The sequence below is a fragment of the Platichthys flesus genome, chromosome 8 (assembly GCF_949316205.1).
Source record: "Platichthys flesus chromosome 8, fPlaFle2.1, whole genome shotgun sequence".
Lineage (NCBI taxonomy): Eukaryota > Metazoa > Chordata > Actinopteri > Pleuronectiformes > Pleuronectidae > Platichthys > Platichthys flesus.
The window spans coordinates 5,139,961-5,212,049 of NC_084952.1; the positions used below are offsets into that span (position 1 = coordinate 5,139,961).

Genomic DNA, 72,089 nt, shown 5'->3' on the forward strand with positions numbered 1-72,089 from the left:
CACTTGGCAACATGCTCGGTCCACACTCCTCTTCCTCACCCGCCCCCCCCGATCCTTCGTCCATGAGGCGGCGCACGAGACGAACCCCACCTGGCAAACGGGCGACGGCGCCATCTGGTCGCGGCCGAGGCTCGCCATCGGGCCCGCAGTCAGAACCCACAGTGCCAGTGTGCCGTTGTTTAATGAGCGCATATGAGCAAACATTTGACTGCCAGGTGGCGTTTGCCGCCACGCCACGCCGACCAGGCGGAGTTCTGCCATTGCCGTTCAAACCCGGGGGCATCAAAGGGGGGCCTTGGATTTCCAAAGTAACTAAGCCATAATCCACCCCCTTATTGGTCCCATTCATATTGAAATACATGATCAGAGGAGCTGCAGAGGCCCTAATCTTGCCAATGAGCGGTCCGGCACAGCTGCAGGGATAAAGTCAGAGTGTGAGACCACCAGTATATTAGAAAAACTCAGGCCTCGCTGATTGGATTAGGGGAGACGAAAGGGTGTAGGTGGGGTAGGGGAGGGGGGTGTGGGGGGGTGTGGGGGGGGCGGACAGGGGTGAGGAAATGTCATCTTCCAACGTTGTGTGTGGTGTGGCTGTCCCGGCGCTGGCAACCCTGGGGGGGGGGGGGGGGGGGGGGGGGACCAGGAGGTGGGGGCGGACACACTTTGTCCCAGGGTTCGGTGACCCGCAAAAAAAGAGGAATTGGAGGGGGCGAGACAAAGAATAGGGGACGACAAAATGGAAAAGCAAAGGGCGAGGGCTGAGTGCCTGGAGCCGGGGCCTCGGTAGCGCCGCCCAGCCGCCCAGCGTGGGCTCGTCTGGTATTAAGTTGTAGCATGGCAGTTTTCGAGGAGGGAAAAGAAAGCGCAGAGAGAGAGAGAGAGAGGACTAAACCGGGCATTAGCTGTCGACTTAAAGGTTTGTGCTGGTTCCTCTGGTAGGAAGAGCCGCCCCGTTTAAGTGTGATTGAGCGTGGCTTAGATGGGGATCAATGGTTATCCTCTCGACTGTTTTGTTTTGAGGTTTCTTTTCTGTATTTACTGCGAGGAAGAACGGAGAAGCCATTTTGTTTCACACAGCAGGAGCCAAATATTTCCATAGTTGTACGTCTGGCACTCAGACTGACTCGTCGTAAACACAGACCTCATTCGTCTCTACGCTTCCTGTGTGGATGTCATGTAAAAAATCAAACTGTGGGATCTTAAGAGATCATTCCTGGTGTGGAATAGAAAGGATCGTCAAATAAATAAATCATACCCAATACATATTTCCTGTAGTTTTTTAATTAACACAAGGTTTTGACAACTCAATTTTGACTCCTTCTTTTTTTTCAAGCACTTTTCTCACCAGAGGTCACGTTTTCTGGGGGGCGGAGTTAACTTTTGACCCGAGGACATGCAGTTGTTAACTTTTCTCATATCAGAAATTTCAAGTCTTAACAGAATCTGGACAAAATCTAGATTTTGGAAGCTGATACGATCGGTTATAAATTATCATGCTTATTTCTTTTTACTGGACATTTATTGCATAGAGATTAGAATGATTCCTCTTCCCTCTCCTCAGACGTCAGCCGATGGGTTTCTGTTCTCTCGATTCACTGACCTGAGATATATACCCTGGGTTGACACTTGGCCTGTGCTTGGAGTTATATAGAGTCTGCTTCACATTCCTTCATCTCAAGACAATGTGAACGATAATTTGACCCCGGGAGTGAAAAGAACAAATCATTATCAGTGCTAGAGTATACATTTTGAAATACTGTAAAGCAAAGTGCTCCAGGAATGTAAACTCCAGTCATTTCTTTTGAACAGGCCAAGTTGTTTAGAGTGCACCTGTGTGGAAATGTGCGTGTCTGCACAGGATGATATGCACAAATGTGTCAACACACAAACACACACATACAGACACACACAGGTGGGTTCTCTCTTTGACTTTGTCGACAACAGACTCTATTGGAATCCTTCTGCAAATTCATCCAGCCGCACGAGGAGAACTTCACTTCGAGGAAGGCGGAGCAACCACGTCACTCTGTAACATGTTAAAGACAAATTCATGGAGACAGATAATAGATACATCTGATGGACCTTCCACATATATGCATCTTCATTCCACTAGAATCATGGTACATTGTATTTTTAAGTTTTCTCTGGAGAGACATCTCATTTTGAAACAATCTCTGACCTAAAAGTTCAATGGGACTGATGTATCGCTGACCTCTGACCTTTGAACTATGGAAGTCTATGGAAGTTGCCAGGCTTCAATATTGACATATGCCATAACTACTTTCTAAATATGTATATTTAAATTAGTGCGATAAAATCATGCCTGCATATTAATGACCTTTGAGTTTGTTATCCCACCAAGCAAATCGACCTAATGATACTTCCCCGAATTCAAATTGTGCAGAAATGTGCATCACTTGAAGTCGGCAGCCTCCATAATGTGATTTAATCTGTGCGAGTGCGATGTGAGGGTCACTTCACTCAGAAACAGATATGTGGACTCCGGTCCCCCTGGACTGAGAGAGCCAGCTCAACGATGCCATCGTTCCTCAGAGGGATCTACAGTTGATTAAGTGGCCTGTTGAGAGAGCGGCGCCAAACAAATACTGAAATGTGCAGAGCGACGGCTGATCAGGAGCCAGAGCTGGTTATCTACTCTGCGGTGCATTGCAGTAGCAATTTGAATAATATTTACCAGTGTTATTTCATATGTGTGTGTGCACTGGCCTGTGCTGTGTGGTACAGACTAAAGCTTTGATATTATAAAGTCAGTCACAGTGCGTTGTTCAATTCAAAAATCAGTTTTATGAGGTTAAATCGATTCTTGCTACTCATTTCCTTTAGTATAATTGTTTGTCATTGAGCTATAAAATGTATTCTGGTTAAAGTTTACTCTTTATAAAAGTTCAGACACAATTAATTCATGTTTTTAAACATTTTCTTTTTGCGATGGCTGGGACCCTTCCAGAGCGGTCAGGCTGTTTCTGGCATCACTTGGGCTGCTGACAGAGAAGAACCACGAGCACACGGATTTGCATTTCTTACAGTGTGAAGAACACGTCGATAGCCATTAACATTTTCCTGAGTTGACTTAATTCCTGTCATATTCCCTTCTCAGCGCTGCAGGGTTGTTTTCCGTGGCGTGCCGTCCTTCTGCTGTCACACGCCGTGCCAAAATGGCAGACTGCGAATCTGTAGCCCCAGTGCGCTCTGGGAGCCGGGTGACAAGTCGTGTCAGCTGTGCCGTCTACCTGTCGTCGGGGAGCGGCCCGCTCTCCTTCCTCCTCCCTCTGGAAGCCGCGGTGCTCCCTCACCCGCTCCCTCCCGGCGGGGGCGACATGCCTCTGCAATGCCGAGGAGCCCCACAGCTATTCATCTCCATCTCCGCACCTTTTGGAGTTGGCAACATCCCCATTTCGCCGGTGATCCCTCAATCAACAGCTGAGTCCCCGGCTATCTGGCTGTCGCCGTGACAGTTGTATATTCTTACACGCTGGAATGGCAGTGAGTGAGTGAGGAGGTGAGTGAGTGTTGGATTTGTCAGTGTACCTCCATGTTTAGTCAGCGGCGAGGCCTTCGGGGGAACGGTATTATCGCAAATGTCACAAATCACCAAACAGCCACGACTGCTATCATGGAAGTGTAGCGTGTGTGTGTGTGTGTGTGTGTGTGTGTGTGTGTGTGTCGGCATATTAAGTAGCCGACAGTTTAACATGAGGTAGATTTGGTGTCACAATAACAAGAATCACATTCAAAACATTACAAACTGCAACTTAAAAACACATCTTTTTACGAAATGCAGTAACCGGTGCATATTTACAGTAAGACAATGGTAGCATGCGTTTCTTAGAAATGAAATCTAACTCAGTAAATTCAGTTAGAAGCCAGGAGCAGCAAATATAACCTTTGAGTGAATACTGCATAGTCAGGTTCTGAAATACTGGGATGTTCAAAGTTACTGTTGCTCAGGGAAAAGGGCCGACAGGAAACCAAAGAGGTGTTTTTTGCCACCAAGCGTCGGTTTGTTGGTTGTTTGTTTCTCTGTTTCTTTCTCAGCAGGAACACGCAACTACTACCTCATGTATTTCCAGGGAACTTGGTGCAAGGATGGAACAGGGGACAACAAAATTCAGACAAAGAAGTAAATCGAGGAACATTATTTTCCACTTTCTTTAATATTGCATTTGTTGTCATTTTCATCGATATCCGAGGGAATAATTCATGAATCTAATGTATTTATATTTATTAAATGCCGATATTTATGAGTGTGTGCAACTTGCCGTGCCCTTTCCGCTCTGAATCAACAGTGTTTATTAGATGTTGTGTTTGTAATGCTGAGATGTCACTCAGCGTCTGATCCGTTATAAGCAGCACTTAGCGCAATTAAAAGTTTACTCTCGTTTTAAACTGTAATTCAATAAATTACTTGAAACAAACTGACTGGGAAGCCCGTGTCTGAAATCCCAAATCTTTAAATTGCTTTGTTTTACGACTGCAGCTTGGGATTACCTGGAAACGTAATTGATGGAGTTGTTGTGTGTTGACTCAGACGCCGCCTCCGTATGACAGCGAGAACAATGAAGAGACTCATTTTCTAACTGTAACCCCCTCAGATTATCCTAATTATACACAATACTCCGACTCAGACTTTTGATGGTTAATCCCGCCTCTCCGTGTGACCGCATGCACCGGGAAGAGATCGCTGGAAAACCCCCCCGGTGTAGTATGAACATGCACAAAATCTTCTGTTTGTACAAACCCTGTGTACATGTACACTAAGAAAAGCCTCGCAAGGAGGGCAGGACTTTCCATTGAGTGGATTGTGGGTTTTTCCACGTATTACCCAGGTCCGCTGGATGCTCGTTTACACCTGGATCGTGCAGACAGGTTTCATACTCATTTTTTAGGAAGGTACAATTTTCCTGATATTCTCTCCATGCAGGGCACAACAACAGACCGCTTCTTTAAAGCAAATTAAATAAAAAGATTTGTGAAGTTTTCTAAATCCCCCGGAGTTCAACTGAAGGAAAAGTGGAAACACACTCTCTTAAAACCATCTGCTGCTTCACTGCTGCTGCGAAATACCGTCTTTTTTTTTTTTTACAGCGACTCTCTTTGTCCTGAAGAACATTATTCACACGTATATAGAACTCATTGAAACTTTGGGATATCAGCAAGGGAATTCCAATTAAACCGATCACAGATAGAGCCCCCCACACCTGCCTTGAGCTCATATGACTTTATAGAGACCTCCTCCACTTGACAGGAGAATCGTCTGGTGGGCAAATGGATCCTGTAAATGAGATGGAGAATTTACTGCGCTTACCTTGCACCCGTACCTTGATGTCGTAAACTTTTACGACGTGTTTTCCGCCGAGTACTTTTTAAGCACATCTTTACCAGACAGCACAGACGTAAATCACCTGCGTCCATAACTGAGGCCCCCGACAGCTCTGCTGAGAGTGATAGGAAGCTGCTTCCAGTTAGAACTGAAGCACAAGTGCTGGTGTCCAGTGTTCTGAAGTATGTTGTGTTTCTCCAGTTGCTTTTAGACACAGTCGAGTTAAATGTTCAGACAGACAAAAATGTCCTCCTCTAGGAATTTACATGGGTTTATTGATAAATAACAAATATACAGCTCATACGGTTCTCCTTGGTGTTTATGTTTAAGTATGTAAGATATTCAGCTTTATTTTCGGCTTGAATTTCATTCACTTACCGTTAAATGGAAAATTCAGTTTTTGGACATGCTTGAACACGACAAAACTATTTCCGAACCTCTGAATTTGTGTTCATGTGTTCATGTGTTGTATTTTCCAGAAACGATTGTCTTGTTTGACTTTTTGACATTCTTACTGAAACGGTGTTCGAATGTGAAATATTGTGCAGAGACGTAAACTGAAGGATAAAACTACAATTTTAGCCAAGCCGATGAAAACCCGTATTAGATATGGAGGTAAAAAAGTGCAAAACTATCATAATTTGGCAACGTAATAGTTATATTGTTAATTTATGAATATAGTTAATATATATGAAAGTAAAACTGTGTATAGGTTTAGAAAGACAGCAATGTAATAGTCACAGACATATATACAAAATCATTCTTTGTAAATTAAGTGCTTTATAAGAAGAAAGTATCCTGCAGTTGAGGTCACAACCTTTCCTTTAACAGATGAAAATCCTAAATCAATATTTCTTTCATGGAGCTTTTTTATTAGTTGTAACAAAAAATGTATTCCTGAAATTTAAAGATGACATTTTTTATAAATCTGGGCAAATAAAAGAAAATGCCAGTATTGATCAATTCCAATAATATGAACATTAGGTAAAAGCATATTGGTCAGAACAAAGAACTCAAACCTCCAATGGAGACACAGACACACACACACACACACAAACACAAACACACACAGGCACCATTGAAAAATGTTGCAGCATAAAGAAGTCTGGCAGTAAACATGTTTTAATTAAGCTTATATGTTCTGGATCTCAGTCTAAACTCATTTTCATTTTGAAAACTGCACAGCTTCAAACTCTGAGTAAAGACTCTGTTAATTAAAGAAATATTGTGGATGAGAGAAAATATCTTTGCAGAAAGAAAAGAAAAAGCCACGGAGGGAGATGCTCATGGGAAATTATTGGTTTTAAGTTAATACGTTGTTTTTACTCTTCGCAGAATGAAAAGAGGATTCCGGGGCTTCCAGCGAAAAACAAACAAAATGTCCAAATGAACCGAGGAGCGAGGACGAGCTCTTTGAAAGGAAATCAACGCCACACATGGTCAGAACCAAACAAAGTTCAGACGTAGTGTCAGTGGTGTTTGTGCACATGCAGTGACTTTAATCACAAAAGGGCTTGTCAGAGATAAAATGTTCTGGAGGAGTCCCCGACCCCCTCGTGCTAATCAAGATAAATAGCTTCTACTGTATCAAGTTCAACAGGCTCCGTTTAATGCGGCTCTAATATTCCTCTCTTATCTGAGCGGAGCCGCGCTATTAAAACAAATTGTGAACATGAAGGTTTGGATAAAATGTAAAAGCCCGAAGCAGCCGCGTGATTAATGTGGAGACAGTTGGCAGATAAGAGAAAAAGACTAATGGCTGCGAGAGGCTGCCAGTTCCACAGCAGCCCGGCAGTCGAGGGCAACACAGGGAGGGATTCTATAACCTGAGCAGCTTTTATTTCTTTGAAAAAACATGAGAAATGTGATGGGAATTATTGACGTGAGGAAAAATGCACTTTGACACACATTTAATTCAAAAGAAAATGGAATGAAACGTTTTATTTTATTTTAACTTTTTGTGCAAGTCTCATTTGAAAACTCTCAAAAACAAATAAAAAACGTCTTGCAACTAAATCTGCAGCCAATTATAAGAAACTGTGTGAAGAAAATAACACGTAATTAACCAATAATTACAATTTCCCACAACCTGTTAGAATTTAGTTTTTCATGTCGCAGCATATTCCCTCTCGACACTATGACCATCAGTGTGCTTGTATTAAAGCGACAATTGTGGTCTAATGTTTGAATAACATTTTGAATTTTACTTTTTGAAATGTATTTTTGAAATTGTCTGATCTGTATAAAATGGTAGAAACACATTGATTTAGCACTGAAATGTCTAAATGCCATTAGACACTGGAACTATGTAGGACCCTGTTTGGAACTAAAATGTGAAAATCTACTTAAAACCCATGATGCTTCAAAATACACAATATTATGAATTACTAATTTACAATTACAAATCTGTGATAATTGTATTTACAAGAAAAGCAATTAGAGCAAATGTATTGTTGTGGTAGTACAAGTGGTAAAAACTTAAAATCTAGTAAAACAAACAAAAATAAGTAGTTAAGTATAAATTATTATAATGTTATAAGAAATGTGTGATCCATCTTAGAATTATAAAATGCAGGATGATTCCTGTTTGAGAAAGAAAATCTCACAGTCTGATCTGTCCAGCTCTGGTAATTCTTCAGCTTTGTCTGATTCTGTGCAACACTGCGCCCCCAAGTGGAGACACAGCACCGCTGCAAGAGACCGCAAGTCCTCCCAAGATGAATTAATACACAACCAGTACTTTGTAGTTTCTGGGTTTGTAGAGCACGTGTCTGCAGAACTGTAGATTTTAGCTTTCTGACAAAAAGAACCACATCAGGTAGATCTCTCTCCCTCGATTCCTCCTGACGTCACCAGTGTTTCAATGAGCAATTACTGCAACTGATAAGGAACAACTCTAAGTTCAGTCTCTCCTGAAAACAGCCCAATTAGCAGAGTGAGCGCTGATCCTGCTGCCACTGGTCTGGAGCCTGAGGATGCAGAGATGATAAAATCAATAAACCGACCACCTCACCCTCAAATTAGAGCTACATATGTCTTATTTGCTGCTACACGACATACTGGCTGCATGTACTGAATATTTGCTCTATCCCCTCTGCACGTAAGACAGTAATTCTTTATCAAACACCTTTATGTGAAACGGTCCTGTGTCCTTCCACTTTGCAAAACTTTGCTGTGTGTTGCTTGCTGGCATTAAGGCTTATTCTCCTTTTAGGGAACTCGAGTCGTCCTTAATTCCCTGAAAAGCTGAGATGGAGCGGTGGCTGTGGGTGTTCCTGGTGCCCCTGCACTACAACAACTTGTCAGGGCAGGACAGAGTTCTGTGGGGTGGGTAAAGCTGCCTCCAGTGCCCCAGGGACCAGGGATTACCCTGCAGGGCCATTTGGCTGTTTCCAAACAGGTGAGGGAGCCAGGTTAGACATGACAGACTTTGTTGAGGTGTCCAGGGCTTAGTGGGATATTACTTTGAAAGCAACTTGGTGGGTGTTCCCCCCCGGTGCTCTCTGCCTGTCTTCTCCACGGTTGTTTGTTTGTCAGTCATTAGAGATGGAGCATTCTGCCCTGGTAGTGGTTCTTAATCCGAGTGGTAGTGATTACAGGGGCGGTCAATAGAAGCTAATTGTGTGCGCTGCGGAGTTAATAACACAAACGACAATCAGTCGGCATGAGGAAGTCGTTGTGTGTCGTGCTGCTTATTTCTCATTAAATCAGACGCAACACACGACTGCAACAATGCTTCGGACTTGTATTGGCGTTTGTTACTGGGCCCACGTCTCAAATATAAACCCGATCTAGCTTGTGTGTGCACTGTGCGCCTTAATAAAGTCCTAATCACTGGGAGGCATTGTTTATTTTCTGTTACACTGGCCCCGGGGCCACAAAAACCTAAACCCTCTGGCACTGTGGCTTTACCTCAAAGCCTTGTATATCCGCTAAATACCATCAGAGATCTGAGACTTTTCCTCGATTGTCCCCGTCTCTCAGTGGCGACCCGACTCGGCCTCTCTGGCTCCACTTTCTTTCATTAAGCTGAGTTGGCGACGCTCTCCCCTATCAAACTTAATGGAGCTGATTCCTCAGGGATTATTCACGGTTGTTCCGGCTCTGACGATTTCAATCCTCACCGTGTTTTTTATTTCCCTGCAAATAAAGGTTTGTTATTTAGGATTTGCAGCCGACTCTGTTGTTGCTTTAACTCGTCTGATTAAGAGCGAGAATTTGATGCTTAAAGATACAGAATGGATGTCGTGAAGCTGTCGCTGCAAAGCCACGGTTCTGTCGAAATAGAGGACATAAGCATTCGAATAAAAGATTTGATTAAACCCGCTCAACGCAAGCAAACATGGCAATCTGGTCTTTTTTTGTTGCACTGACTCTTTAAAAATGTCTGCGTATTTGCAGAAGCAAACAAATGTTTTTAAAAAGATTTGATAGTATTAGTTTGCAGTATTTATAATGTGATGCTGAGGATCTTGGTTATTGTGGATATCATCACCACCTAGTGGAGGTTGTTGTTTCTACAGCCACAGCAGCAGATGCTCCTCTGCTCTGAATGAAGTCCACAGGGTTAGTGCAGGAATTATTTAAAAATATAATATCTGGCCCCATATGTCACTTTGTGCGGTTCCCACAGCCTGGACGTCTCAATAAGGAGCAAATCATCCCGTCCCAATTATTATTGACTGTCACTGATATTCATATCAAGGCCAGATTTCCCCCGTTTGCTCAGGGAACATCCCATTCAAGCAAATGTGTTTGCTCAAACTCTCCAGACATGTGGGCTGAGGAATGAAATATCAAACAGGACAACTGTTTAATGGGATGCACGCACACTGGCTCAGCCACATGCACACACACACACACACAATGAGGCCTGCATTCAAATACACACACCTGCTGCATTTCACAGGCGGGCGAATAAATTCACATCTCAATTTCCTAAATGCTTATTAATACCTTGATCATGTCTGCTGAATGATCAATGACAGCACAGTGGGTTTTTACATTAATAATTTGCAAAGGAGTGAGAGAGTAGAGAGAGAGCGGGAGGAGCAGAAGATGTGTCCTGTTGTGTTCTGGGACCGGGGGGGGAGGCTAGATTACCCAAGTGCCAGGGGAATCTAATGCAATTATGAGTGTTTGCTTACACCATGTGTCCCCTTCCGTCTGCGCAGGGGCATCGGGACTGCACCCGCCACCATCCTCCCATTCACTTCTCTTGTTTGTTTTCAGTATTTACACCACCACAACCCCCCCCCCCTTACCCCACTTTCCTTATACCCCCCCCCCCCCCCCCTCCTCTTTTGCCCCAGCCTTCAATAGCACTAATTAAAGTAAACCAATAAGGTTGGGGGGAGGTGCGGAAAACAAGAAGTGTTTGAAGACCAGATTGAACTCTACCGGTAACTCAGAAGTCAAAAGACACTGGGGGTGTGTTGGTGTGTGTGTGTGTGTATTGTGTGTATGTGTGTGTGTGTGCAAAATATACATTATTTATAATGCAAGAAAGACGGTCACATAGGGAGAGAGCAGGTTTGTTTAAGAGATTAGCAGTGGCCTGCTTATTAGCTTTAGCTCACATTCTCACTCATTTGCCTTTTCTCCAACACTCCCAGGCCAGAAGTAACCAGATCATTGATTTAAACCTATTGTGACTTGTTCTCTTTAAGTTTTCATCTTATTTATGGCTCCACGTGATGGAGAGATAGATTGAGAGATGATAGAGAGATAGAGAGATAGAAAGATATATGGAGAGATAGTTGTAGATAGAGATGGAGTGATGTAGAGATGTAGGGATGTAGAGATGGAAAGATGGATAGATAGATAGATAGATAGATAGATAGATAGATAGATAGATAGATAGATAGATAGATAGATAGATAGATAGATAGATAGATAGATAGATAGATAGTAATATAATAGAATAGAGATAGATAGAATAGTATAGTATATAGATGAATAGAATAGATAAGATAAGATAAGATGTCATTATATTTTACTATGATATGCTGCTGCCCTGTGCACCACCTACCAGGGCAGTCGTAGAGTGACTTTCTTATTTTGCAGACGCCCTGGGACACGGATGACATTTAATTTTGTGTGTGTTTAGTGCCGGGGACGATATTAAGCTAATCTGCCGTTGCTGCTGTTTGCTCTCGGGGATTTGGGAAGTAAAGGCAAACACGGAGCACACACCGCGACTCCGGCTCAGACGAGGGGGCAACACGGAGACTTTTGGTCAAACGACGGCGGCGGCGGCGGCGGAGCTGTTGGTCCTCTCAGTGTGAGGCTGTGAGGACCCCCCCCCCCCTTCAGGATTACATATTTGATGTTAAATCCATCGCTGGAGCTCACATTTTTCTTGGCTGCAAAGTTGACCTTAAAAATCCTAAGAACTAACTTCCCAAGACATTTTCCTGCTAACAAAATATAACAAGAGATGAGGGAAGCATAAAGTAATAAGCACATGGATTACAAAATGAGTATATGTTGTTAAAACTATGGAGTCAGTGACTGTTGGACCCTGAACAGTGTTTTATATTTAAACTTGTTCTGAACCAACAACACAAATGCACCCTGTAGTGGATCGCACAACATAACTCAACAATAGCTGCAAGGTATTTTATATTATTTAGTGCATATGCCCTTGTACATTGATACACACACATACATAATACATTGTATACAGTATAGTATTAGCTTTCAACTGGTGTAGGCTGTATCTCATACACATTCATGTACCATGGATACCCCGAAGGGACCAATAAAGTTGTCTCTCTTATCTATTTATTGATTATTAATTTCCTACTTATTAGTCAAGTGCTTTTTGCTGATTATATAAACCTCTTGAGGCGATCCTAGACCGGTGTAGAATAATTGAATCACTCTTTATCATTCTGTATATTTCCCTCTACAGCCAGGATATACTTAAAATACACTTAAAATATACTTAGATGTAAATTCACCATTAGTCACATGATCCCGGGGATGAGTAATGAGCCCCGGCTGCTACAATAGATCATTTCAGGTTTCTTTTTTTTGCTTTTCACCACAATAACCAGCCAAACAAAAGTGTTTTAACTGTGTTCAGTCTGAAGTGTATTTTTGGGGACTGGGCCAATCCTTCTGTGGCCTGGCAGCGGGCCGGTGGGGGGGGGGGGCAGTGATTGAGGAGACTCATCTCAGGACAACAGTGAGTTGTCGGGGAGGAGATGGAAGAAAACACAATGATGTGCTTCACCATGGCTGTTTCACCAGGTAACGATGACTCACTCGTTCGGTTTTTATTGACCCACCAAACCTTGAAAACACATTTGAACCAACAATGGAAGATACTGTACATCAAGCACGACCGTTATGTGTGTAAATAATCTGACAATGTCCACAATCTTCTTCAGAGTCACACAACAATTGTGAAATCATTTTCTCTATTTCTCTATAGCGTTCTGGTTCTCTGTTTGTCTGTCAGCAGGATTAAAACTCAAAAACTGCTAAACCAATTTCCCTGACATTCGGTGGAGGGGTGGAGCAATCGCTCAAGGGAGATCCCATGACATTTTGGGTCAGATCTGGATAAATGGGTGGATGCAGGAACTCATTTTCACAATCTTAAACATGGCCAGATAGGGCGTTAGCCTTGGTGGAGGTATGTGCTCTCTGAGTGTCCTTGTGGTTGAAATAGTAATAGAAGTCATATAATTTCTGTCTGATACTGAGTAAGTGAAATACTTTTCTGTCTTCATTAAAATCTGTATTATTGTGACTCTTTATATTAAGAATTAAAACTAAATAGAAGCACAATATTTTCAGCAACTGCTCCAAAATGAAACTACAAGGATTTTAACTGAAACTAGCATGATAATACATTTGTCATATTAAGAATCACTTTCACGACTTTCAACTGTTTCACGAATACTATTTAAATTTAATTAATTTGACTTTTTGAATCATAATTATCTTTTTACAGGGAGTTTTAGCTGATTTTTTAAAAATATATTATATATTATATTCGATGGACTATATCATACAATTTTATTAAATTCTTGTTGTTTTATGTTTGTAGAATTGTTCTATAGACGATGACAAACAGCAATTTCACACCAATTATATTCTCACAATCACACAAAACAATAGCTTCATAAACATTCCCAGGAAGCAGCCGAGCCCGCGTGGCTGTGTGAAACGGAGGCGATGCAAACCGAGCAGGTTTGGGAGGTCGCTAAATCTCCCACTACTTTCCTCCTGCTTGTGAACTTCTTCCCAGGGATTAGGGGGTAAACACACAGGGTCTGAGAGGAATATATCCCCCTATCTCCAGCCCACAACCACATGAAGTGATGCTGTTGACTCAATGTTGGCACGTTGGGGGGGGGGAGGGTTGTTGTGCCAGACGGGGGCTAAGTCTGTGTTGGAGGAGTTCAAAAACCCAAATGATCAAAGATACAGTTATTGTCCTTTTTCTTACAGCTTCTATTATCAACATTTAAGTTTTATGAGTTATTTATTCACACAGACGATCTTACTGTGTGATTCTGCTAATTGAAAATCATGGTGTGTTGTTTACTTGCAATCAAAATATTAAATTGTGCGTTATCTTCTGCCATTTGTGGATTCACGACAGATTCAAAAGAAGTAAATCACGACTCCTTCCCACACATTCCCGCAGCGTTCTGTGTGACCAATGAGGGAGACGCCAAACAAAGGAGTGCCATGATAGCACCTTAGCGCTAATCTCTCAATTACTACTTTACTGCTGCTGTCAGACAAAACACAACAAAAGCTTAGAGCTGTCACGCATATCACTCTGTATGTGTGTGCTTGTGTGTCTCTTTGGTAATAGCCACGTACAGTCGGTGTAATCCCGTTCTTTGTTGTCTATTTCTGTTGCAACCAAACTGTAAAACACAGACACAATGTGACACAATGCACAACACAATCAGAGAAACATGATAAAGTCATTATGAGTTTGGTATTTCACTGAAGTCTCTGACGTGTGAGACAATGGACTTATACAAATAATATTTCTAAGTGTAACGCATCAATTGTAGCCAAACAAATCATAAAAAAAGTTTTATGGACTTTATTTTGAAAGTTCCCATTGACTACTACCAGAGGATTTCTAAAGTGCAATTTTATTGCTACTTTAGTCCATTAAACCAACTTTAAGGCCATTTGTAATGGATTATTGATTCTAATCAGGCCAAGAGAGTGGCAGATTTATTCAGAATTCCATAAAAAGTCCACATGTTGGAAATAAATCTCTGTTGATAGAGACACACAACAGATGTATCACTGCACAACGCTCTAACGCAGCGGAAAACACACTATCCCTCCAAGACACCAGGCACTGTGACTGCACCGTCCCCCACTCCAAGCCCAGTAAACTCCACTGACACAGAAGCTAAAGCTAACCGTGTCAAAGAAAGACCAGGGATGTCACAGGCATTGCCCGACATTAGCCGTATAATGGCCGGGATTTGCGGATAAAACAGGGGCCTCACTTTGACAGTCTTTAGTGACTTAAGTGGGTCATTCTTCCATAGCCACCGGGGCTGTACACTATATCCATCCCTCCATCTCTCTCTCTCTCTGCCTATCTGACTACGTCTCTCTCAGACGTGCTTTTCCTCTGGTTCCTCTCTCACGTGTTTCCTCGGGACTGATTCATGTTTTATATTTATGATGTTCTACAGGACTTTAACCAGCTAATGTGACAGCACGGTCACGTTATCTTACACACAAACAGAATGTAAATCCTGCCATGGGCTCAGGATTATAATAACCACATACCTGGTTTTGGGACAGGCCTTTATTTTCATTCACATTCAAGTGTCCATTAAATCATGAGGAAGAGACAGTTTGCACAATACAAGGGCCCTGAAACAGAAATGGAATCCAGCCATAATGATTATTTTCACCACTTTATTCATGACCAATCACAGCTACACTTAGGGGCAAAAAGCTGACAATGTAGAATATAACTTTCTGGCTGTATTCATGTTTTTTAAGTGTTATAAACTTTACAGTTCAAATCACATTTACCCTTCACACACACACACTCATACAGCAACTCTATACACAGCAGCTTTCAGTCACCATTCATTGTTGGCACAGCAGTCAGAGGTCACTTGGGTCAGCATCCTGCCCAAGGACACTTCAGAATGCAGACAGAAGGATACAGGGGATTGAACTACCGACCATCTGGTTAGTGGACAACCCTCTTTTACGTCCTGAGCCACATCTGTCTGGAGTATCTTACAGAAATATAATGATGTGAAAAGGTGCGTAAGACTTGAAGAAACACTGTGAACATTAGGAAACCAGTTTACAGATTACACTTCAGTCAATAAATGAGTTTCCCTTGATGCTTTGCTGGAAAACATCCAGAATGAAAATGTCAATCCATCTATTAAAGGTATTAAATAAAGCTAAAATAGATTAAATAGTTACCCTGCACTGCAAAACATATATAGAATAATTACATTATGATAACCAGTGTAAAACCATTCAATAGGGACAGTATGATATAGTTTCTAATATATAATCTGCATGCACCGGTTGAATCCGAGTGGCACCAACTCCCATTTAAAAAATGAAAGAGGCGTTTTATAACTTTTGGATTCTGACTATAAAACAGTCTTTGTTTGAACAGGGTGTTTCCCACCCACTGCTTCTATGCTCTCATCATCTCCAGCATGCAGTCATCTGTCTGTCACACGGGAATATAGCTTAATAAATAAAGCAGAATCTCTTGATCCCAATTTAAATATTGTGAAAGGCAAGGCGGGAGTTTTTCATGCCCTTACTTTTGTGATGGCATTTACCTCATCTGGCATTTCTGTTGTTTGTCAATTATCTTCATGAGGTCTGAAAGAGGTGTCAACGTGAAGTGATGACAGCAAAACGATGGTGAGGGGGGGTGTGGAAGCCACTAAAGGCAAATTAAGATTGGTCTCCATCTTTGTCTTCCTATCCCCGAAGATATCTGCAGAAAAAGCTGCACAGACAAATGTGAAGCATGACAACACGGACAGTTCCTGAAATGTGTGCAATGCTGCGGTTGTAATTCATGTAGCATGTCCTCCCTGTATCAGTTGCACAATGCTGTGACAATTCCAGAGGTTGTAGAGTTCAACCGCAAAGAGAAGAAAAAAAGAAGAGCCGGTGGGAGACTTATGGTCGTCGCTCTGGATGGCTTTCTTACAGACGAGGCAGACATTTAAACACATGTCCCCAAGAAAGCCTTATAAATCTGCGAGCATGTCCAACAGTCAGAGATGCGGTGGCCAGTCACGTAACCACCTGTCAGAACCCGTCTCCCCATTTCTCTTGATCTCCTCTCTGTAATCTCTCTCCGCTTCTTAGCTCGCTGCTTTTAATTCTCAAAAACTTTCTTACATTCGAGATTCCTTGGGAGGAAGAAGAAGACGAAGAAGAGGGGGTGGAGGTCCGGGGGTCTAAGATTCATAATCTGTGATTGATAGCACACAGCCAGAGACCAACATTAGGAGGAAGAGCACCAATTTATTTTCCATTTTAAATAAAGATGGAAAAGCAGGGGGAGCTGCCAAGGGCATTTGAATGGAACTTCAATAAAACAAATTCCTCTGGCAGCTATTTCAGGTCTTCACCGAGAGGAGCTGAAACCTTCACAAAACAACCTTTTGTCTTCTGCCCTGACAGCACACCGCTGTTATTTCAGCCCTGCTCCGCGACTCCCCATTAAATCAATATATAACATTACCAAGGACGAAATCTGGTACGGCCGACCACATGAAGCAGATTCTTCACAATGGCCGATGACAGATTCGGCCATTTGGTTCCTGGGTCTCTCGCTCCATCTTCTACTCAAGGGTATTTAATTCCAACTATCACACGTGTGACAGATGTACAGATTTGTCTTGTTGTTACTTTATATTTATACACACACTCCTGCTATACACTCTACATGTATATATATATATATTACTGTACTATCATATATATATATACTGCTGTGTTTGTTATTAAATTCTCTTATCATGTTGCAGAAATTCACTTAATCTTCTCTGTGTTCATCAAATTTGTGATAAACAAAACTATAGAATTGGATGTGGACATAATTATTTTTATTAACAGGTAAAACAATGAATGTTTTAATAAGTTGAACTTACTATAAAGGCTTTTACATGACATAAGACTGCCATCTAGTGGCCAAAGTGCTTACTTGCCACAAAGTCAATTATGGATAAATATTATCAGTACCTTTGAAGAAAAAGATAATTTACTATGGCAGAGTTGCTTGTAAAATACTAAAATAGTTACCATAGTCGCAACCGTGAGCATCAACCTCGCTTCTTGTTAAATGTTAAAAGAGTCTCACAGACTGAGGACAGCGCGGATGCTGAGGACAAAGAATTAGGACAAATATTAGGATAACTGCACTCTCAGGTCTGCTCTACACAACAACAGGGAAACAGCAACAATTAGACACTTAATCAATAACACAGAATATCAACTATTTTGTTGTATCTACCTTCTCTAATGTTAGTTGATGGTTCCCTTAGTTTCCTATAATCCTACAATTGTAAATCAAAGGTCTTTGGGTTTTAAAAGTTTGTTCAGTCAAAAAATTTGTTATTTATAGATAATATAGCTAATAAACACTTTACATTTACAGACACACATACAAATATTCCTGAATCATGACTTGTTTGCACTTGTTTGTCCCGGTCTTGCTCCATCTTGTATAAACTCCCACAATGAAGGTTTTGTAGCTTTGTGGTTATCAAACACGATACTGTATGTTACAGCCACTTCACGATAGAGAGTCTGGCCGAGGGGCCCCTGGCATCAGGCCCCTGTGCCCCTCAGCCTCACAGAGATTCGTCCATGAAAATGATGTGTCATTGTGTGTTCATAGTATTTTGAAAAGACAGCAACTGGAGCATTTCGACAAATGAATACTAGAGTCAGTAACTGTATTTGGGAGTCGTACTATATTTAAGTCCAACACTATCCTGATTCCTTAACCATGAAAAAGTCATTTGGCTGAGTTTGTTGTCCTCACGTAGGTTAAAAGTCCCAATAACGTGACTATGTGAACATAAGGAGACACACACACACACACATAAAAGACATCATCCACAAATGAATCGTGTCGTATCTTTTCCCACTTTTCAGAAGGTCAAAGGCCACATTGATTTGATCCAGAGGGAGGTTGTGGGTTATGAACTCGTCCACAACACTTGTTCATGTAGTCGTCCACCAGTTTGGGCACATCCTCCACGCTCTTCCAACCTGTACAAGAGGAAAACGAGACCCTCGTGAGCAGGGGCGGACTGGCCATCGGGAATACCGGGGACATCCCCGGTGGGCCGATGGCCGAAAATATAAATCCAACGGCCCATCACTATGATGTACCGGCCCACGCCCATCATCGCATCAGCCCTACAATGGTTGAAACAGCGGCACAAGCGTAATTTTCTCCAAGAGCTATACCTATTTATCTGCACTGACTGCATTTATACTGCTACTCGCAATCGGTCTTCACACTCATGGTGACTATTTTTCGATTTTTTTTTAAGTGTCTTTTAATATGTGTTTTACAGACTTCGGAAGTCCAAAGTAAGAAAAGATCTCCACCTTATTAATAAACACCTCTAAATTGGTTCTTACACAGCCGAAGTGTAGAGAATTTGGATTTGCATACATACACGCAACGCGGCACCCAGTTATACGCATGCGCACCGCCGTGTATTGAGTGGGCCGGTCTGACAGAAACTCCCGGGCCACTTTTTTCCCCCAGTCCGCCCCTGCTCGTGAGTCCTCAAGAAACGCGAATGAAACGAGCTGCAAATAAATCAATTCATTCTTACTGACAATATATATGTCAAGGCAAGGGTCCAAATATCTCAAGTGTTGGACAAGGCCTCAGACTACAGAGGGTGGATTTCTCCATCATGCCAATTACCTTGAATTGCTGCCGAAGCATTAAGATAACTCCCGTCAAAAGTTAGTCCCCTTCAAGGTGCGTTCCATCAGCAGCTTATCAACCTCATTGCCTCTCTCTCCGTCCACCCTGCGATCACACAGGTGCCCCAGGAATCTCTTGTAGACTCAAGCGCAGCAGTCTAGTACTACCTGTCAAAATACATGTCCCCAGATACTGGTGAAACTGGAGTGTGTAGTTGTCCAGCATCCACCATGACAGCTGGACTCCCCACACACTCCAGAGCGTAGTCGACCCCTCCGTCTGTCATCTCTGCCAAGACCTCCTGGATGGGCTTGCTGTGATCTCTGGGGTCCACACATTCGGCGCCCAGTCCGACGGCGCCGAGCCCGAACACGGCACACCAGGAATCTTTTTCAACCTGGATGGACGTAGTGTGGGAGTCAACTCAGCCATGACGTCTGTAAACCAGTTTTAATGTTGTGACAGATTGGTGCACAGGCTACAATACGACTTTGATTTCATTGTTCTCCATTGACACATTTTATTATCATGTAAGCCTGCTTTTAATCAACCTCGGCTTTTAACCGTGTTGGCTTTTATTCATAGTCTGTCAAAGACTTTCCCTTTTAAAATTAGTGTTTAAATGAAACACACTTCTATCATTATCATATCCAACAATCAAATTGAATTTCACTCTCCTCTCGCCACACTTACATTTTCCATTAGCTGGAGTGTTTTGAAAGAAAAAAGGTTCTTATCAGGCTCCCGTGAACGCTCTGTCGCTGCTTTAGTTTCATTCACTGAACCGCTGTGTTTTCAGTTAAATGTTCATACTCAGTCTTTTTAATATTCAAAACATATTTGATCACTCCATGTTTCTACATATTGGTTTTAAAAGTGAAATTCTAATCATCTGTATCTCCACAAAACTTTGGGATTACTTATTTCAACATATAAGAACTATGATAAAAACAAAAGGTGTGGAATATTGAACTTCTCAATTCCTTTTAACCTCATTGAATGCACTTGTATGACGTTACATGCACCAATACTGTAATGCACTTCAGCTCGAGTTTAACTCTCTTTATATTATATATATTTGTATATTGTAGTTTGTACAGTGCACCAACCACACCAAGGCAATTTCCTGTATGTGCAAATATACATGAAAATAAAAAGAATTCTGATTCTGATTCTGATTCTGATGAGGCTAAATAAAACTTCACACTCAGTCAGATGTAGTTTTACAAATCATATGTTTATTTACAGTCTGTGGAGGATACTCAAAGCAACAAAATGACATAATGAACTTTGTTTAATTTATTAGACAACATGGGATTATTGTGTACTTGATGTTTGTTTTCTTACCTGACCTGTCGTGGACATTGTTTGTTCAATTTCCTGCAAATCAAAAAAATCAATTATTTATAAAAAAAATATTTTCATCTGCATTCAACCAACATTGCGTCTCGTTATAGCTTGAAAAGGTCGTTGTGGTTTTAAGTTCAAAATAAACAAAGCGTAAACTAAACTTCCGGTTCATGAAGCACGACGAGGCAGCGGCAGGGGTTTACGACAATTCACGACACTTAACCTACACTTTACGGCAGGCAGTTTGGCCACACGTGTTGTCATCGCGTGGAGTAAATAGCTGCGGCTCAACGAGAAAAGTTGTGAGTGTTTTTTATATTTATTTTGTGGTTTTTAATCTATTTTTTGCGTGATATTTGTTTATTAATACTATTGCAGTATTGTACGTAGAACTGAGCGCACACCGCATTGGTTTGTGGGAGAAAACGCGGATGTGATTCTGTAGTTTGAATGACCGAGTCGCGTTAGCATGTTAGCAAGAGCAAGTTGTTTGGTGCTTACTACCCCTGCTGCCTGTTAGCTTCTCTAGCTTACAGCTAACTCGTGTGTCTCTCTCCCTTTCTCCGTCGCAGAGGACATGTCTTTCAGAGGAGGCGGTGGACGAGGCGGCCGAGGAGGAGGTGGAGGTTTTAACCGTGGTGGAGGAGGCCGAGGAGGGTTCGGTGGAGGCCGAGGTGGAGGAGGTAGAGGAGGCTTCGGTGGAGGCAGAGGAGGCAGAGGCGGAGGAGGAGGCTGGCAGGACTACGGTCCCCCGGAATACGTCGTGGGTAAGATCATCGAAAAGCTGTGGGGAAAACCTGGTGCAGGGGGGGATGTGTGACGTTTGAGACTGAAATATATCTGCTGTATAATAATAAACATTATCACAAACTATATATGATCTTCAGAAGTGTACAAGTGGATTTCAAGTGACGGCACGTGATTGTTGTTAGTACATGTGCTCACCTGGGAACTGAGCTATGAGACAGGATGTGTGGTGATCACTTAATGTCATTTCTTTGTTTATTTGCCAGCCTGGACATTATTTTTTAATCAACAGCAAATCGAGCCAGTTACCCAGTTTATAAAAAGGTATCCTAGAGTTTAAATAAAATGATTTGTTATAGTCAACACACGCAAGCAATATACAGACTATTATTAAGACAGGTACAATATATATCAACTTACAACATCTGAAAAAACAAAGCACCACAGGTATAAAAAAAACAACTGTGACCAAATGCAGGAAAGCAGCAGAAGTCAGTTCAATGTGTGCACATCTGATTATCAATAATCGAGCTACCTTCTGGATTCATCATGAGCTCTCAGTCCTCACCATGGTAATTGATGCTGTACTGAGAACATCCATCTACAGAATCCTGACAGCTTTATAATTCAGGACAACAGGTTGGCTGATGTTAGGTTAGGTGGAGCTTGATAAGAAACAGATCCTGGGTATGTTTAACTTGCTTCACACTATGATGTGACTACCTGCTCATGTCTCAGGAACTGTTACCAACTTTAAACATGATTTACATGCAAGCTGTAGCAATGGCAGGCAACTTGTAACCTTTTGTTTAGTTTTAAAAGTGATGTGGGTTATTCCTTGAAATCTGCAGAGCTGCAGACATACAGAAAATGAACCTGGTTACTAATCATTTCATACAACTGAATGTGTTTCTATGTTTTTTTCTCTGTGCAGCTGTGGGAGAGTTCATGCATCCATGTGAAGATGATATTGTATGTAAGTGCACAACAGAGGAGAGCAAGGTTCCCTACTTCAATGCCCCTGTGTACCTGGAGAACAAGGAGCAGATCGGGAAGGTGGACGAGATCTTCGGCCAGCTCCGGGAATTTGTATCCTTTCTGTCAACATTTAAAAAAAATATATATATATATATATTTATGTGTGTATGTGTGCACTAAATAGAAAAGGTGATTTTTGTGTGGATAAATATCATTCTCGCCTTTTATTCCTTAACTCACCCTGCAGTATTTTTCAGTCAAACTCTCAGACAATATGAAGGCGGGTTCGTTTAAGAAACTTCAGAAGGTAAAAACTCAATGCCATATTTTAAAGTCATTCATTTGAATACTTGAAAGCATTTCAGTTTCTGTCAAACGATGTGTAATCTGCAACTCCTCTCTCAGTTTTATATAGATCCAATGAAGCTTCTCCCACTGCAGAGATTTCTTCCCAGGCCGCCGGGAGAGAAAGGGCCGCCGAGAGGAGGCAGAGGAGGAAGAGGTGGTGGCCGTGGAGGTAAAGCCTCCAAACTTAATGTCTCATTAATCCTGTCTCCTATTGTTAATGAATTCAGACCACTGGGCAGCGGTGGCCTAAAGGTTGAAGAAACAAGCTTGTGAACTGGCCAGATTTATGTGCTTTTATTAGGAGGTTCTTTTGAAAACTACACTGAATTAATAAAAGTTTCCAATAAGGCATGTTTTCCCCACTTGGGCCCTTAGTCTAAGTTTCACTGGGTTTAGGTTGAACATGAAAAACGATTTAGAACTAGGATCAGAGGAATGTTTTGAACAACTGCTCTGCCTTTGTGTTTCTATCAGGTGGATTTCGAGGGGGCCGTGGTGGAGGAGGATTTAGAGGCGGTGACCGTGGGGGCCGTGGTGGATTTGGCCGTGGTGGAGGAGGATTTAGAGGCGGTGACCGTGGTGGAGGAGGTTTCAGAGGAAGCAGAGGAGGTAGTAGTGGTGGACGTGGATTCAGAGGTTTGCCCCTTTTCATCATGCTTTATTATTTAAGTTGTGTTTCCTGCTGGGAGTTTGTGAATGTAGCCATGTTTTTGTCTATAACTTTTGCATTTATGTTTTTATTTTTGTCAACCTGTAGGTGCGAGGTGATCTGGTGGATCTTTTCATCCCTGTCTACACCTGCATCAGCAAAAAGACTGCATTCAGTACCAGTGTCTGGCCAGTTGGAGGCAATGTCCATATACTGATTCAATTTGTAGAACCTGTGGCTTTTCACATTTTTTTATTTTTGTACCAGTTTTGAAGATGTGATGAATCATCACGTTATTTAAAGGTGAAACATGACTGGGACCTTTTCGGCCTGTTGTGAAGGGTTCTAGGCTCCCTCTGCAAACAGGCACATCATTATCCTGTTCCTGATTGTGTTAAAGTGTTGTTCATGATTTCAGGAGTCACATTCACAAATTTCCCTGAATTACTTTTGTCAGATGTGGGGAAATGTGTGATGGGAAATGTACTTTGAGTGGAAGTTGAAATCATTTTAATGCTTATAATTTGTAAAATCTTAAACCTACTGTTTTGTTAAAGACCTTGATTAAAAGGTGCTTTGTAACTGTGTCTGTTTTATTTTCTCTGGTCTTAGAGGAATCATTGACATTGTGAAGCAGAATATAGTTGATGTTATACACTTTCAGAGCCCTGATCTAGTTCAGAGTTAAAATGAGTAATTAAGGTCATGGATCCTTAATTTAGACGTTAAGGGGTCTACTCTAACATTTATTTGCTGGAGTGCAGAAATATTATTGTGCTCAGTTAAGTCTGGGTTTAGATGATGACCATGATTTTGTCCAGTCAGTCAATGCAAAGGTTTAACATGGAATCTTAGAACATCCTGTTCGTACGCAAAACAAGTACTCGTCTGAATAGTAAGGTTTTATGAATAAATTGATTAATCAAGAAAATATCAGCATATTAAACCATGAAATTAAGTATAGAATTGCATACAACTTTGTTTAAATAATTCAAATTACAACACAGGCTGACTATTCATTAAATAAAATATACATAGTATTTCAATCAGAGTACATTTAAAGTACTATTTAAAACTATTTTCTCAAATAGGTACTTTTTATATAATTGCTCTGGTTATTTACATGACAACAATTTAATTATATTTTATAACTTGCGTGGAACAGCCAGGTGAAGTATATCCTGTGTGTACTACCACACAAATAAAAGTAAATAATGTAACACGTATTTAAGCAAATGGATATACGTGTATATTTTTTAAATTGCAAATGTTTTGTTAGAGCTTCTAGTTTAACCTATTTTTTTAACGATGTTTAAGAAATTCAGATTTATGAAGAAAATTAAATATATATCGATATATCAACTTCCTGTTTCCGCTGTGCCTACGTCACACGAGAAGAGGGTAGCTGCTTGTTCCTCTCTCTGATTGGTCCGCACCGTGGTTCCTTTACGGCCGCGCGCCTACTCCGCCCCCGCTCGCTGAAGGAAGGAACATGGAGACTACGGGAAAAGTGAGTTTCCTCCAACATCCTCAATAGAATCCTTTAGATGCATCAGTTCTGAATGTGTGTAGCGTTAATACAACATTTAATTCACACGTAGCCTTCACAACAACCAGGATTCCTTTCACCAGCCTGCAGCTGTTAGCGTGTGGTTGAATGAATAAGAACCAGGAGTCAGTGTTGAGTTACCCAACAGGGATCAGGATTCAGCCGCTCGTAACTGGTGTCTGCAAGTTGTTGCACATGTATAACATTGAACACGTGAAGTTACTGAAGCGCTCAAAGCAATAGGAAGTAGTGTGAGTGAGCCAGATTCTGCAGCCACGTCTCATCCACCTGCAAGAAAGCATTGAACTGCAGCGGTGAATCATTCCAGCCTTTGCATAAACCTGGACCAGGTTAAAACTAGGTCCCTTTGCAACGATCCCGGCCTGGTACAGAGCCTGCAGAGCTTTAATCCTTATGTGAGAGAGAAATACCAAAGTCCTGTGTTCTACCTTCTTCAGGTGATCAAGTGCAAGGCAGCTGTTGCCTGGGAACCTGGCAAACCTCTCTCCATTGAAGAGGTGGAGGTGGCGCCACCCAAGGCCCATGAAGTCCGCATCAAGGTAAACCAAGTCACTGAATCTAACTTTTTAAAGGTAAAAAATAAAAATAAACATGACTGCTGTAGCGCCACTCAAAGCGCTTCAAGGTACAGTGATTAAATTAGAAATTAAAGTGTAAAGATAAAACTCTAGGGCTTGATGATATCAAATAAAAACAAATTAATATCATTCGACTCTGATAAATATCCCGATAAATGTCACTTAATTATTCAAACATTTTAAGTTTAAAGACAAATTTGTGGCTCTTGTGGTCTTAAATTTATCGTTATCATCCGATAATGACAACACTTGAATAACAGCAAAACATTTGATGAAGCTGTTGAAGTCGTTCATTCATGTATTTGAACCTTTCCCCCTCAGCTCTTTGCCACAGGCGTGTGTCACACAGACGCCTACACCCTGAGCGGCAGTGACCCAGAGGGACTTTTTCCTGTGATCCTGGGCCACGAGGGCGCCGGGACGGTCGAGAGTGTCGGCGAGGGCGTCACCAAATTCAAGACAGGTAGGGAGCCACAGAGCCAAAATAATGAAAATGTAAATTGTTTGTGCACCAATAAGTCCTTATGTGTGATTTTGAATATTGGCATATCTCTTTGATAAAGGTGATACTGTCATTCCACTGTATGTGCCTCAGTGCGGGGAATGCAAATTCTGCAAAAATCCCAAGACCAACCTTTGCCAGAAAATTAGGTAACGTTGTCAGTTGTCGATTTATTTAACCTTGTGTTGGGGAAGACTTTTGCCTCAGTGGTGGATCTCACAGCCTCTGGAACCAAATCAATGCTCGATCACATTCAGCTTGAGCTTCTGTCTGACAAACATCATCATTCATCATTCGCACATCTTTTCCCCTGTGCCTCCCTCGTGCAGAGTTACCCAGGGCCAGGGTTTGCTCCCAGATGGCACCTCACGCTTCACGTGCAAGGGAAAGCAAGTGTTTCACTTCATGGGCACCAGCACCTTCACCGAGTACACAGTGGTGGCCGACATCTCCCTGGCCAAGGTGAACGAGAGCGCTCCGCTGGACAAGGTGTGCCTGCTTGGATGTGGCATCTCCACAGGATACGGTGCCGCTCTCAACACCGCCAAGGTGGGTGTCACAGGTTGACGGCAAAGCTGCTAGTCTGCCTCCCGACCAAAAAATAAAAAACAGTGAGTTGATGATTTGTTTTCTCTAAAGGGAGTTAAACACCACCGGGAAGATTCAACACATTGTATTGTTTAAAACTCTTTATGCAAAACATGTTTGTCGCAGAGTGCAGCCTCGAGGGATCGATGGAAAGGGGATTCAGAGGCTGTCACTGTTTCAAGGTTTCACTCTGAAATGGGTCACCCACATTAATCATGCAGATCTGATGTGAACTTGGGTTGTTGCCAGAGGCTTCGTTTCCTAGTTGGAAACAGACACTGATATAGTAAGAAATTTACTAACAACATATAAGATAATTTATTATTAGTCCTACAATAGGGAAAAGAACTGTGTTCCATCAGCAGAGGGGACAGTAAAGATGAGGAGTGTCTGTAAAAAAGTTATAAGTACAAATGCAATATAGATATTAGTAAATATTAAAATTTACTTTATAATGAGGGTTCCTAAGGTCATGAAAAACCTGGAATAGTCATGGAATTTTAAAATGTGTTTTTCCAGGCTTGGCAAAGTCATGCAAAACAATAAAATCCCAAAAGTTTTGGAAAAGTCATGTAAATTTGTTATATTCATATTTTCATGTCGTTCAGTTATGCTGAGTTTGAAAAAATGTATATGCTTTTAAAGAAAGAAATACGCTCAAAATATAGGCAGGCGCACTTGGATTTGTGTCATTTAAGGTATACTTTATGCCTTGGAATTCTCATTGTTAATTTAAATACTACATTTTGTCACTTTTTGGCGTATACACAGAGATTTCACAAAATGTTAGGTCATGGAAATTTGGTTTAAAGCTTTTGAAAAGTCATGGAAAAGTCTTGGAAATCCATTGGTCAAAATGTGTATGAACCCTGTATGACTCTATGTAATATAAGAAAAGCCAATTCTCTTTTCAGTAAATGTGAGCAGGTTACACTGACAGATTTGATTGTTTGTAATGTTTGGATTCTCACCTTGCTGCTTCATCCTCCCTCAGGTGGAGGCGGGTTCCACGTGCGCCGTGTTCGGTCTCGGAGCCGTCGGCTTGGCCGTCATCATGGGTTGCAAAGTGTCTGGGGCGACCAGGATCATCGGCGTGGACATCAACCCCACCAAGTTCGACAAAGCCAAGGAGTTCGGAGCCACCGAGTTCGTGAACCCCAAGGACCACAGCCGGCCCATCCAGGAGGTCCTGGTGGAGATGACTGACGGGGGCGTGGACTACTCCTTCGAGTGCATCGGAAATGTGCAAATCATGGTGTGACTTATTCCGTGTTCACATTTTATTAAGAGTGTGTAAAACATGCAGCCCAGTGCATGAGCTGCTTTCACTCTCTCAAGATGAATCTCTAGAGAAAACCCTGCTTTATTCTCACATGGACTCACTCTGACCGTCTCCCAGAGCTTTTACTAGAGGACTGACAGTTAAAACAACCAGAGAATGTCCCCTCGGTACATGTCCGACAGCAGCTGTAGATACAACAGACATGTAGATCACACTTCACAGTGTTCATGTATGATCTCAGCTCCATAGAAGAGCTGATGGAGATGTGTATGTGCTTCGTTGAAGTTGACAAGTGGCACAAGCAGCGTATAAATCACCATTTACAAGTGGGCAGGGCTTAGAGACCAGAAAATGACTTGTTCATTGTTTTAGAGAGCCGCTCTGGAGGCGTGCCACAAGGGATGGGGTGAGAGTGTCATCATTGGCGTAGCCGGAGCCGGACAGGAGATCTCGACCAGACCGTTCCAGCTGGTGACAGGCCGAGTGTGGAGGGGAACAGCCTTCGGAGGTGAGTGGTCCTGTTGGAGGATTTCTTGTTATAAACGGTGTGATGTGGTCGGGCAGCAGTTCCCGATGTCGGCAAGTTCAAACACTTTTGCATAATCTAACGTGAGACAGCAGACAATTCCAGAATGGAGTAAAAAAGCTATGTGCTCTCACTCCACTTTCATCAGGCTGAGTTTAAGCTTTCTTTTAATAATTTGACACAAAGATAGTAAATTGTCAATTTAATTTAATGAAAATGTCTACAAAGGGGACCGGTCATTTCAGTGTTTCATCAAGTAACTCTTGACCGGCTCTTTATTTTGTTTTCTGGGGAATAAGTGCTTCGCCCGCGGCCTTTTCAGTTGTTACATTAGTTTAATTTATATTGTTTAGTGATGTTAAATAGTAGCTGGTAAACAGATTTTCATATTCACCCCTCAGGCTGGAAGAGTGTGGAGAGCGTTCCTAAGCTGGTGGAAGACTACATGAACAAAAAACTCAAGGTGGATGAGTTTGTTTCCCACACTCTGCCCTTTGAGCAGATCAATAAGGGATTCGACCTCATGCACGCTGGAGAGAGGTGAGAAGAACGGCTCATTTACACAGTCGGCGCATGTTGGAACCATTGTTCTAAAATATGCTTCTTACGATTAGAACATTCACTTACGCATGTTTTGATTTGCTGTTCTGCTCACTCGTTCTTCATTAACCAGTCTACCACATCTTCTTCTATTCTCATTGCAGCATCCGCACAGTGCTGACCTTCTGAAGTGCCTACAGCATCGACTTCCTTCACCTCCGCCCTTTAGACAAACTTCTTCTATAGTCGCAGCACTTCATGTTTTTCTCTGCACTTGTTTGAAAAATAACATTGACTATGAGAAAACACATTTGTATTAACAGTAGAATACCTGTTGGATCCAAAGTGGTGCTATTAAAATCCTTTTGAAGGTGCATTTATTCTGCATGTTTTCTGTTGCTGCTCATTTACTGACTAAATTAAATGAAAACATTACATTTCTATTCATTAGGGTCAGAAACTTTACTGAAAATTACTAATTACTAATTATTAAGGTATGTCTAACATTTTAAGATTAGATTGCATTTTTTGATTCTCGGCAAATAATCAAATGCAGGACATTCACAAAACCTCAATTTAGAGTCTCCAACATATGAATAATGCGTAATTCAGGTCTTCAAATATTTCAATTTTATTCATATTTAGACTTTTTCACACTTTATCCCCTGATTTATGTGCCTGTTATTTTAATACCAATCAGGCATTAATAATTATGGAAAGTAACACACTGACATGTTTATACAGTAATGATGCAAAACAATGTATTTCTGTGTTTGACTGTGATCTCCTTGACCTTGGATGGTCTTTGATGGTCTAAATAGGACTCATCGTAGGATAGGGTATAGTCTAGATCGCTTATGACATCATCATCATAAGATATGTCCTCTTCATGGTGTGCATGTGTCGGCTCAGGCTCTCCAACAACATCAGTGGAAGAGGTTAAGGTATTGTCTGCTCCATCTGAAACAGAGTCTTGGCCTGGTACATGCTGCTTCATGTCTTCAACTACGTGAGGCCTGATCGGTGTCAGAGTTGTCAAGTGCATCTCCTACCTTCCCTTGAGGTTTACAGTCTCATACCTTCCCTTGAGGTTTACAGTCTCAAATGTGTGATCATTCATACAATATGGTATTCAAATCTTTCCAAATCAGATCATGTAAAGTGGAAAAAATTTGACAAAACCTGTAGATTAAATATTGTTTGAAAAGACAGAAAAGAGTTAACAGAGAGCCTACCCCTTGTAACTGCCACAGATTCTGGAGCCTTTACACTCTTTACTAAATGCTAGCTTCATGGACCGAGCTATTTTGCTGACTAAAAAGACTAAATAATACAATATTTATAGCCTAGCCTATAGTATAGTTAACCTAATCACTGACCAATAGGGGACAAGGCCTAAATCGTGGAAATAACTTCAGCAGATAGATAGATGTAGGTTCTTGTTGATGCTGCTGCCATCTTGAAAAAGCTTGTCAAATTGCCCAAGTCAAATTGTGTTTTGACTTAGTTAAAATAAAACGGCCTAAGTCACACTCTGTTCATGATGATTTAGGCAAAGAAATTGCATAGAGATGCAAATAACTGAAATTACAAAAATACACATCATATATCTACACACTAAAATATAAAACCCAATCTACAATCACACGTTAAAATGATTTAAGTACTGTTTTCACTGCAGTTTTAATTTGAAGTTCTTTCTGACACTTGATCATTGAGCAGTGCCTTACTGCCTTTCATCCCGGACGCGTGTGCGCATGCGCCGCGGTCAGAACCAGATGGTCCAATCAGCTATTTTAACACACGACACGAATCTGAGCGTGATTCCATGAAGATGGCGACCGCTCTGGTGGTGAGTCTCAGCCGGGGGGGTTTATCTCTAATTCCCCGGGCACACAGACACTCCGTCCAGGGTTTAATCCACCGGGGGGAGGAGGACGTTGAACCGTGAAACCCGGACTTTAAACTTCCTCCGCCCGTCGCGAACCAAACATCAGTTAAAGTAGCATCTCAGGTTAGCGACGGTTTGGTCCTATGTGTTCCCCCACCCTCCCAACACCTGGGGCTCTGTGGCTCACACCCCACCGCCGGGAGAGTGTCGTCAAAGCCGGGTAACAGGGCCGGGTCTCCCCTGCAGGATTCACCGAGGAGGGAGGGGTGACGCTTGGAGTCTGTACTCCCGAAATGAGTTCTGCTGCTCGGATTGAATGAGAGGAGTCACGCCGCTGTAACGGTACCAACGGTTCCGGGTCATGTGACCGAGTCCAGAAGAGATAGAACAGTGTTTTCTGTTTTATATCAGATCCCAGAACTTCTACTCTCACTTTTATTTATCTCCCTTGTGATAGTAGATCTGTGAATGTAACCTCAAAATAATAATAATAACAACTCGGTGGGTAAATAACTATTTGCAGTAGTTTAGAGAGTAATCAAGCAGATTTCTCCTCAATAAACTTTATTGATTAAGAAATTAGACAACGTAAAGCTCACAAAATAAGTTAAACCTATATATATCGTACACATTTTTTATTTGAATTTATTCCTTTAATTCCCTTTTCTTTCTCATTCTGAGTATGTGCATGTCCCCAGCATGGGATCAATAAAGTTTTGTCTTATTTAAAAATAAATCTTATGTAGAAATAAATAGCCACGTGTTTTACATCAACAAAAACAAACTGATAATGGATAAAGCAAACAGATATAATAGATATAATATTAAAACTATATTAAGATTATAGCGATATGTTTAAGGAGGGTCAAGGACTGCTTTTCTATTAAAGGAGGTACCAAGGTAGACAGGATTTAGAACTGAGGCATGATATTTACTTACTGTATTGATTTATTTATTTAAGGCGACAAAACAACTCATAAAAGTCAGTTACAGTTAGTTTTTTACTAACTAGCTTTCACTTTTAAGCACAACACCAGGTTTTATAAAATAAGTTGTATTTGATTAGGAATTAAGTTAACGGTTGGACAGAATATCAATGTTATGAATGCAGGTCTGAGCTGGTTTGTTGGGTTGTTTATTGTCCCTGTGATAAATATAAAAATGTTTTTTTTTTAAGTCTAGTTCAGGTTCATGGGTTCATACGAGTATAAAACATTTGAAGTGAAGTCTCAGTTATGGCCATTAAAATCAAAATGTTGCAGTCAGTTTATAGACACATACATTTATGCATAACATTTCCACAGTTAATGTATTTACACAAAGCTCAAACCAGATCTATCTTGTGACTCGATCTGTGTCTTTCCTCTTTGGAGATTTGAGAATATGTAAAACAAAGTTTGAATGTGTACTAAAATATGTACGATTTGTATACGTGTAAAAGAAGCTGCAAATACATCCACTCTACAATCTAAATGTAAATCCCCTTTTACTACGAGTGAGAACTTTAGTGTTGATCTTCAAGTGGTGCGAGAACAACTCTGCTGCTCTCCAGCTGTTTCTGTGAATATGTGTCAGCTTTAAAGAACAGTTAACTCCTCTGCAACTACTTTTCCTCTCAGAAAAGAAATATCTCTTGTCAGTCTACAATCCATCTTCTGCACATTTCACAAAGTTCCTGAGCTGTGATCATAAAAATGTTATAATAAGTTTTAAATGTACACGACAATCAAACTAAAGAACAGGTATTACGAGGTAGCTGTCGTCACAGTACGTGAGAACCTGAGAAAGTCTTTCTTTTAAAACTTCTTTCTCTCGTCTAGATGACAACTTCAGTTCCTCCAAATCCTGAAAAGGACAAATGTGAAGCAGCCATTCAGAAGGTTTTGAAAATTGAATCCTACATGAAGCACCCTCTGCAAAACAAGTAAGGCTGCAGCTCGATTCCCAAGTCTGTTCCTTTTTGTTTTCCACCAGTAAAGAAATTAAAATAGCAGTTGCAGAAAATGTGTGTTTACAGTTATGATCAGCTTTAGAGTTGATGGTAAGTTAATCTCTTACCAGATACCATCACACTTTGTGAGCCTGTCAACACATCATTTAAAAGGAAAAAAGAGCTGGTTTTCATTTTAACAGCACAATGCTTCCAGTTTGTGCGTGTTGGCCATGTGGTAAAGCTATAATCAGTCAAGACACTTGAAAGTGGCTTGGATTTGAGCAAGTATCTCTCATCTCATGAAGTGGAGTAGATTAGTAGGAAACATGTTCTCGTCCCAGTGCAACAAGTGTTGTTAATGAGCAGCAGTCGTGCAGCTGCAGTCTGAAGTAACTTGTCTGTGATTGGCAGGTGGGCTCTTTGGTTCTTCAAGAACGATAAGAGCAAAACATGGCAAGCCAACCTTCGTCTGATCTCTAAGTTTGACACGGTGGAAGACTTCTGGGCGTAAGTGTATCCTTTCTCCCATGAATGCATGAAGAGCAACCGGTCTATTTATGATGGGATTTGTTTAATCATTTGGGAAGGGAACGTTTACAAAGCCAGTTTCTAAAAGGTGTTTGTAATATCTAAGCCTAAAACCCACATTGCACTATGTCGGGCTTTTCTCTGTTACAGCTTTTCTGTGTTGTTAAACATGAAGTCGCTTCTTTTTCCTTCTCAGACTATACAATCACATTCAGCTCTCAAGTAACTTGATGTGTGGCTGTGACTACTCCCTGTTCAAGGTAAGATCTTTTCATCCCAGTCGTCATAAGACAAGTGAACCACTGCAAAATGTGCCTTGTCTTAACTTTCACTGATGAAACAGATAATCGTGTTAACACTGGTGAACTGGATAATCAGCGTGTTGTACATTTGTAACTATTGAAGCTACATACGTCTAAAGGACAACAATATTTATATTTGTCATCCCAGATACATTATCGTACTTGTTGTGTTGTTAACTTAAAGTTGCATTTGGACACAGGATGGAATTGAACCCATGTGGGAGGACGACAGGAACCGACGAGGCGGCCGCTGGCTGATCACTCTGTCCAAACAGCAGCGCAGAGCCGACCTGGACCGGTTCTGGATGGAGACGGTGTGTTCAGTCTTATTCGTTTGGAGACATTAACCATAACTATTATTGGTGTAATCTGTGGGCTGTGCACAGGTGAAAATACTCAAATGAATGATGGCTCTCTTCCATTTGGCCGCTCTGCTTCCAGGGTCCTGGTATTGTGCTTGTTGGCTCAGTGTCACACTGATGTGATGGCTTTCCGGGATATTTCAAATGAATGGAGCCATTGTTAAATGTTTTCGGTAACACCTGTGCATCTGTGCCAAGTCAGAATGTCTGTTCTGAAAAGATCCAAGTTTTTGAACTGCCGCTGAAAAGTGAAAAACGTCTCTACAATAATGAGACATTTTGGAATGACGTCTGTTTGTTTCCTCCTGCAGCTTCTGTGTCTGGTTGGCGAATCTTTTAATGACTTCAGCGACGACGTGTGCGGAGCCGTCATCAACGTCCGAGCCAAAGCAGACAAAATAGCAGTCTGGACCACGGACTACGAAAACAAAGAAGCCATTACACACATAGGGTGAGCAGAGGAGGACACAGACACTGATTGTGAATCTAACAGGTTTGCAACACAACTGTGAGGTCGTTGGACAAAGTTCTAAAGCTAGTGAAGATGCTTCCTGAATCCACGTGATCTCAGCTACATATCGGTGATAGTTGCAGTTGTCTAATAATAACTTAATTTGTATCGCACTTCTCTAAACAAAAGTAACAAGTGATTTACAAAAACAAATCCATGAGAAAAAGATGAACGATCTAAAATAATATAGAGCAGCTGTAAATACCTACCCTCTTTATAAAACCACATTTAAATCAGCTAGATATGGGATTTTATTTGGATCTGCACTAAATTGTACAAACGCCTAGAAACCAGTACTGCTGAATGGTTTATTTTTTTAATCAAGATCCAAGAATAGTTCTCTGGGAAATTGGTGAAAATCTCAGTATTAACTAAAGTGATAGAAAAATTATTAAATTTCCGTCAGCAGCAAAGGAACAGCTGGAGAGTCTGAGCTTTTCACACCTGTGTAAAACGCCTCTGGGGCAAAGGTTGAGTACAGTGTGTAGCATACATGTGCTGCATATTCCTGTGTAAATATTTCTGGCCCCTAATATGTGTTTCATCTTCTGTTTTCTATTTTCAAGGCGAGTCTATAAAGAGAGATTAGGCGTTCCGTCAAAAGTCATCATTGGATACCAGTCGCACGCAGACACGGCCACAAAGAGCAGTTCCTCCACCAAGAACAAGTTTGTTGCCTGAAGACCATTAACAACAGATGTCGTTTCTTATTTTCCTGTTGCTAGTTGCTAGTTAGTCCATGAACAAGTTTATCCACCAACAGATATTTAAAATGGAGACGTCACTTCTTCTCTGTTTGCCACTTTACCAAATCCTTTGTTTTACGGTGCGAGTACGTGCAGTAAAGATGTAGCACTACAGTTTGAGGCCTTTCTGATGTTTTTGTGGTGGTGTTGGGCTGAAGATGAGATTGTTAAGATGCCCAGTTTTCCTTTAGAAATGGAAGTGCACATGTTTGGTGAATTTTGATTTAGTGAATATAAATTATTTTTGTTAAAGTACTTAACATTAAAGGCAATAAAAAGATTTAAACTGCAGCTGTTTGTCAGTGCTGTTCACAACACTGGGTTCATTTAGATTCATTGTACAGTTTGTTTGCACATTTTTAACAATACGCCCTCTGAATTTAACTGAAAGTATTGATGGAAAACTATTTTTTAATTCTCTTCGTTTCTCAGAAGTACAAGAAGAATGTTTTATCTACTTCGGTTTGACATTTAAAAGTCACTGCAGTGTTGAAAAACAAGAGGTTCGGAGTCTTTAGTTTCGTGTCACGCAGCTTGTAGAAAATGTGGCTTGTTAAATTTGAGATGTTCAGTGTTTTTGAAAAGTGGAAAATGAGCGTCTTAAGCATTTAGAATTTTGAGTTCCCTGCCACTCGAGTTAATTAGAAAAATTCAGAATAAAATGGACCAGGAAGACGAGGTAATCCTGTGGTTACATATCTCTGTTTGTCAGCCTGGAAGCACAGGAAGATGTCACAGTCTGTTTATGAGAAGGGTATTTTCCAAACGCCCATATGTCCACTTGTGTTTCGTGGAGCACACAAACCATTAGAATGTGTAGAGTGTTTACTTCAGTTTGAAAGTTGACTTCTTTAAAAGAGTTTTTCATGATATTCTGCTTTCAAGTGTACACAACAAAATTATTTCAGATTTAGTTTTGTATGGGACACAAGCAGAAATGCGTTTTTGGAGGGATTGAACTGTGCCTTGACAACCTGAGCAGTAAATGTACAAAAGTTGTGATGAAAAAATAAAAAAGTGCAGTGGATTGTGTTCTTTCAAAACGAGCTGTTTTAATTCATTATGGATTGAACACGATGAAAATAGGGCTGGAGAATTCATGGCATTCACACAGACAACAGAGGACTTTATTAGGAACACCTGTAAACCTGCAAATTCATACTATTACGATTCTAAATGGAGGTGAAGAGCTTCAGTTAATCTCATAAGACATCAGAATGGGAGTCGTTTGAACTCAGTGACTCTCATAATCAGGTTTCAGGTTCATGCAGATCCATACATTTTGCCCGGTACAGTTTTCGAAACGTCTCAGAGTAGTGTGAAAAGCCAATGTCCTGCGAGCAGCAGCTCTATGGACAGACACGACATGTTGATGAGAGGTCAGAGGAGAACGGCTGCATCAGTGGGAGTTGACAGAAAGGCCACAACTACTCATTACGACTGGTGAGAGCAGGAAACCATTTGAACCCTGAGGTGAACGGACACTGCAACAGAAGAAGATAATGGGATTCACTCCTGTGAAACAGGACCAGAGGTGTGAGGTCGCAGGAGAACTCAGGTTTGGAGATGTTTGCGTCAAAATTTGGTTTCAAACACATGGATCCTTGTGTCAACAATATAGTGCAGCTCGCTAAAAGTGAAGCCAATCATCTTGATCGCCCCCTGGTGCCTGGCTGAAGTATAGGCCATAAACGAGGCCTCCTCAATGTGAGTGGACCCAGCCACCCAGTCTCCAGGAGGTTTGAGCTTCATCTTGGTACAACAGGAGAAAGTGCAGATTCCATGTCTCCATCTTTATATACAATCTATTTACTTGTATAAGATAAGGTTCGGTTCGGTTTCACTGCCCTCGGTTTGAGTTTAGTATATCTTGTTTCAGCTTTGTGACCATTTTAGCGCAGATTGAGAGATTTCTGCTGGAGTTATTTACAGAGATTTGTTCTTCACCTTAATGAGACTCCTACTGCAGTCGGTCTTAAAAAGGTCTTTAAGAGATATATGACATGTATTGACAGCCACTAGGCTGCAGGAGCAACAAATCCCCTGTTGTCCCGTTAAGCCCTCCTCTAATTGACTCAGTCAATCAAGACACATCTGAACACTATGGACAACTGAGAGGAAATGAGAAGAGAGATCCACTGAAATGTATCACATGGAGGAGTATTAGGGAATGTTGAGGATAAAGTCAAACTAGATGACAGGAGATATTCTTTAGAACAAAGTGGAAAGCTCAAATTCAACTTTATTCTCAACATTTCAAATTAATTATTGAAATGCAGAAAATTGATCGTCCTCTTCCTTCTGAACATTTACTCTTCATTCCCAACAAGCCAAATTATTTTTACGATTTTATTCACAACATTTCCAATACTTTTACTTTTACTTTTTTTTTTTCATAAACATGGCTCTAATATTCAAAGTCTTTCTCAGAATAGAAAATAAAAACGAATCCTTGCCCCTTTTTTTTTAAAGCTGTGTTCTTCTTGTTGCGTCACTGTTCAACCTTCAAACCGCTCGGAGCCGTAGAACAGCGGAAAATAATAAAAACATTCACTGTCCGACTCAGAAATAATCTTCTTTCTGAATAGAAACGTAACAGATGGGTTTTCACAAATCTGAAATCAAGACTCCAGAACATTCTGTATTCACGGCTTCTCTCTAACTTCCTGTCACAGGGACACATAATGTAACATCAGAAATATGGTTGAACAATGTGTTCAGTTGACTATGATGCACAAGTTCTGTTTGACCCAGATCTCAGCTAAAGGTTGACTGACGGTAAAAGAAATGGTGGCTGTAACTCATTGTGTTATGTTTGTTGTCATGTTGACACGTTGGATTATCCATTCATGATTGTATCATGAACTCTCTTGGTGTAACTACTACAAATTGATTTATGTGTTGATTTGACATTAGACTCAGTCGGAAACAACTTTGCAGAGAAATGACTGAAAGTTTCCTCATCACTGTAACAAACTCTGATGCTTAGAGTTTTTATTTCTTTAGATTTTCTTTAGATTTTTGACATTTTCTGTTTAAAACTTGAGACAAATACATTTTTTCATTGACACAATGCCACCTGGTAAAGTTCATAATATCTAAAGTCGGTAATATCCAAGGGGCGTGTCCACAATTCTTATTTTATTGCTTTATTTACATTGTGAGATTCAGGTCTTTTGATATTTTCAACAATCTCTTGATAAAGTTTATGGCACAATTAGGGAATTTGATAGTTATAAGTCTCTGCAATTGAAAGCACACACTTGATTTTCAAGATAAAATCTGAATCTGCTGAATCTAAAGAACATGGAATAAGGCTGTTGTGAGGTATAACTACTGAGTGTTTTTCTATAGTTTCCTTTCGTTTCATTTCCATGGTTTTCAGATGGATAAGTTGTTGAGTGGTTAAACTTGGGCAATGTTTTTGTTTTCATATTTTCTTTTTATATTCTGCATTCAGCTCTGACACAAGTTCAAGCAAATTAACCTGCTGCAGGTTCGGTCCATCCTCCAGGCCTCAGATGTTGTCAGACGTCCCCCTGGTCAGTAAGATTATTTTTTCCCATTAATCGTATGGTGTGTGCTTGTGTGTGTGTGTGTCTGTGTGTGTGTGCGTTTTGCAATATAATTACGAGTCAGATTTAAATATCCCTCTGGATGTATATAGAATGTGATAAAATATGTTAATGTAATTAACTGTCTGATATCCTAATCTGCTGATAGACAATTAAATCATTTTGCTTCGTGATCATGTTGCACATACAAGGGTTTACTTTACCAATTGAAACAAGACAACAACAGACAGTGGATCATACTAAGACTAATTATTACATCACATCTACAAGTCTTTGCCATTTTCAAATCTCTCCAGCACTTATTGGCAGTGACAATCATTATGGATTTATGCAAAACCCACTTTCCTTCCTACGCTCTTTTTCTATGATTAGCGCCTTTTAGTGGAAACAGCTGACACCTGTGGTGTGTGGATTTGATAACCCTGATGTGTTGACGGATGGAAGCACTAATCCGAGCTAACGCCTGTGACTGACAGCCACGACGTGAATGTGCTCCGTCTCTTCAGGTTGCAGAAGAAAGGCGGATTCCAGGGAAACATACGGTTCTGGTGTCGATGATTTAAGACGCGTGCACTCTGGAGCTCACATTAACATTTTGGCTTTCAGTCAGAGGAAAAGGTTTTATTCAGATCCTTTCAAATGGAGCATGTCGGTGTCAAAACATTTCACCAAAACTGAAATTTTGAATTAACATTCTTTTAAAGTAAAAATCTAATATTGGGGGCATACAAAAATAAAACTCCCTGCACTCAAATTGTTAAATAGTGATTTCATCAATGAACAAGCAGCTTGTTAATGTTGCGTCTGGTTCTGGTGCCTAGAAGCAAAGAATCACACAGAGCTGTGATCAGGTCCGAGTTTGTCAAAATTGGGATTAAGCACAGTACTGAGAAAATTAATTAGTCACTTTGCACTTGTGTTTCCAGCTGCTGCTGCTGTTGAGAGGGACTCACACTGAGAACAGGCCTGTGTTCTCTGCTCCTCTGTTCAAAGGACACTGCTGAGATGTCTGCTTATTGCAGATATCAGTGTCCAACAGTCACAAGCTTCTTGGGAGAAAGTACGTATGATTATTTTTTCCCTCACACGTGCATGCTAATTGGATTATGTAAGCCACAATGGCCAGCATGCAAACCCTTAATAAAGCTCCATTGTACTGTGTTTAAATCTTATTATAAAAGCCACAAGGTTTTGGTTGCAGGGATTTGCTCTAATTCAGCTACAGGAGCATTAAAGTGAAGTCAGATACAAGAGCTGGATCTCAGATGATCTATCTATCTATCTATCTATCTAAGATTAAGATGCATTTATTAGTCCCAAACACATGCACAGACTTGCAAAGGCACACTCATGCAGGTAGGGACATTTAATCTCTGCTTTTGACCCATCTGGTGCAGGACACACAGAGCAGTGATCTATCTATCTATCTATCTATCTATCTATCTATCTATCTATCTATCTATCTATCCATCTATCTATCTATCTATCTATCTATCTATCTATCTATCTATCTATCTATCTATCTATCTATCTATCTATCTATCTATCTATCTATCTATCTATCTATCTATCTATCTATCTATCTATCTGTCTGTCTGTCTGTCTGTCTGTCTGTCTGTCTGTCTGTCTGTCTGTCTGTCTGTCTGTCCGTCTATCTGTCTATCTATCTATCTATCTATCTGTCTATCTGTCTGTCTGTCTGTCTGTCTGTCTTTCTGTCTGTCTGTCCATCGATCCATCTATCTATCTATCCATCTTTCTAATATAAAAGACTATACATTCGATAGTGGTGCAACAGTGGTGAGTTCCTTCTCTTTTCACAAAGTGTCCACCAGGAGGCAGTCTAACTATACACTAAGAGTCACATTCTCAACATCCACCATCTATTTGGTAGAGGAAATTGGGATTCCACCTGGTGCGTCTCTGTTGCCGCACTAAGGAAAGAAGATATCTGTAAATAGCAGCTGGGGGCCTTCTTTATTTACCCCCCCCCCCCCCCCCCCCCCCGCACACACACACACACACACACACACACACACCACGGTGAGACAGAGCGAGAAAATCCACATTACAATTCCCCCCCCAATCGCCCTAGGCAACTGTCAACCTCCTGCTCACCAGCCCCTGTACGGCACACAGAGGGGACAGGGAGAGTCAAGCCCCCCCCACTTGACTGATGTTTTTGAACCGCCTCATCATATGCACGAGAGCAGGAGTCAGACACCCGGTGACTTGACTCTGCACCGGACCAGGCTGCAGCATGCGGTGGAAGGTTGCAGATAGTTGCTGGTGTCCTCGGGAGGTGGCGAGCCCCTCTGTGTTTCATCACAGACGTGTCACTGAACTGCTCCTCACTGGCGGCCGCCTCTCAGGACTCTCTAAGCCGAGCTCAGTCGGTAGGTTATTATCCATGGAGCCGCCGACAGGGTCCCAGAGTCAATAATAATCCTGTCATCTTTGTGTCTGAACCAGATGAAGAAATCCACTCATTTGGTGGTAGGGGTACAGTCAATAGAGGAGGTTTTATACCACAAACACACACACACCACACACTCACACGCTGTGCAGCTCCCACTGTGTGTGACACGGCTTTCAAAACACTGAAACATGCAAAGATTGATTTTAAATCAATATTCTATGATTATTGAATACAGTCATTCGAACACTCATCTGCAGCTTGTCGGTCCTCGGCACCAGTTTGGAGACACAACATCTGGGTTCTGACATCTGGTGACTTTTGACATCTGAAAATCTGAAACAAACATTCTTTAAATCATGACATTTAGGGTCCGTTATAATTATGGATTGTTAATAGAATACATGCTCACATTAAGTATTGCATCCTTTACCTGAAACAGTTGTCATATTTTTACATTTATAACCAGGTTTAGCATTGAGGCGAAAGATCTCTTAACAATGGAGACAACGGCCAGAAGCAACATGTTTAAAGATTAACAGACAAACACATGAATATCATTAAAACATGGTCATATATTAAACAGCTGCACTAGACATTTTCCCAGAGCTGTGTGATAAGGAAGCATTCATACACAGAAAGAAAAGCAGGACTTGTTTTTATAGTAGAATCCTAACGTGGCAGATGAACTGAGAAGCAAAACCAAGGATTGTTATAATACCAGGAAAAAAGCCAAATAGTCCAAAGACAGGAGGCAACAGAAAGTATTTGGCGTGCAAACATTTACAGAAATGTGATTTGTAACTCTAACAGTAACGTTCATTTGTAATAAAAGCAGCCCTCTTCAAACTGTGTATAAATACCTGTGAACCTCCAGCTCCTCTCCTCTCGCTCCCTCCTCTGTTTGTCTCCTGTTTAAATCTGCACTGATGTCCCGTCTTGTTCCATAAACCACTTTATGACAAACTTGTTTGATAGGAAAGGCTTTGCAAATAAATTTAACATTTTCCCCGACTCATTGGAAATGGAAAGGCTTAAGGCCTGAACTCAGCCGACGCGGGGACGTGCAGCTCATATTTACTCTCGTAATTGCTTCAAACAGAACTTCGCCCGTTGGTGCAGGAGACGTTTGACTGTCTGGAAGGAAAAAAGAGCTCAACTGTTAGAAGTTCTGTCAGCGATGTCCGAGTCTTATGCATCAGGATCCCGGTTCAGTCGAGTTCATTCAAATACGCCCGTGTCACCTTTGTCAAAGACGACATAGCTGCTATTACAGTTTTAATAGTCTATGTGCTTCTGTAGTTTATCAGCTGTTGATCACAGACCCTGATTTTCTTTTTTAATCATGAGCAAACGTACGTGTTATTGAAGGTTAATCTCAGCCGTGTTCTCTCCCAGGTTTCCTCATGTGAGCAGCCGGCAGAATGGGAAACACTAATATGTCTGTAATCCACGGCGGTGGCAGTAAGCTGCTTGTACCCTGCACCAGAGAGATGGACCGTGTGTATCTGCGCCTGCAAAATGACATTGTTCAATGAAGTGAGAAACCACTGTAAGTTATTTTATTTAGCAGTTCACTGGGTAACAGTAGACTCCTCCTCAGCGGTGATGCAACCTGCACGTGGACAGCTGCTCCACTCGCTGTCGTCACGGACCGAAAAACAAACCACAGCTCTTTTGTTTCCTAAATGGAAATTTGGTGAAAGCAATTAATTGATTACTAAATGCACAGAGGCTGCAAACACACTGTGGTGTTATTGAGCTAAATCGTCCATTCATTCAAGTGGTTGATCTCAGGAATGGAACCCAAACACTCCTCTGCCTGTTTGGATCAGCCGGTTCTGAGAGGGCCAAACTGGAAGCTCCAGTTTCAGGACCTCATTTCTTGGACCATTGGTTTCTGTGCCGCTGCCGCACAACGCCACTCAATTGGATAACCAAGGAATTTCCAAGACAAGCGTGTGTGTGCTGAATGTGAATTCAAATTGTTTTGATTGTCATTGGTTATATTGTCTTGAAAAGCAAAGTCTATTTTACCGATAAGATAAACTGAAGAACGAGTTGTTTTTCCTTCCTTTTAACCAGAAACAACCTTAAACCCACAACAAGACATTTGGGTTTCAACAACAGTTTTTTTTTACTAGTAAAATCTAAAAGTTAACAGCCCTCAGAACACCAGCGGTCCAGAAGCCGCTCAGGACCAAACCTTTAGGGATCTTGTCTGAACACACCAGCGCCTGCTCCTATAAATCCTGTCTTCATTATCTTTTGACATTTTAAAAGAACCACAAGTCATTTTAAATGTTAGAAATGTTCTTTCCCTGCAGGTCACCTACTTGACTCCTCCACTTCCTCACAATTTAGGCTTTTCTCTCTCGTGAAGACACGATGGCAGCGATTTGTGTTTGCCTGCTGACAAAGAGCCGCTGGTAATGAGACGCTTCCCTCAGCACAACAGCCAGAATGAAAACACACAAAGTCTGATTAGAGTCTCTCTCGGGGAAGCAATGAAACCATTAAAAATGCTTAATAATTGGAAAACAAACAACCTCAGGTTTTTCATCGTACAGAGAAAAAAAACCAAACAGTGATTCTTCCATATTCTGAGCAACGTTTCCATCCATGCTGATTTGTCCTTGAGCGAGACAGTGAGCTCCTACCTGCTCGTGGCGGCTCTGTGCTCTGACCCGTCTGGTGAGGCTGCAGTCTAGATGTGTGTAACGTAGCGAGTAAGTTGCTTTTTTATTTTTTGTTTTTTAAATGAAGCATTCCTTCCCCCTCGTCAGTTTCAGTACACATGTTCACTTTGGGCTGGAAACAGATCCAGGGGTAGTTACTTAGTTAAATGAGCTTGTCAGTTCAGAGGTAATCACTGGTGTCACAGCTCCAGAATCAGGTCTGTGTTGAATCTATTCCACCCAAAGCTTTGGGTATCATCCATCTCTGAGTCCATGTCCCCGGATGAGCTGGGTTTCTGACCCAGTTTTCAGTTACGACTGGGTCAATCTAAGATGCTGGAAATATGCGATATGCATAATTCGATCTTGACTTTGAGGTCAACTTGTCGTGTGTAGGCCACGTTTCTCTGGCTACACATTCGGTAAGAGAAATGCTGATGAACACAGCGGAGTGCAGATCTCTATCTGGAAAATAGTTTGCCGGCTGCAAGAGCTCATGATGACGATCTCCAAGGACAAGTATTTTAGGAGCTGGGACACAATTGGCATGTGATGCATTAGGATTCCAGGGGCCCACAGTGAACACGCAGGGGGTTTCGGCAGAGGGCAGCAAGCTGTGTATTTAAAAATGAAATCAAACATCCACTATTCACCTATGAAGCAGGCAGAGATAAATCTTTCTGACAGGATCTGACATTTTGACAAATCAGGGGATCAAACTCGTGACCTTTGTTGTACAAAGAAATCTCTCTGACACCACCACCCTGTTGCTATCAGTGCCGGGATAGAAATATACTCAAGTGCATTTTTCACCTTTGTACCTTTGACCGCTGAGGGTCTCTAAATCAAAACACTAACAAAATACAAGGTTTGATGACATCATGCAGAAGCAGAGGATCATGGGAGTTGTCTTAACCACATCGCTTTATTCTAGTTTTATTCGCCCTAAGCAGCAAACGGCGAAGAATAATTGAGATCCATTACAAGTGACCGATACAAGCAGTGGGAGGAATAACAGCTGATGGAGTCTTTTCCCTTCATCATCATACATCGGGTAAAGAGGATATGATGTTATTAAATCCAAGTCAAGAACATCTATATAAAGCATAGTTTTGAGTCATTTTTAGACGGTTAAATTAAGAATTGTTACACATTGGACTTTATCTTTAAGATGATTTATTTGTAACATTGGCCAAAAGTCTCTATAAGAAGTTTGACCACGTCCCACTGGCTCTTTGCATTCTGCTCTAAATATTCCGGCCACATCAGATACTGACACGCCATCACATTTGGAGCCAATTGCAGTTTCTGTGATGGATAACGGGACCCGGCGAACAGCCGCTCGCTCCGACGTCCTGTTCTTCTCCACGGAGGTTAATGCAACAAAATCCTGCATGTTCGACATTTGTAACTATACAAAACTGCCTCTAATCCGAGTCTCCAGTGTGTAGGGGAGGCGTGTGTGCGTGTGTGTGTGTGCATCGATTTGTTAGCTGTGTAATCCCTGATTGTGACAATGGTCAGTGAGATTAGGGGCCGGAGCCACAGCCTTGGCCCTTTTAGGCGGGTAATGGGCAAAACAGCGTGTTAATTGCCCTTGACTGGTGAAAGTAAATTAATTATTGATCGCTCTCTCGACTCCTCTTCTGTACTTACACACCCTTACAAATCCTTTTATCTCCGGCTCGGAGTAAGAACATTTCCTCTTTTCCCATCATTATGCAGCCGGGTGAGCGGGCGGACCACTACCCAACCCCCTTGAACCAAACCCTTCCTGTTTTTTTCTCAGTCACCGCTTGTTGTCGTGCAGGGCGCCGAAGAGATCTGTCACAAAACATCCCCTGTGAAGACGGCGTACCTTCTTCTGTGATCTCTCCCTCCCTCTCTCTCTCTCTCTCTCTCGCTCTCTCACACACGCACCTCCTCTCCCTTTCTTCACCCTCCTCTGTAATTTTCTAATAGCTCCTTCTCCGTGTTCTGGCCTCCGCACGCACACACACGTACATTCACACGTGTGCACGCCCACCTGTGAACAGTCGCTCCCTCGCCCCCGCACCTGCAGCTGTTACAAATAAATAGGACAACCAGATGAATAAAAAAACCGGGGTTGAGGTCTAAAGGCGGTGTCGTAAATTGATGACGGAGAATGTAAAGGCGTGAAAGCAGCGAAGAAAACAGCATCATTATTCTGCTTATTGATTTTCTCCCGCCACCGCTAAAAGGAAAAGGCCACGTCGTATTTGAAATGAGATCTAAACAAAGTCCAACATGATCTAAATGCATATATATGTATTGTTTTGGTCTGCAGCCGCGAATGTCAAAACCTTTTGGATTAAAGCTTCAGCTCGAAACGAGGAGCGTGTGTGTGTAAATCTCCCTGTGTGCACACGATGTGAGTGCAGAGAGAGAGTCTCCCTATATTCCTGTTTGATAATGCATCTGCTTTTATCAGACGTTGTAGTACAATATTTCATATCAATGCAAACAGTAGCAGGATGACAACATGTCAGGTTTAGCACGAGCGTGAAGGACCGTGTCATCGTGATCTCAGCAGTTCCTCTGTATTCTGTCTGAAAGGAGGTCGTGAGAACGCTGACGTCCCAGTGAGACGCTCCTCAGTGTCTGGCTTCTCAGTAGAACGTCTGGAGAAGGTCAGGAGAATTCCATGTGAATTCCCCACAGCAGGGGATCCAACGCCGGGTTCACCGCGAGCTCGAGTTGGGGGGGGGGGGGGGGGGGGAGGGGGTATGATGACACTTCAAACACGCGATAAAATCATGCATAGTTAGCATAACGGGCGCAAAGAGGCCACAGTGGTGCTGAGGAAAGTGTAGAAGCAAAGAAGAAGAAACAAATTGTTCCTTAATAAATGTCTATTTCCATCTTTAGCCATTTTAGACTGTTAAGTATTAATATGGTTTATAGTTGAATTTCATGGACCAAATTGTCTTGATTGCCCCCTGGTGGCTGGATGCAGTACAGCTTACATATATGTTTAATACTTGTAATGCTTTATTGTTTAATCTTTATTGAATTCTTTGAGAGACAGTTATAATTTATATGCAATATGTTATATTTTTATGTTATATAGTATGTTATTATTCTATTTTGTAAAGTCGTATACTGCGTATATGTTGCCTGCCATGTCACAAGAATTTCACTGCTCCGATGACGCTGTCATTGGTGCATGTGACAATAAACTTTGATTTGATTTGAGGTTGTAAACCCTGCCTCCTCCATGTAAGAAGATGAGAAGGTGGTCAATCAAAAAGTACTAATTTAATAGACATTTTCTCAAAGAGGGTTTCCGTCATTTTATGATTGTTCTCATCCCACTGGTGTATGTTCAAGTCTTTTTTCAGTAAGTTTGGCTTTAATTAGTTTAATTTAATTATTTCAAAGCCATAGAAATGAGGTGAATCTTCATGATTGACAGTTGAAACTGACTCAAGCTCCACATCCCGATCACAGCTGAGAAGTCCGAGCCAGAACTGACGTCGAGAGTGAAATGTTGCGTCACGCGTTAGCATGATAACTTGTTTTCAGTTTTGTATAACGAGAGGAAGTTGCAAACGTTACGTCCATCTTAATTTAATGACTTGTGGTGAATTTAAAATGTGTGTGTAAAACACACCGGTTCGGCTGATTGACATTACACCTGCTCTTACACAACTTCAATTGTCGAGTACTGTATGTTCCTGCACCGGCGACATGAATGGAAATTCAACACACGTTGTCTGCTCTCGGTGACTTGAGCTTTTCTTTCTCTGACATGATTATCAACGAAGGACCTTGAGTCCTCCCGCAGCCTTTCTCCTCGGATAATTGAGAGAGAGCTTGAGGCAGAGCTCGGGCTCTCTGTGTCCTCTGTGTCTGCGGAGAGGTGTTCATCTTTTTCACACCAGGATCTTCATGGTGATCTAATCTCTTGCATTTAGTCTTTTGGTCAGTTGAATTATATCCCTTTCACTTTCTGTTCAAGAAAGCAATTTCTTTTTGGCTCATGCACCGAACCACCTCAGTGACTCGCCTGGAAGAGAGAGCCAGAGAGTCATCCAGGGTAATGACCACATTACTTCCGCTAAGCTTTTATTTGAATCACTTCCAGATGACAGGTGTAAACAAAATATCGAAAAATGTATTATAAAAATCAAAGGATCATTTCAAATGAGGAATTCACACCTGAAGTAGACATTGAGGAGAGAAACTAAAGTAGTTCGGTCCATGTGGAGAATTCTCAGTTCATAATGGAAGACAAAGATTAGCACGGTGTTGTAATCGGAGCAGTCACCTTGCGGATTGTGAAGAGGCTAATTATTATGAATCCTCCAAACCTGATAACACCCGACAGCAGCAGAGGAAACCACAGAGAGGTGTTGCTTGGAAGTTTGTGCTCATGGTTTAATCGACAGCGTTGATAACACAAAGCAGGATCCTGAGGAGTGACAGTACCAACCTTAATTAACTACACTAAGAAAAACATGATTAACTTACACTGAAGACACTAACAATACATATATGTTTAATACTTGTAATGGTTTATTGTTTAATCTTTATTGAATTCTTTAAAACACAGTTATAATTTATATGCACTTTACCTTGTGTCTGTTGTAAAGTTTATATCTTATAGTGGGTGATGACCACAGGCTGTATAATAATATACATGTATAATATATAACTATATATTATTGGCACTATCACCAGTCTCTGCACCTTAGAACTGCACGTGCCCATAACTCTCTTACTGAATATATTGTTGTTCTATATTGTTGTTTTTATATTGTTGTTTTATGTACACTGCACCAACCACACCAAGGCAATTTCCTGTATGTGAAAATATACATGGCAAATAAAAAGAATTCTGATTCTGATTCTGATTCTGATTCTGATAAGGACAATGGATTACTATTTCCTCCTGTTGGGAAAAAAATGAAGCAACACAATTTTAATATTGTAGCCGCCATCTTGGTGTATTTTGGAGGATGTGCGGTTCTGATCATGGTGTGGAGCTGTGGTATTGAGGTCGACCAATCACGAGCCAGTCTCAGCCTTCAACGATGAAGTTTCTTCCTTTTCTTATAGCATTAAAACCACATTCTATCAGAAACCCATCTTTGAGGAAACTGCATTTAACGTGTCCCGGGAGCTCACATGGAAAAGGCAGAGTATGACTGACAGATAATTAATGAATCAATCTTTATAAACAGTGTACGACGATGACACGTACATCGGAAGTCTCTGGATGTTTTGCTTTGGCTCTTGTCCTGTTTTCCCATTTCATTGAACCCTCCAGCATCCTCAACACGTAAAAGTACTTTAAAGAAAGACTTGTGTTTTAGCTGGTGGCCTTACAGGGAACCAGGGACATCGGCCCCCTGAACCCTGTTGGGCCCTGGAAGTTTGTCTGTGTAAAGGCTTTTTCCACTGTCATTCATTCCAACATACTTTTCCATTACATGACCTATGAATGATTCAGGAGCCCCTGTGTTTGTTGCAAATATAGTCATTCATTTTTCATGGCAGCTTTATCTGGAAAAGCCTCTCCTCTCCTGAACCACGCTGCCGGATCGCGGTCACATTTCCATCACCGGTGGATGAAGTGCCACGCCGGCATTTCTCCTCTCTGACCTGTCCAGATGCATGAATTCATAAATTGTGGATGTGGAACTGATGGACTCCGTTGTTTCCTCTGATGATATTTCCTATACGTGGTGGAAAATGTCATTGTGGCTCACGAGCCTCACGCCATCGCCCCCTATGGTAAATACCATTCACTCTGTGTTTGCACACACATTTTCATAAAAGCCGACTGTTTTGCATATCTCCCGCACAAAGCCCATATGGTTAATTTGGCCCCGACCGCCCAGCAAACGCTTTTCAGTGGGAAGACAAATGCATGTGCATCGCTAATTGACTTCCTGTATAGCTGCTTGAGTGGATGCCGAAAAGGCAGCAAAGTGGATCCTAAGACCCAGAGCTATAAGTCAAGGTATAAAACAACCACACATCAACTGGCTGCGGCTTATCACAAAATAAACACTCCCGAATTGAGACATTAATACCGTGATGGAATTGAATTTTGACCTCAACAATAGGGGGGAGCTGCACTGGCGCTGACCCAGAGTAAGAGATGGGGTTGGCTGCAGCAGGGCTATCCAAAATCTTTGTTATGGCTGAAGAAGAAATCGCGTCCTGCTGCTGTATGTGAATGTGTCTGAGGGAGGGAGAGAGAGAGAGAGAGAGAGAGAGAGGGGGCCGGTGTGGAGACGTGTGTCCCCGGCTGCAGTGATTTCCCACCAGCCTCCGAGGAACCGTTATCTCCTCGACTTTTCTTTACTTCAAGCCGCTGGCAGTCTCTCCTCCCAGCTAAATCTGCAGCGGCGGCTATAGGTGAGAGCGGCAGCCTCATTTAGCTTAATGTTTTTTTCTTTCCTCTCCTTTTTCTCCAGGAGGAAGGAGGTCAAAGGGAAGTTATCATGTCCTCTCCTCTCCTCACACCACGCCTCACTCCATCGCTCTCCTCTCCTCTCCTCTTCCCTTCCTTTCTTCTCCCTCTCCCTGTTCTTTCCCCCCCCTCCACATCTCAAGATTAATAATGCAGCATAACTGATCCCTCCTTATTTTATCTCCAGCAGATAGTGCTCAGCCAGCACAAGCTAATTTTAGAGGATGACACTGCTGAGTGCCTGCGATAAGCAGCTCACAATGAGCGGGGCCGTTCTTTTCCCTTTCTCTCTCAGGCTCCAGTCCCTCTCAGGTGGAAATCGCTGTAAACACACTGTGTCCCAGATCTCGTAGATTGTGGAAATTGCAGAACATATTTTGCATCATTACTCCCAAGTACTGAAGCAAGCATCGGGCTGTACGTCTTTTACTCCTCTCTTGTTCGGAGGTGCAGATGCAAAGCCGCCGAGCATTACAAAATTAGCACCAATGGACATCTGCGCTTATTCAGAACAAATACGGCTGTTTGTTTTGAAGGAGATCGGACTGTCATCGTTGGGTTTGCGGAGGGGGGGGTGAAAGCGGTTGTTCCAGCGTGAGATGAAAAGGAAAAAAAATATTGTCTCTGAGGCAAATTATTGATCTCGCATATTCAAAACACTTTATGCCCCTTTTCTTTCTCTCCGGAGAACAACTGACTTGTTTTCAGCAATTAGCAAAGAGGTTGCTTGGATAGCGACAGGGGGCCCCGGACCCCCGCCCGGCACCGCAGCCTGTTTATCTTTCCCCGCTCGGCGCCCCCGGTGCAAGTTTTTATTATTCCAAATGTATTATTAATTTCCAAGCCCTCAACAAAATATTGACCTCAGTATTTGTCTAACCTAATCATGTTTATTTTATCTTGCCTATGGCGTGTAAATCAAGCTAGATCAGCTTTAATTACGCCGGAGTGCGGTCTGAGGTAGCAGAGATTAGATTCAAGGACAGGATTATTTAATAGCCATCACTGAATTTTTGTTGCCTGCGTGAGTGTTGCTGTGCTGACATGTGGGCGTACGAGCATGTGTGATCTTATCTGACGAGGGGGATAATTGGAATTTATAGGAGGTAACAGATAACTGACAGCGGCGGCAGCGGCAATATAGGTCCTATCGTGGCTGTTCATTTCCATCGAGTGCTTTAAAATGGGGAAGCCAGTGGCCATATGATCCAGAGTCAGACTTGTGGTAAAGACGCCTCACCTGGTTTTAACTGTGCAAAAGCAGCAAATATACACGGGGTCCTTGTTTGTGACATGGGGACCGAACGCTGCAGCACATATTCTTTTTCAAGTCCCTCGAAGGTCTCCGAGGACATTTTAGCGGCTGTTATCTTTCCTCTCATGCCTCCAGTTTGTGCTTCGGAAAACCTTCCTCCACACTCGCTGCTGATTACAGAATAGAAAGGTTCAATTATCTCTAAGCAGCTCTTTGAGAATGCAGAGACAAAACACATGTGTGTGGGAAGGGGGGTGGGGAGGTAATAAAGGCCTGGACGTAACAGCATTTTATACACTGCAGGGGGGAAATCAATTTATTTCAATGGAACTTCTGTGATCACCAGTGGGGGGGGCAGGTAAATCCTGAAACATCCACATATAAGAGCTGTAGTTTTTAAACAGTTAAGAGACAGAGTTCAATGTTACAAAAATCTTTTAATAAGTTGTGTGAACTTTAGGCTCGTCCCTGTAGAAGCCACCGCTAACAAGCTTCCCATATCACATAGGGTCAACTTTAACCCCACTATTCAATAACCAGTGCTCTTTTAAATCTTTATTTAAGGCCATTAAAAATATATTTCCTTACCCTCAGCCTTTGTTTTAGGTCTAGAGAGACTTCAGATATTTTTTGGTCACATATCGTTGTAAAGGAATGAGGAACAAGTTCATTGAGAAAATGATCTGCACAGATAATGACTTTTTGACAATTTAAAACGTTGGCACAATTTAGGCTACGTGTTATGGCGTTTAGCTTGTTAGATGACCGTCATGTATTGTTTACAGTGTATAATATAATATATATTAATACCTACATACATGTAAATGTCCCAAAATGTGGCAACCTTTTAAAAACTCTCTTCAAAATACAAAAACAAAGTGACCCACTCCGTTAAAGTGACACAATGTGAGGTCTGACGTTTGGCTCCCCCTTCAGGTGGGATGCATAATTAAACTCTCATAAATACGAGTTGCAGTCCGAGCACGACTCATCATAACCTGCATCGAAATGAGTTTACCTCCCTATTATCAGTTTGAGCACCATCAAAAGTATTTGAAGTGGTTATCTTGAGGTAAAAAAAACATAATAATGTTTAATTATAATAATGTTTTTTTTAATGCAATCACATCATAGCCATTTAAAATAATGACAGGCCCATTATGCACAGGGAATATAGTGACATGATCAAACATCGTAGCATACCTCTGCCACTGTGATGTCTTATTTAATCATGTGAAAGAAAGTGGAAAATATTCCTGGATTCGTAACACACTGTAAAATCTACAATCGTTAATAGTCCCTATTACTCGCCTCGTGCAATAATTTATGATAAATATATAATAAACCTAGAATTACTCTTTTAAATCACGTCAAACTCAAATCAAATGTTTGTACAGAGCTCTCTCTCTCCTGATCGTTCATGTGTGCAAACCACCATCAATATAAAGTACATTTAATTAAAAGAGTGCAGAGTCAAGGTACCCTTAAGGAAACGGGTGAATAAAAAATGACGTATCATCGGCGGTGATAATCTCTGAAAGGTTGAAATGTAGAGATTCTTGTCATATTTAAATGAATGTTTGACAAATGAGTTTCCCGGGAAGACATATGATACGTTATTAGCATTTTATTATAACTAATGATGTGGGTGATCAGGATTATGGAGAGAAGATTAATCATTTCCCTTCTTTCCATCCAGCGGCTGACGGAGCTGCACGGCTCTGTGCCTTGCTTCAGACCCGGGTCAGAGAGGACTCCTTTTTGTTCAGGGACATTTTCAACCTTGAGCCTAATTATAGTAGCTTTTTGAAATCACAACAGTTGATAATATCATCCCCCAGTTTTAAGAGGAGCTTCAGTGTTTTGTAAATCGAATTTGAAGGAGCTAACAAATTCCTAACAGCGATACGATCACAGCACGAACCCAATCCTGCATACGGGCTAATGACTACCACAGTGTCAGGCAGCCATGATAAAAGTCCCCTATACTACATCTATATTTCATTAACGCTGCAGTGATACGTTCCCAGCAGCTCTACTACATTAGCAGAGTAATAAAAGCAAAAGGCAAAGGTCCCACACAATACGTCTATCTGACATTTGTCTTGCAGGACCCTCTCTAACCGATTCCTTTTAAAATGTGATAAAGTGGAGTTGAAGACTTGCAGTATACTGCGACAGTGACCTCATATCTCAAGCAACCGGGCGCTCGGCCATTCCTCTCGCCACCCGACAGCTGCAAACAGAGCACATTTGAATGTTTTTCCCTTCACCATTCATTCTAAGGGCAGAGCAACACTATAAAAGCGGTTTTGAGTGAAAAATGGTTCGGGTGGCGGAGAGGGCCTTGACCGGTTTTATAAGGCTGGCTTTGAGACAGACTAATAAACATATAACCCAAGTGAGAAAGACACTGTGAATACACAGGCCACTCAATCATTCCCGGCGCTCGGCAGTGTTCACAATCTGGGCAGTCCTCTGGCTTCTGTCCTGTTGGACTCGTCTATGCAGGACTAATGTCCTCCAAACTGGACCGACAGACAATTCTGTGTGAGAGGATCGGCCGCAGAGACACAGGGCAGCTGTTGTAGATTTGTTTGTGAGATTTCAATCTGTATTCAAGCCTCAGCCTCCGTGCAGCTATTTCCCTCTTTCCTGTGGTGATCAAAAGACATAAGCTGTTTTCAGACCTGGGAAGATGTCCAGAAAATTGGATCGGCACAGTTTCCCGAAGTCTCTTTTTCACATGTGAAGGAAGAACCCAGCTGGAGAGAACTGTTGAATCTTGTTATCTTTCCAAGCGAACGTCTTAGTCTGCATCTTATCTGTTCGGCTCCTCTTTTTCATCCTGAGGTATTTGTTTTCTGCCTGATTTTCCAGATTTGCCTCCGTCACGTCTTGTAGGTCGTCAACACACCCACTCGCTCAAGGTGAATTTTTGCGGACGGTTCTTTTTTGTATTCTCAGCTCGTGGGCTCACTAGGGCATTTTGCTTGATTGGCTGGAAGGAAAAGTTCTAGAAAATGTTCGGAGCAACTGATTTCCCGGGGTCTCACCTTGGCAGCACCTACAGGTGTCAAGACCTTTTGCATCAATTCTGTTGGGTAAATCACGTGTTAATATTTACAGCCTTTATCACTAATAGTTGACATCTCTGTCTGCATGGCATCTTGTAATGTGTTGCATCTCTTTCTCATTCCGAGAAATATGTATAATTCAAGTTTTGCGTGTTAGAAACGTTATTATCACACCCACTCAGTTGTTTTTTGGATTCTCTTGAAGTCTTCATGCTGTATTCTCACTAGTCTGGACATTTTAGTAAGCGGGCGGCAGAAATAGTTCCAGAAAATGTCTGACTCGGACGTTCTTGTTCACACATAGAGCCCCTCCAAAGCATCTTAGGAGGCTTTGCGGACGTCAGTGCACGTATGAAAGAAAGAAAGACACGAAGATCTTCTTTTGGCTCGTTAGCGTGTGTTGAAGTGTAACTTTCCAAAACATGCATCACTTATCATTCACTGACAAACTCCGCAACTCCTGCATCCTTTAATAGTTTCTGTGAGCTCACAGTGATCACCTCTGGCAAGAAGTTCTTCCTGATACTTCTCAGTATAAACAATTCAACCGCTTCACTTATGGTGGTGAGCATGCATAATGTGTCCCCGCATTCATCTGCGACTGAGAGCAGTTGGCACACGGGTCACGTGGCGGATGGAAATTAATGTTTTGCAGCTGTGTTTTCAGCTACTTAACTTACGAGCACCACATGCTTGAACCCTTCGGAATCACCCACTGTTTAATTCCAGGGATCCTCGGTCAGTAAAAGATGAAATCCCTCTTGTCTCATTTCATTACATTGAAGCAGGTGACTCACGCTGCTTTTCGTGCAGGTGTTGCATTTACATTAACGTGGCCGACTGAGCACGTGGGCAATTTGTTTCGGGGCTAATTTCACGACTCGTGCCGCCGATTTCATCCTGCTCTATATGTTTTGAATTCATGGTACGTTGCTCAAATGCAGCAGGGGCTCCTCGAAGCCCCCCCCCCTCGTCAAACACGCAACATCACTTTTTTTTAAATGTGAGACCGAAAGCTGAATTTATATTTAGGGTGTTAAACTTCTTTCCTGCTGGTTTGCATGGTTTACGAGGACCCGTTACGCCTGCGTGTGCACGCATCATGTGCCCAGTTACTAATCAGTTCATTTGTGTTAGGACATTTGATTGCAGCTGGTGTCAGACTTCACTAAATATTCTCCTAACGCTCTCCAGAGGAGCTGTGAAGGCGTGAGTGACACCTGACAGCTCCCTAGAAAAAACTCTGGATAAAGCCCACGTGAGAATAAAGCAGGAGATGAGGATTCAGATTCTCTGCGAGTGAGTGAAGTGGGAACTTTAGTGACTTTTCTAACATATGGCGGATAAAGAACTGAACAAACAAATGATATCTCATGATGGAAAAGAGGTAGAACGTTCATGCAGAAGACACAGACGACGATGGCAGCTTGGAGAGACAACCGGGTTTGGGAGTTCTCGGTGAAACGGGCTGATGCCAGGGAGGATGTGCTGTAAACCAAAACACGCAATCTCATGCAGCAGAATTCAAACATCCTCTCGCTCCCTTGGCTGAACTCTCCGCCAATTTCCGTGTTATTGTGAACGCGTCTGACCGGAGAATATCCCGCTGCGCTGTTCATATATGAAAAGCAAACTCTCAAAGAAAGTCTGCAGTCCAATGTGCAGATTCTCTCCGGAGTTCATGTCTGAAAAAGGGCTTATGCAATTTTATTTCCACTTGATGTAATTACTTTTCCAGGCTTGTCCGCTTCGAGGAAAGATTCTCAATATTTCACAGATTGTGTTTCGACAATCTCCCGAGAACATGTAACAACTTTCTGTCGAAGAGAAGCCGAACAGAACAGTGGGAGAAGAGATGCATTTTTAAAACGTGAAGGTCGGGACCTTGACTCAACACATCTCATCCAGCGAACCATTGTGAACACTAATTTAAGAGGAGTTGAGTCAGCCGCAGAAGGACTCAGTTGTTGATACTTGAGGACATTTCACCTCTTATCCAACAGGGGTCCTGTTTGTAACCGTGACCTGGACGGCTTAGAAGCTTCTTCATTTTGAGAACCATTCAAAATGCTTTTTTAAGTGAATAATTCAGGACTCTTACACAAATGTTATCTGATTCCCTCACATTCATTTCATGCAGTCAAAGATTTATTATTTTCTTCTTGTGTATATTCTTGTACGAAAAAAAATGGCATCATCCGAGACGGATGCTGGGTGATGAGGTCATACTGGTTCTCTTCTCAGGGCTGATGGACAGGCGGCTGTCCGGAGACTCTGGAGCTGGTTGAACTGGGGCAGAGCCTCAGAGCAGATCACGCCAGCTGCTAAGATCCAGAGCCACACAGCCGTCGAAAACAAAGATGCCCTGTAGCTGAACCCAAGCTGAACCACACTTGTTTTTATTTATTTCCCCAAATATTTGTTACCCCACTTTAACAAGACAGAGTCTACTGTATATAAATCTTGGAGAAAGTAAGAGAGAGGGGGGAAGTTTCTACCAATGGAGGGATGTTACATGCCGGCCCCATCCTAATGATGCTGAATAAAAGGCTGCTGTGGCTGAGGATGGAGCTTTTGATTGAAAGATAAATTGAGATCGCTGACTGCTCATTTGTTCCACTGATGACGATCTATTAATACCCTCAAGCCCTTCACAACACACACACTGTTATTCTGAAAAATATTGCTTGCACAGAGGTGAGGAGAACAAAAGATACAATCTTTGGCGCAGTGAGTGAAGTGGCTCCATAGTGTGGGTTTAATATCATCACCATCTTTTAATAATATTGTCCTTTTGACTGGACCAACACCTTGTCCTTGTTGGTGCTTGTGATCAGACTCTTGATCCAGAGTCAGCGTTAAATAACTTCACGGAGCAGGTTCATCAGAGATCCCATCACAACTCCATGAGGGACAATGTCCGGCTGAGCTACGATCAAAGGACCTGCACACACCGGAGGTTCTCTGGGGTGGTGTGGAAAACAACTGCTTGTGAGGTTAAAGAGTCCTGTCATTCCACCGCGGTGATGCCTGAGCACACAATACACATGGGAGAGTTTAAAAGAGCATCATCCAATAAAGACCCGGAACCCAACAGGTCCTCTGAAACGCTGAGGTGTGTTTAGAACTCAGCTTGTCCAGATCGTGTAGAACAACGAGTCAGGTTTCCATCAGCCGGAGGGAATGTTTATCTGACGCCTGTTATATAAACAAATCTATGAGCGTAAAGATGAATGAACAGTAATGCTACACATCCTTATAGCTGGTTTACACATATCCAGCAAAATGGTCAGGTGTATATTTTGATCCACAGATGTTTCCGATACAACTTATTTGGATTCACATTCTACAAAAAAACACATTTAACATGAATAACATGCTGCAATGTTTTAAATTATGGAAAAGCAAAACTTTATAAATCCATATGCAGCACTGTAGAAGCCTGTGGTGCCTGGAGGACGTGCTAGTGCAGAATACAGTGTTTCTCTCAGAGGCTGTAGTTTTCCTCCAAAGGTGCCAAACATGTAACAGAAGGATGAGTGTACAGGTTTGTAAGTCACACAAGAAATAATGACGATTGTATTATTTTACAGCAGATCAGCTTTTCCCTCCTCCTATATATTTAATTACACGTCTCAGCCTTGACTGCTGGTGGAGTATTCCATGTTTAGACCTTCTCCATGTTAGTTAATGGGACATGAACTAAACAAAAAGTCCTATTACATTTGTATAATATTTTCTCATAACCTTTTCTTACAGCTTTCTATCATTTTAGGATCAAACTGATGCTTGGTTATAATTAGTTATTTGAGCTTTCACATGCCAGACATTCAAGCTTCCTTTCCGGATAGTGGGAGGAAGTGGAGATGCATCATCCTTCTCTATCCAAGTTAATGGTTTCTACTTATTTCCTGTGCTTCCCTCAATTTCCAGCAAGTGTTCCCATTATATTCTCTTTTGTTTTTAGTGTAGCTCTGTGTATATTCTTTTTTTTATCTCATTATTCTACAACTTGCTTGTCCTTTCATTGGCCTGTAAACAACAGCCAGTTTCATTACCGTCTAATTATCTGACAGGTCGACGCAATTCGGGTCGTATATTAAGGTTCTGTTTTTTTTTTGTTGGGAAAAATGACTCATAGTTCTTGACACAGTCATAAATGCACGAGGTGCTGCTGAGGGCTTTTACTTTGAAGCAGCCGCAGGAAGCGTCAAACAACATTAGCCGCCATCGGCCACTCATTGCTCAATAAAGGTTGATTTAAACCTAGCTTATTTCTTTTAGAGGCTTTCTGTCAGATGTTATCGCTGTAAAGAGTTTAAACACTGTGTGACGGGAGTAGACTTCATTACAGCTCTGATAGTGCACATAATGAAGCTCCTCGCTGTTATATAAAGGTTAAAGCATGAATGTCGAGGACAACAACTTTTTGAATATTGATAATGACGAGATCTGCAGTGTCCATGTGAAGCAGGAGGAGGAGAACTCCACTGAAGGTTGAATCTGCTATGAGATGAAACGTAGATATTACATTAATCACAGTGGAACCTGGTCCACCTCGTAAAGTACAGATTTTTGTGTGTGTGCATCATGCCTGACTCATTTAATTGCCGAGCTGTGCCGGCGGTGTGTGGCCTCAGTCGACCTGGCCACCGAACACCCCGTCTGGTACCTTGTGTCCCCGCCTGAGGTAAGCCTGTCTGTAGTTTTCTGTTTCCTGCTCATGACTCTCTGTTTTCCCCGGAGCTTATCGTCAGTAAATAATCCGGCCTGCACTCGCCGTCCTGCTGCCTCCTGTCGAACAGAGCAGGACTGAGACGACTTCATGAGAGGGAGAGAAAAAGCCAGTAGAGTAAAGCACAGGTAGCTTCTTAAGTCGCATATCGTTTTATTGACGTTTATCGTTTCAAAGAGGATCGGCTGAAATGAGGGAAGTAGACAGTTACACGGGTTTGCTCGCCCGTCAATAACGGCTGCTACTCGTATCGAAACCATCGCCGTCATCTCATAATTTCAGTAATTGCCCTGCTGCGAAAAAAACGTAATACCAAGCAGTAAGTTTTATGTACCATTAATTTGGGCAGTTAAGTTATTCTACAGTTTAGAGTAGCTTTTTAATCGTAATTGGGGCGTTTATTTGCTTCAACCCCCGTATCGGTGGAGCGTTTATGCGACACTTTATTATAAGTCCATTTAGTTTTATTCGCCACATATTAATGTGGGCCACGGACAATAAAATCTTTTTGTGCTTTAAAGCTGCTCACGACCCTCCTGCCTCAGCGCATCTCACCGCAGCTTTGTCAACAGAGTTAAATCATTTTACGACTATAGGACACGCGTCTCGATGGATGCGTGAAAAGTGTACGAGATAAACAAGAGATGGTTATTAGATCCGTGAAGCGCAGCTCGATACCTTTGTCCTTGTGGGGGAAACGCTATTACCGGATTTGGTTCGCAGTGAAGGAACTGACTGAGGGTGTGAGAGCGGGGGGCTCTCTCCACGGCTGTGGATCGACTGTCCGATGAAAGTTACTCAATTGAATCTACGCAGATGTTCATTTGTGCAGCTGTTTTAGGCAGCGATAGATTTCTGGTGCCAGACAACAACAAATCTTTTAATCTGTTTGCGAGTAATTCATCATTCTCACAGTGAACCCTGGGGTTTCTCACCGCGCCTCCTCGATACATCCTATCGAGGTTGTTTGTGGTTGGATAAGTGAACTTTAAGCTTTTTTATCCATCCTTCATCCTTGGCAGAGTTTTCCGCAGGGATTGTGTTTTGGCTTTTATATATAAATATATAAAACTAACATAAAGCTACAAACTGTTAATTAAAAAGGGATAACAGGTTAATAAAGAGGTTTTCTGTTGTGTTCATGTCAGGATGCCCTGACTAGAAAACTGATGTAAACCTGTGCTAGGGCGCTGCAGAAAACAGATACATCTAAATGGTGGTGGCTGGATACGTGTGGGACCACGAAGGCTGAAATGAGACGGTTTGTTTCGTGAAGGACTTCAGTGATTTGCGCCACGACCTTGTCCCGACCTTACCACTGTCACCTTCAGCAACAGAGCTGCAGTTTGATGCCCTTTGGTTTATTGACAGATATTTTTTTTCGCTGATGCTTTCATTTCAGAGTGAAAACATCAAAATCATAATATGCCGCCACCGTTATTTCTCTGAAAAACAGTTTGTCTCTGAAGTGCAATGAATCCTGGGATAGTTTGGCCTGAGGAAGTTCCACCTGTTGTGACCTTTGTTCCCTGTGGATGAAAGGACCCATTTGTCAGGGGAAACCGAGTCACACCGCAGTGTCGCTATGAGTCTTCAAACGCAGCCTCCATGAATAAGGTTAATAGTTTAGTTGAACTTTATGGATTGTTGGATACTACATATATTTTTATCTAAATGCCGGTAGTGGTGGCTATAGAAACAGAACATTTAAAACCAAACGGTCTGTATTCTCTCTCAAGCAACCTCTCTCAATCAACACTATGTGAATACAGTCAGGAATAGTCTGTATTAATTCAGATCTCTTAATGAAGACGGATTCTTCCCGCTTCCCTCAGGACTCCCAGGTTCTTTAAATAAAACCTGGCGACCCGCGACCGACCCCGGATGAGCGGAGCAAAGCGGAAAGTATTCCTCTGAACCCGATAGTCTCCACATTTACTGGAAACGACTTTTGTTAGAGATTGGTTCTGCATGGGAGACCCCACAGTGTGGGCGTGCTGGTGCGCATATTGCATCACGGGTCGCTCTACTAATTAGCCTCACAATACTTTTTCTTCTCCCCCCATTGAAAGAGTCAACAATCCGTCTGTGAGGTGGGAGCCTTAATTGTTTCTGCTCCGACGCACACTGTGTCAAGAATTCATCAAGTCACATTATCTCTGATAGCGAGACGGAGAGATCTGCTTCAGTAGCAGCCGGTGTCACTAGCACCGGGGACAAAGAGCTGTCAAGAGAAAAATAAAATCACCCCACTTCACTTTTTTAAGAATCTTTTCGAGGGAAACACTGTTTCTAAGGATCATTACCACGTGAAATGACTTGTTAAGATGGATATTGTTTGCAATGAGCGGCTTCAGGGGCCACCTGTAATGTAATGGGGAGCAGTGTTGTGATGGACCGCGACTGGGGCAGCTTGTGATGTTCACCTTGAGATACGGGTCAGACTCCTGCCTTATAATCCATAAAGAAGCAATAATAGCCTCCTCCTTCTGCCAGACACGAGCCCCTTCTACACCAAAGTGGAACAACGCAGTCTGTCAGTACACAACTTTTACACTTAAACACAACCTCGTTGAACACATACTCTTATGTAGGACAACAGGAGTGCGTGTGCAGCATGCAAAGCAGAGAGGCACGCAAGCTAACACATGCACACATTAGCCTCAGGCTTCATATTGCACCGTGACTCTTTATGATAATAGCAGGGATCTGGCTGAGTAAGAGAAAGAAGAGGAAACAAAGTGGTGTTGATCGAAAAATAAAAAAAACTCCATTCAGTTCTGGAGTCTGTTGATTTTTTTATCTCTGGGAAACAACCCAGGATAAGAAATGAACACATTGAAGGGATAGTTCACCAAAAAATGAAAATTGCCTTGTTATGTATCTTGTTATGTAGAGCTTGGATGACACCACATATACATTTAAAGAAGTGGTCACTTTTTACTTCAATTGTATTGGAGTTGGCTGCAACACTGTTAAACCCTGAAGCTCATGAAGTGTTTTATGGACTCAAACACTTCGCCCACCCCTCCACTGGCAGAGTAGATAACGAGTACATCTTCATTCTTGGGTGAACTATCCCCTTAAGTGCATTAGACAGTTATTATAAAGACGAGACAGACACAGAAACTCTTTATACAGAGGTGTCCTCAGATGTTTGGACTGAAAAATACTGATATAGTTTATTTTAGTGTGTTAAAGACAATTGTAGAATGCTGTCGATGCTCACCCACTCTTTAGGCAGGAAAGACGTCAGCAAAGTGTTAACTCTTCCTCTGTAGGACACTGCAGGGCTGGTGTAAGCATGTGAGAGTCATTAGAGGACCACTCTATAGGGTGTGGGTGGATCTGTTGGCAGAAATGGAATCAAGGACTCAGATAACCTCGGACAAGACGAAGGTTTTAGTATCATCCCTCTGTATGTCGGGCCAATAAGTGAAGGATATCTTTTGCTTTGTTATCCCAGGAAATAATTCATGACTCTTGATGATAAGAGGACTATCTATGACTTTGTGAAATGTGCTGCTTCCTCTGAGTCCAGTCATGTTGTGCAGCCATGTTTTCTAGAGTCGCCCTGAATGGACAAACCATATTCTGGGCTTTTCAGGTTTTTTACGTTAACCTGAACACCACTGTAGATTCTCCGACACAGTAAGAAAAGGTTCAGTCGTTCAGTTTGTTTCTTTCTTCCACCTGTAAATATGTACGAGGTGTCATACGTGTTTAGGCAGCGTCATCATCACCCTGAGTTAACTTCCCCCGTATCATGAGGAGGATTTATTTCATTGGCATTATGATTTTATACCAGTTTGTGAGTATTCCTTAAAATAGTGCTCATCTTTACACGCCGCCGCCTCCACCGCCGCTCTTTGAACTGAGAATTGAGAAGAAGAGACACAGAGATGGAATGAGACAGACCGATTTGTTGAGAGGTAATGTTGTTTTGCTCCTTGCTGAGTGGGTTCAGGTCCTTGACATAAGTGCCGATAATAAAAAGTCGTTCGGTTGGAGCGTGGCCCACAAAACATGGATCCACTGAGAGTCAGAGCAGTTTGTTTCCATATCCTGTCGCATGATAATCATTACACTGCATGCAGGTGAAACAATAAATAACTGGTGAACTTTAAATATACGATTCCTCATAATTCATCCCGATACAACTGAGCCGCTACTTTTCTTTAACAAACTCCCCTTGCTAATATTTTGTCCTGTTTTTCCACCTGTCACTCACTTTGCAAAAGCAGGCAACCAGTTTTCACAATGGCGAATATATCAGATTCAAAGAAATGTATTCAGATTTGTTTCCTGTCAATCACTCTCCGAAGGCAGGTGTCATGTTTCTCAAGCGACAGACGCGGTGTCTCTCGACTCCGGCACCAAACTTTTATTTGAGCTACGAGCTTCCAGGACTTTATTTACGACCTCTAAAATGTCCCATCGCCCGCAGCCATTCTGCAGCCATTAGTGAATTGTAATGTTGTTGTCGTCACTATTATGGGTTCTGCTCGGCCGCTAAAGTCTATAGCCGTGCCCGGGCCCGCACATAGTGGTGATGGATACCAGAGCTATTAGAGACGGAGAGAGGGAGGAAGAGAGGGATACAGGCCGGGGAGAGAAAAGGAGAATGGGACTAAAGTGAGCAGCGTAATGCTTCCACCAGCAGCTGTCAGACCATCTCATGGATCCTGTGCTAAATGAACTCCACGGCTCGACAGTTCACTCTCCGCCCACTTCCTCCACCCGCCTCTGTCTTCCTCCCTCTCTCGGAAAATGAGCACTGAGAATCCACTCTTCCCCACAAATCAAATCATATTATATTGTCATTTTCCATCTCCACTCTGTCGCTCCCTCCCTCCGCGCCGTCTGCACTCTCTCGTTCTCTCGTCCTTCCCCCCACTTTGTTCCCCTCGCTTGAACCTCTCCCTCTACATTCATTCTCTCTCTCTCTCTCTCTCTCTCTCTCTCATTCTCTCTCTCTCTCTCTCTCTCTCTCTCTCTCTCTCTCTCTCTCTCTCTCTCTCTCTCTCTCTCTCTCTCTCGCTCTCCCCTTGCCCTGCTCAGAGAAAGGGCATTCGATGTGATGATGGATGTGAGGGGTGGAGGATCCCATCAGATCTGTCGGAGACGCCGGAGACTCAACACTCACACGTGGCCTCGCCGAGTCCCGGCTCCATTCGAACATTCCTCGTCTCAGCGGTACCTTTTGCTGCCGGAGCCACGTGCAAGAGCAAAGTCTCTTTAATAATGGCGGCAATTGGCATCGTTGAGCGTGAGCACTGTCCTTCCTGCCCCGGGTGGAATGACATTTCATCGCCTTCAAAGAGGAGGAGTTTCACAAGCCTGCTCGGCTCACGGTGACCCCTCTTCTATTTATGATGTGTCATGTTGATCACCAAACGTGATTGCTCCTAAAGGGAACTCACAGGCACACACACACATACACACACACACACACACACACACACACACGTCAAGAAGACACGAAGGGAGTCTGAGGCCCTGTCGAGACCTGCTAATATCCGTCCTATGAGATTCAATCGCCGGTGGAAGGCTCTGAGTTCGGTCAGTTCACACCTGGTGTTAAAATGTGTCTGCTGTGGCCACTTGTGATCAGATCTCACTTCCCTGCTCCCTAAGCAGATAAAAAGCCACCTGGTTCCTGACCGCTGAGACCAAATAATGTTGTGTTTATTTGTCCGGACGATACAGATGTGTCAATTGTCAATATATTTGTGTGTGTGTGTGTGAGATGGAGAGAGCAGAGCCAGGAGCAGCTCAAGCACATATCGTTAAAGTGAAATGAGATTTTACTCATTTGGAAAAAGATTGAAAATCCATATGTGGCGGTCAGTGTTAATATTGTGTCAGTGGCCACAAAATTACTCAATGTTAGGGCACACAGGAAGTAGGGAGGACATATTTGGTTTGTTGTGAAACTATCGCAGGTCAGAGGACGCCAGCTGAGTAGAAGATCCTTCTTTTCCTGAAACAATGTGGTCACATATTTCCCAGATCACCTGACAACACGGTCTAAGTGCTCAGATTTCAAATACGTCCTTAATGTGTCTTGGGTTCGTCCACTTGTGACTGGATCACTCAGAATGGATGCTGATACCAGATCTAGAACGGGGTCAGAGAGGTGGATTCAGGTGCTTAAGGATTCATCCATCCAGTATCCCCTGAGGGTAGCGGAGGGGGGGGGGGGAGCTGGAGCAAATCCATTTGGCCTGAGGCGGGGGTGTACAGGGCCGACATACAGAGACAACCAGTGAGAAAACCCCAGGCTGAACTGGGATTTGAACGAGGAACCAGGAACCTTCCTGCTGTGAGGTGAGAGTACCGCTCCTGGGTGGTGACAGTGTACCGCCTCAAGCTCATGTACATGTAGCCCCATGGCAGATCAGTGACTGCATGTACAACACAACAAAACAAAAAGGTAACAATATAAGCCACACAGAAAATTGCAAAACAGTGAAGCAGGTTGCAGATTGTCAGAAGAGATAGAAGCAGGTTGCACACTGTGGTCAGGCTCCTCGTCAGATGTACCTCCCTCTAACCTGAAGGGAGAGCCGAGCGTAAACACCTGCATCAAATCTGATGAAATAAACAATCCCGTCCCTCTCGTCGTCTCCTCCCACCTCCACCTCCACCTCCGGGCTCCTCACGAGCTGAATATCAAGAAGGCCTCTCCGAGTGCCCGCCGCCCCGAAGGACTGGAGCTGTGCACATATATCACGGAAACAAGTGAATGAACCAGGCCCCCTGTGGGAATCACGACCGCAGCCTGATTATGTTAAATCCTGTGTCCATCACTAACCGGTGTCCCCACGTTGAAACCACCTTGACCTAAAAGACTGTGATGGTTAGATTCTCCAGCTCTGAACAAGCACAGTGGTTTATTAAGTGAGGTGCGGACGGTTCATTTGGGTAAAGACAGGATTAGTTTGCAACAACAGTGAAAAACAAATGGGTGGTTTTGTTCTGTTATTAAATGTTGTTCTTAAAAAAAATTTAATACGAAAAGAACATGGCAATTAACGAAGGAAAGTTCTTCAAAAATCCGGATTCGCTGTAATCTTCAAACAATTACAGTTTTTCTTATTTTGTGGTGAGCAAAGAACAAAGAATTAACACAAAAACTGAACTCTTAACAAACAAAGTCAATAATTAAAGTAGCCAAATTAATTCACTCTTGAGTTTCTACGAGGATTAAATAGAAGTGAAGCAGACAAACGTGATAGGAATTAAAACAATCGAATAAAGCATGTCCAGGAAACACGTGGGTTGTTCAGAAGCTGCTTCTCCTCAGACGGGATGAAGCAGGTGACTCTGGCCCTGCAGCCTCTGGCCTTCAGTCTGGACCCTGCAATTAGTCCCTGCTTATTCAAATTCCCTCGTCACGCATGGAAGGAATTAGTCGTTTGCCTGCACGGTCAGCAGCAGCATCATGCCTCCTGCCGCAGGGACGGATCGAACATGTTCAGCGGATCACACTTTTGGGGTCATGGGCCTTGAACCCCCGGCTTGTGCATTCAGCGATGGCCGCTCCAAATCGCTGCGTTGACCCATATCACACTCAGCATGAAATAAGTCAACTCCCTTTGATGTCACGGCTCCATCTGAGTCCATCGACATCATGGCTCCATCGAGGGACCATTGAAATGCAAATATCACAAGGCAGTGGATTAGAACACAATGGAGCTTTATCCCCGATCTATCAGAGTCACCGAAGCTCGGACACAGCGATCAGCCACGACATGAAAAACCAGACACAGGTTTTCAGTATGTGTGTCTGTCTGTGGCCCCGGGTGTTTTGTTGTTTCATACATTTTCTGGGAAAATGTCTAGAAAATTGGGTGTTTTCCAGAGTTCTCCTTCCATATGTAGAGAAAGCAGCAGGAGATTGTTAGCATGTGTTGAGCATGTTGGAGTCAGGACATGACATCTAAGTTCTGCTGCAGAAAACACATTACATCAGCATCTTCTACATGTGTGGTTCCTCTTTGTCATCCTGAGATGTTTGTATTATGTTTTCTCCCTTTTCACTTTTGCTCCTGTCACGTATGGAGACTGAGACGTCGCACGCTCAGACTGTATATATACATAGGTCTCCCATTGAGGGTAGGCACAACAGCACGAGCAACACAATGGAAACACAATGACATTTGAAGGATGTTGACAATGAAACGAGCAGAGCAAATTCCTGCGTGTCGTCTTGGCAAATGACGCCTGAAGAATACACAACAAGTGGGAACAGACTATGTTTATACTGGAACTGTGAGGTATATGGAGTAGAGTAAGCTTAAAACGGCTATTTGAATTCCGAGAAAATGATTTGGGGATTATAAAGATTGTTTTCTGTTGCTTTGGGATATTTGAAATCCTTTCCAGCAACAAAGGCTTTTTGCAATTCACTGTCCGTCAATCACTGACAGAAACTTTCAGGGCTCTGGGACTGAAGCAGCAGCTTTAAGTTGCTTCATTATCGCAGCCAATGATGTAATTTCAGTATGCAAATGTCCGATTGAGTGTTGTTTGTATTTCTTGTGCTCTGGCCAGGAGCAAAGGGCCAAGTTCACTCTGCAGAAGAAGAAGCCCATAGGTAAAAAAAGAAAAAGGAATTAAATTCACCAAGCAAATCTTTACCAATAGCCGGGAGGGGGTGGGAGGAAAGTTGGTTTGATTTTTATCTTCTTTTCTCCTGAATATCAAGAAACACACCAGAGGTGGGAAAGATCTTTGAGTAAATGTGGAAAAATTGTCAATGAACGGTAAAATAGAAAAGGACAGAACTGTTGTAAAAAAAATTGTCCGATCTATCTGCACGTGGGATGAGGTGAGAGATCGTGTCTGTGATAATGAATTAAGAGGGACATTGGAGGTAAAGTAGGTCAGTCTATTATTCCCTTTTGTCAAGAGCTGACGAAGGGATAAGTTAATCAGGTTGTTGAGGGAGTTTCAATCGTTAAACTCATAGATATCTTTGTAACTATCCAGGAATGAAGCCAAAATGTCCTGGATGCGAACGCTGCCATTTTGTGTCGATGACATCATTTGCAGCCATAGTCTGCGCAGTAGCGACCAGGGGCGGAGCTGCGGTAGTGAGGTCCGGCCAATACATGAGTTTGACCAATTGCAAGTCAGTCTCATCTGCCAATCAAGAGGCTTGACCCCGTTTTCATACTGTAGCTTCAAGTAACAAAAAATAACACAAACACCAGTGTGATGACAACAAGCTAAAATGACAGAAACTAAAATAACAAAAATATATTTGATGTGTACTCTAACTTTTGGGTTTAGTTCATGTCCCTTCCACTTACATAGAGGAGGTGGGGCTTATGACCTTCGGCTTCACCTTTAGGGAGCTGTCCTGTCGTCCATCTTCATACATAGATTCATGGTCGAAGCAGTAATAACAGATTTCCGTCTATTTGAATAAGATAAGGTAGAAAAAGTATTATTTACCAGAAGTTGGATGATGTGGTTTTCACAGGGCTACAGCTGGAAGGTTGTTTGTTCCCAACACAAGAGAGAGAGACAAGCGTGACTGACCTTCATCATCATGGTAACATCACATGGTCCACAAAAGGTCAACACAACAGGAAAAAAACATGCATTCACTCAACCTCTGCAGGCGAATCCCACTGATGGTGACAATTAATCTGTAATGGTGTTGCTGTGTCCTGCTGGTGTGAGCGGTGTTTAGGCCCAAAGGCCTCAAATGACTGCTTCGTCCAAATAAGAAACATTTTCTGCAGCTGACGCGCCGATGGTGCGACGTTGAGTTCAAGACGAGTCGAGAGCCCAGTTAACTGCAGATGTCTCATATAATATTAACTCGTCACCCGACAAGCAACAGTGCTTAGTTTGTCGATTGAATATTTCATGTTTTTTTCATCTTTTAGGGCAAACGCTGCTCTCACCGCCGCACAATGGAGCTGGAAAACTGATCCTCTTCCCACGAAGGTGCTGAAGTGGATTCTGAGGTAGTAGAAATAGTAGGTCACCGTCCTCACCTTTCAAAGTGACCTGTGCTAAACTGATAAAGCTGCCAGAACGGGGTGATTGCCTTTAGCAACATCGCACCATCCCTCAACCACCTTCACCCCTCACCCCTCCCCTTCCCTATAGGCGATCAATAAATATGCTATTTCAAGTCATGATGGAAAAATCAATGAGATGTATTTTTTTTTCTTTTCTCCTCCTACACCTCCACCGCCTCCTCCTTCTCTCCCTCCCCCACCTCCTCCTCCTCTCCCACCACATTTCCCAGAGAGCCTCCAAGGAGCGGGTGGGAAAGTGGAAAGTATTTGGCTCCTGGTGCAATTGAATGGGGAGATAAATGAAGCTTGACAAACATGGGAAATACACAGCACGGGAGAGCAATGGAAGCTGTTTGACTGATTTCTGACAAATCTCCCTCAGCACGAAAAAAAGGCCTGAAGAACGACTGTGATTAATAGATCGTCACGTTACAAGCAGGAAAAAAAAAACACGACGCCTTCTTTTGAAATGGTTATTATGGTGGTTACTTTAAAAATCCAAGATATTTGCATATCTCTGCTGACCTAGATATACACTGGTTTACACAACCATTTTTGTCTTGACTGTATCGGAGCATTTACTGACATAAGAAACACATGAAAAGACTCATGGTCACATGTGAACAATAGTCTTTCAGGAGCATATTGAAGTCAGTAGGTAAATACTCCTTTATCTCCACCGTGCTGCTGTGAACAAAACTTGAAGTGGTCTGCGTATTGAAAATCATTCTCTTCATCACCTCTGTCATTTACTGATCGGTCGCCTGTAATTAATGAACACAAAATGAGAAACTGTGCCGTTATATATTCAAGACATATTCAAGATATTCCCCTGAAATTAACCCGGAGGTGCCGCGTGAGAACGGAAATGTGCAAATCGGTCGCTCCAGACATTCTAAAAAACCTGAATATCTGATCTGAGAATCCAACAGGACGCTGAACTCACGGCGAGCAACTGGGACACTGTCAACGTGGTAAAACAACGGGATTCAAGAGCTTTTGGAGGATAAGGGTCGATGCAGGGCAACAGCAACACAGGATTTCAGCAGCCTAATTTGCTTTATCCATAAATAATCCAAACCTAGTCCCTGTTTTGTATTCTCGAGGAGACGTTGACCATGTACCAACCGGCTGCTATGGCATTTAAATACATTAATCATGTATATGTCTCCACTGTAAACGTTGCTAACATATGTAGAAATATGCTGATGGTGGGACTTCTAACTGGGAGGATAACCTAATGAACCCACCTGGTGCAAAGTCTAAGTCAAACTCTATATATTAAAACATCTGGACGGCTGAGAATCATCACAGACGTGCACATCTACCAGGGGGGTTTACTGTGGATGAACTGCTCACCCCTGCCGTTGAGCAACATTATATTTAAAAAATAAAAATCTGTATTTTACATGCAGATGCAGACCAGTGAAAGGATTAAAAGAAAAGCCGGATAAATTAGTGGGAAGATGCAGCGAATGCAGATGATTCCGTGCCGGGCGCAGGGGGGTCACTGTGTGATTTAATGAGGATGAAATTAAAGGGAAACATCCACACGTCTTTTATTCCAGCTCACTTGTTCGCTTATATGGGAGATTTGGAGATGAGCAAAATGAGCAGGATTGATGCTCATCCCTCCAGTAGAGACTTTTATATTTGTTATGTCTGGTACTTCCTCGAAAACAAAGAAGACCTATGTACTCCACTAAATGCCAGAGCTGAATGAAAAGCCATGCGTCTTCCAAGTCCTGCAAATATTTCAAGATAAAAACCTTAAGAACAAATGAATGGAAACGCTTTGGAGGGCTTTTACTTTGAAAGAGACGCAGGATGCATGTATTAATGTTGTGACAAATTCGATTTACAGACACTGACGCTTTGGTGAAAGATCATTTTCTGTGTGTATTTTGTAGCTTTGAACCGTACACGACCCACGCAGAGAAAAGTAGGTGAGACGCAAACTCCATGAGAGCAACGTGAGAGGACGGGCGGCGGAGTGAGGGAACAAGACGTTCCCAACGCCCGCCACTGGTGCAGTCGATGTTCTACACTTTGTCACCTTTCCCCCGTGCTGGTGTCAGATTAAAGGATGCAACTACAATGTTAAAGGTCAGAAAAGGTCAAACTCGGACAGGTGATCCTACATCTGATACATATCATCAGTAAATGTGGATTCTTTATCATGAACGGGTCTGTAAAGTAAAAGCCTGGATTGAACCAGTATCACAGGAATACTCTTCATCCCAGGTCTTATGAGGCTATCTGATTCTATATTTGTTCTGGGCTTTGTTTTCCACACTGCAGCAGATATTGACTGCGGTTCAGCACAAAAAGCAGCATTTCAATAAAACCCTCTGTTATCATCATAGACGGGAGCATTAACCTTTTCACCGCAGGAATTTATGTCTATGTCAAGCCCATGAATTCCCCTTTAATGCCCGGAGTAAATCATTCAGCAGCCCAGTCACACGGAGTACAGCTAAATTATTCACCTTCAAGTAATAGGACACATCCGAGCACAGTTTCAGCCTTGTGGCGAAATCATCTCTGGTTCCAAATAGTGTTTAACTTACTTCTTATATATCTCACTATGCAAGATGATATGAAGAAACAGCTGGAAATCCCTGAAGAACAGTTTGTTT

At 42.2% G+C, this 72,089-nt stretch overlaps 3 protein-coding genes and 1 long non-coding RNA gene across 4 annotated transcripts; 3 read left to right on the top strand and 1 right to left on the bottom strand.

Annotated features, from left to right (window-relative positions):
• Positions 1-18,490: 18,490 nt before the first annotated feature.
• Positions 18,491-20,743, bottom strand: LOC133959301 (uncharacterized). The gene is made up of 3 exons (XR_009921781.1): positions 20,643-20,743; positions 19,293-19,692; positions 18,491-18,619 (listed from the first exon to the last, which is right to left on the bottom strand). It is a non-coding gene; the product is annotated as an uncharacterized LOC133959301 (long non-coding RNA).
• Positions 20,744-20,829: 86 nt separating this feature from the next.
• gar1 (GAR1 homolog, ribonucleoprotein) lies at positions 20,830-23,949 on the top strand. The gene is made up of 7 exons (XM_062394421.1): positions 20,830-20,947; positions 21,218-21,412; positions 22,327-22,481; positions 22,618-22,677; positions 22,776-22,887; positions 23,193-23,354; positions 23,476-23,949. The coding sequence occupies exons 2-7, from the start codon at positions 21,223-21,225 to the stop codon at positions 23,484-23,486; spliced, it is 690 nt and encodes a 229-aa protein (XP_062250405.1). The 5' UTR covers positions 20,830-20,947; positions 21,218-21,222; the 3' UTR covers positions 23,487-23,949.
• An 803-nt stretch (positions 23,950-24,752) lies between these two features.
• Positions 24,753-29,327, top strand: LOC133959010 (alcohol dehydrogenase class-3). Its single transcript, XM_062394065.1, has 9 exons — positions 24,753-24,877; positions 25,375-25,476; positions 25,837-25,978; positions 26,079-26,166; positions 26,347-26,566; positions 27,600-27,860; positions 28,260-28,395; positions 28,815-28,953; positions 29,118-29,327. Exons 1-9 carry the CDS (start codon positions 24,860-24,862, stop codon positions 29,140-29,142), a joined length of 1,131 nt encoding a protein of 376 aa, XP_062250049.1. The 5' UTR covers positions 24,753-24,859; the 3' UTR covers positions 29,143-29,327.
• Positions 29,328-30,700: 1,373 nt separating this feature from the next.
• On the top strand, positions 30,701-36,263 carry eif4ea (eukaryotic translation initiation factor 4ea). Its single transcript, XM_062394576.1, has 7 exons — positions 30,701-30,805; positions 32,665-32,768; positions 33,189-33,284; positions 33,502-33,565; positions 33,808-33,921; positions 34,281-34,420; positions 35,047-36,263. The coding sequence occupies exons 1-7, from the start codon at positions 30,782-30,784 to the stop codon at positions 35,159-35,161; spliced, it is 657 nt and encodes a 218-aa protein (XP_062250560.1). The 5' UTR covers positions 30,701-30,781; the 3' UTR covers positions 35,162-36,263.
• Positions 36,264-72,089: the final 35,826 nt, after the last annotated feature.

Bases quoted from the DNA above. Each gene is read 5' to 3' on its own strand.
- LOC133959010 (XM_062394065.1), top strand. The intron at 25,477-25,836 runs GTAAACCAAGTC...TTTCCCCCTCAG, and splicing joins CCCATGAAGTCCGCATCAAG to CTCTTTGCCACAGGCGTGTG. The intron at 28,954-29,117 runs GTGAGAAGAACG...TTCTCATTGCAG, and splicing joins CTCATGCACGCTGGAGAGAG to CATCCGCACAGTGCTGACCT.
- eif4ea (XM_062394576.1), top strand. From the start codon at position 30,782: ATGAAGATGGCGACCGCTCTGGTG. The intron at 33,566-33,807 runs GTAAGATCTTTT...ATTTGGACACAG, and splicing joins GTGACTACTCCCTGTTCAAG to GATGGAATTGAACCCATGTG. The intron at 34,421-35,046 runs GTGAGCAGAGGA...TCTATTTTCAAG, and splicing joins GAAGCCATTACACACATAGG to GCGAGTCTATAAAGAGAGAT.
- gar1 (XM_062394421.1), top strand. From the start codon at position 21,223: ATGTCTTTCAGAGGAGGCGGTGGACGAGGCGGCCGAGGAGGAGGTGGA. The intron at 22,678-22,775 runs GTAAAAACTCAA...CTCCTCTCTCAG, and splicing joins CGTTTAAGAAACTTCAGAAG to TTTTATATAGATCCAATGAA. The intron at 22,888-23,192 runs GTAAAGCCTCCA...TGTTTCTATCAG, and splicing joins AAGAGGTGGTGGCCGTGGAG to GTGGATTTCGAGGGGGCCGT.